Source organism: Pseudophryne corroboree, chromosome 7 (genome assembly GCF_028390025.1).
Source record: "Pseudophryne corroboree isolate aPseCor3 chromosome 7, aPseCor3.hap2, whole genome shotgun sequence".
Taxonomy (NCBI): Eukaryota; Metazoa; Chordata; class Amphibia; order Anura; family Myobatrachidae; genus Pseudophryne; species Pseudophryne corroboree.
Genome location: NC_086450.1, coordinates 45,421,643 through 45,493,731, shown reverse-complemented (window position 1 = coordinate 45,493,731; position 72,089 = coordinate 45,421,643). Strand labels below are relative to the sequence as shown.

General features: G+C 44.8%; 2 long non-coding RNA genes across 3 annotated transcripts; one reads left to right on the top strand and one right to left on the bottom strand.

Annotated features, from left to right (window-relative positions):
• Positions 1–26,955: 26,955 nt before the first annotated feature.
• LOC134943343 (uncharacterized) lies at positions 26,956–69,464 on the bottom strand. 2 transcript variants are annotated; one of them, XR_010181481.1, is made up of 6 exons: positions 69,175–69,464; positions 61,889–62,196; positions 55,550–55,611; positions 48,116–48,316; positions 28,872–29,038; positions 26,956–27,707 (listed from the first exon to the last, which is right to left on the bottom strand). It is a non-coding gene; the product is annotated as an uncharacterized LOC134943343 (long non-coding RNA). The 2 variants fall into 2 exon arrangements; XR_010181482.1 differs by having other exon boundaries at positions 28,872–29,033; positions 69,175–69,463.
• Positions 57,962–59,540, top strand: LOC134943342 (uncharacterized). Its single transcript, XR_010181480.1, has 3 exons — positions 57,962–58,026; positions 58,155–58,184; positions 59,468–59,540. It is a non-coding gene; the product is annotated as an uncharacterized LOC134943342 (long non-coding RNA).
• Positions 69,465–72,089: the final 2,625 nt, after the last annotated feature.

The window sequence follows — 72,089 nt, the reverse complement described above, 5'->3', positions numbered from 1 at the left end:
ATCAATATGCCCTAACAATGATTGATCATTATAGTAAATTCCTTGTGATTGTACCCACCAAAGACTTAACTGCAAAAACCACTGTAGAGGTATTTTTGAAACATTTTGTAAGGCCCTATGGATATCCTGCCCAGATCCTCACCGATCAAGGTCCTGCCTTTGAATCGCAACTGTTCCACGAGCTTTGTTCGCTGTACGGCTGTCTAAAAGTGAGGACAACGGCCTATCACCCACAGGGGAATGGGTTATGCGAACGGGCCAACCGGACCATCATCGAGATGCTCAGGAGTTTGTCTGCAGAGAGGCGTACACAGTGGCCCGCGATTTTACCTGAACTTACTTACTTGTATAACAATACTGAACATTGTTCTACAGGGTTTACACCCTACTACCTCATGTTCGGCAGGCAGGGCAAGTTGCCCACAGACTTGGAACTGGATCCTGTTCGGATTGACCCGATAGATCCTAAGGTTGAGTGGGTACGTGAACATCAGCAACGAATCAAGGCAGCCAGACAGATTGTCGGGCAGAGGATGGAGGCCGTACATAGACGACAAGAAAAAGCGTACAATACCAATGTTCAGCCTCTTTCTTTACATGTGGGAGACAGAGTCTGGTTGAAGAAGAATCACCGCTCTAGCAAACCTGATGCTTTGTGGGAGGCTATTCCATATGTCGTGGTTGGTGTACCAGCCGGGGATATCTATACTTATAGGATCCGTCAAGATCACGAAGGGCCTGTCAAAGTCGTGCCCAGGGATCAGTTAAAACCATGCACTATGGAAGTTTCAGTAACAAGGGAGTCACCTGTGATAGAAGGGCAGGACACCCCAAAGGACATTCCTCTACATGATCCTATAGAACTACTATTGTTCATGGGCGGCACCGTTTCACCAGGTTCAGTAAGAACAGTAACCACTGGCCCAATCCAAGAGGGGTCTGTTGCAAGTGAGGAGGCCACTGGTGCCGAAAGTGACACAGTGGGGGGTGAAGTATTTACTCCAGTCCATCAAAGGCCAGAACGTAGCACTAGGGGCATTCTACCTCTAAGGTACCGTGACTGAATATGCCTGTTCTAGGTCTACAACTGTAGATCTAAGCGAGTGAGACGGCCCAACCTTGTATGGTAGATCCAGAAAATGTGTGGAATACTTATTCATTTGCTATACTGTTATGTAATTAAGTTAAGCAAGATATTAGTAATATGTTAAAGATCAATTGTTCTATTATATGTAAAAAAATGTCAACTGCGTGAGGACACGCATCATTCTACCAGGCATGCATGTGACACCCCACTAGGGTATTATAGGTGCCCTTTATATGTATATATATGTATATGTAATTTTGCAGCCCCTGGGGAATCTGGTGGATTGTGCCCCATGACTGACAATAATGTATGGCTGCTCCCATACTGGGACTCTGGGGAACATTGGTGACAGTGGACAAACAGCAGTTATCAATATCACCCCGCTGGAGCTGGCGCGTGAATAGAAACTTCTGGGGCTGCCGCGCGCCGGTTCCCCCCCAAGGGACACACAGCGGGCACGAGAGAGGAGGAGAGACTGACCGTTGAAGAGCGGGGAAGGTGTGCTGCGTCAGAGGGAGAGAGAGAGTGAGCGGAGAGCGGACGGAGAGGTGCGCGTCACGGAGTCAAGCGGTTCCTGGTTGGCGGCACTTGAGGCGGTCACCTCGGCTGGGGCATTGGAGATCCGGATCCCGGCGGCTGCGGGGAGGAGTGAGGCGGGAGCAGTGAAGCGGCTCTCAGTGAAGCCCGGCCTCCAGGGGCGGTGAGCAGCATCGTGGTCATTTCTGTGAGACCTCACCCGGGGGCGGAACCGAGGCGGAGACGGGTCCTGTTGCCGCGCCCCACCTGCAGACAGAGGGACTGCCTCTGGGAGTGCTCACAACAAGAGGCGGATCTGAAGGCAGAGAGAGACTAATCCAACAGAGGGTCAGGTAACTGCATTGCCTGACAGCTGATGGGTATATCCCATAATCACAGTCCTGCCTTTAGTTTAAACAGCAGTACCTTTCCTAAGTACGGGAGAGAGAGATAAACTAAATAAAGAAATATACAGACCTGAGTGATTAGGAGAGAGAGTTTCATATAAATCCTGTACATTCGGTCAAATTAGTGCTCTCACCCAATTACTAACCCCTACGGTAACACAGCTTGCAGAGACGTTGGATCTCCTAATAAACCTACGGGAGCTCTACATTTAACTCCTTCTTTGCTAAACAAAGCCAATACAGTAAAAGAAAAGTAGTAGACTCTCCAAGCCGCTTACCCTCGGACCTAGTATAGGAAGGCTGCTGTCTATACCAGAATTCATTGAGGAAGCAGTAGTCCCTTACGCACTTGTTAAAAAAGAGTGCCAAGCTGACCCGTTAATTCCAGGAAACCGACATAAAAGAAATAGACAGTTGGCGGTACCGTTTATGACAGGAAGGCTGAAAGTGTAGCTGCAGCGACTACAGTTTTATGGCACTAATAGTTTTCAATTGTACACCATTCTGACAGGAGTAGTCAAATCTAGCTATAACAAAACAGTTTATTTGAGAACAGCAACAACTCTGTTGATTTGATACATTACCTGCGGAGGTAAAGTGGAAACAAGTAGTTTCAGGACTTAATTATCCCGGGCAACGTACCATACGAGAGCTCTCATTACTAATTTCATAGCCGTGCACGTGCTCTAGGGGACTTGGATTTTATTGTAATTTATTGTTTAAAACTATACTAAATTCTTGGTGATTTGTTATAAAGTAAGAGTTACCTTGTAGTTCACAGTTAATTCAATTGCTAGTACCTAAGAGACTAATACACATAGCTCTTCGGATACACTCTAGTTTTAAATCCAAGGGGGATAACACGCATAAACTTAATCATCTTACAGAGGTATAACTAAGACAGAGTGGTCATTGATAATAGATAACTCATCTTTAGGAAAAGCAGTTTACTCTGATCATATTGAGTTTCATGTCAGCAATATAACCTTATGTGGTTCTTTTAATGTAAATTACAGTTATATGAAATTATCTTGCTAAGGCTTATGTTTAGCCAATAAAGTAAACTTCCTTTGGATACCAGAGTGTAATATTTTAATTGGAGGGCTCAGCTGCATATCGCTGGACATCGTAGAGATAAAGGTAACCAGGCTCATTTTACCGTTTGTTACACCGATCACCAGAACAAAGAAATTTCTCCGTTAAGCCATGAGTAAAATACCCAACTTCTTAGCAAATTTACTTGGCGCAGACACACTGCGAACATTGCGCATGCGCATTAGCGACTAATCGCTCCGGTGCGAAAAAAAAAATAACGAGCGAACAACTCGGAATGAGGGCCATAATTCTGAATTTCTCGTATTAATATTGCAAGAACGTTAAACGTTAATATTGCAGCAAAGCCATGATTATGCCAACAGATTTTCCTAATTGTACCAGCCCTCGAAAAGGCAATTTGATTTATTTAGCGCTAATGTGCATGTAATGCATAAAATGTTGACACAAGAATGTCAACATGGACATTAGGGATAGGGATAGCGTTGTTCTACAGTTATGGCTAGGGATAGCCTACAATTACGGTTGTTCTACAGTTAGGGTTAGCCTACAGCAGTGGTAGCCAACCCTGGTCCTCAAGAGCTACCAACAGTTCACGTTTTCCAGCTCACCTGGCAGGTGCACTGCACATGTGTAGTTATTACTAACTGTCACATTTTAAAATATCCACAGTTGGACTCTGTGAGGAGAGCTGGAAAATGTGCACTGTTGGTAGCTCTTGAGGACCCCACAACCCCTACGGAAGTACACAATAGGCTCTTCGAAAATTCAGCTCCAGGCCCATGAGGACCTTAATCTGGCACTGACTGTAGGCTATCCCTAACCATAACTGTAGAACAACCCTAATCCTAACTGTAGGCTATACCTGACTATAGAACAACCCTGACTGTAGCAGGGTAGCCAACCCTGGTCCTCGAGAGCTACCAACAGTTCACGTTTTCCAACTCAGCTAGCAGGTGCACAGGTGCAGTCATTACTAACAGACACATTTTAAAAGATCCACAGATGAGGAGACCTGGAAAACGTGAACTGTTGGTAGCTCTCGAGGAACAGGGTTGGCTACCCCTGGCCTACAGTTTGGGTTGTTCTACAGTTATGGTTAGGCATAGCCTGCAGTTAGTATCAGGGTTGTTCTACAGTTGGGGTTAGGCATAGCCTACAGTTAGGATTAAGGTTGTTCTACAGTTAGGGTTAGGGATAGAGCCTACAGCATGGGTAGCCAACCCTGGTCCTCGAGAGCTACCAACAGTTCACGTTTTCCAGGTCTCCTCATCTGTGGATCTTTTAAAATGTGTCTGTTAGTAATGACTGCACCTGTGCACCTGCTAGCTGAGTTGGAAAACGTGAACTGTTGGTAGCTCTCGAGGACCAGGGTTGGCTACCCTGCTACAGTCAGGGTTGTTCTATAGTCAGGTATAGCCTACAGTTAGGATTAGGGTTGTTCTACAGTTATGGTTAGGGATAGCCTACAGTCAGTGCCAGATTAAGGCCCACATGGGCCTGGAGCTGAATTTTCGAAGAGCCTATTGTGTACATCCATAGGGGTTGTGGGGTGTGACGGGGGCTACTGATATGGGTGCGTGATCAGTGCTGTATTTACACACACACACACACACACATATATATATATATATATATATATATATATACGTGTGCGTACTGCGTATGCATGTTTGAAAAATAGAAAAATCTCTCTATAAAACTCTCTCTCTCTCTCTCTCTATCGGTTAATCCGGAAGTGACATATGCGTTCGGCTGTGGCGCCTATTATCTAATTAATTATGGGTATTTAGTGGGGGCCTGTGAGGCAATATCCTTGATTCCAGGTCCCTATTGCTGCTGTTGTCACAGGCTGTCTATATTTCTCTGTTGCTGCACCTTGAAAAAGGTCCCTGCTTTGGACCGAAACGTTGGTGAAACCTTGTTACCATGGAACTGTGAGATTGCTGTTTTCCATTTATTTAAATTTTTGATTAAATAAATTGGTATTCTTAGTAGTCTGGAGAGTGCTGTCATTCCCACAGATGTGGAAACACTGTATTTATATGTATATATATATATATATATATATATATATATATATATATATAAAACAAAACAACAACAATACCCTTCCTGCGCTAAAATTCAGCAGCACTAATGAAAGATCCCCTGTCGGTAGGATCTTGGAAATAGAAACAGACAACAAATACAGAGTGCGCTAATGATACAACTGGTTAAAATTTGATTGATTCCAGATTCAAGGGCAGGACTTCTCTTGAAATCTTTTCCCCTTAAGGAGATTCCTGATTGGGGCCTATAGAGAAACCCTCTCACCAAAAAAATCACCCGACAAAAAAAGGAATTTAGTTACAAGAAATCTTAAAATAAAATATTTAATCCATAGTCATAAAATTGACATATTATAAAACATATAAGATAACAATTATGTGAACACACATCAAATTGCTTTAGGTGTTATAAGATAATCCTCCTCACCTTAAAGGTGTGAGCTCTTGGAGGAGTATCGAAGCAAAGAGATAATGTAAAAATAATTGATAAACCCTACGCGTTTCGTCCACTCTGACTTCTTCAGGGGTAAAGTGTGTCACGGCTTGATCAACTGAATTGTATGCAGGACCAGTGGTGTATAATAACAATCCAGTGTTTAGCACTTAAACCAAGTTCAGCACACCAAACAGGTATGTGTTTGCAGTGTCCCTTCCTGGACACTGCAAACACATACCTGTTTGGTGTGCTGAACTTGGTTTAAGTGCTAAACACTGGATTGTTATTATACACCACTGGTCCTGCATACAATTCAGTTGATCAAGCCGTGACACACTTTACCCCTGAAGAAGTCCGAGTGGACGAAACGCGTAGGGTTTATCAATTATTTTTACATTATCTCTTTGCTTCGATACTCCTCCAAGAGCTCACACCTTTAAGGTGAGGAGGATTATCTTATAACACCTAAAGCAATTTGATGTGTGTTCACATAATTGTTATCTTATATGTTTTATAATATGTCAATTTTATGACTATGGATTAAATATTTTATTTTAAGATTTCTTGTAACTAAATTCCTTTTTTTGTCGGGTGATTTTTTTGGTGAGAGGGTTTCTCTATAGGCCCCAATCAGGAATCTCCTTAAGGGGAAAAGATTTCAAGAGAAGTCCTGCCCTTGAATCTGGAATCAATCAAATTTTAACCAGTTGTATCATTAGCGCACTCTGTATTTGTTGTCTATATATATATATATATATATATATATATATGGGTGTGGTTCATCAAATCGACAGTATCTAGGTCGACAATCTTTAGGTCGACCACTATAGGTCGACAGTCACTAGGTCGACATGGATGGAAGGTCGACAGGGTTTCTAGGTCGACATGTGCTATGTCGACAGGTCTAAAGGTCGACATGAGGATTTTTTTTTTTGGGGTGTCGTTTTCTTCATAGAGTGACCGGGATCCCAAATTAGTGCACCGCGTCCCCTCGCATGGCTCGCTTCGCTTGCCATGCTTCGGGCATGGTGCCTTCGCTTCGCTCGGCACAGATTACCGTTCCAATCGTAGTCCACGTGGATCGTTAAGTATGAAAAAATAAAAAAGGAAACATTTTTGAAAAACTCATGTCGACCTTTAGACCTGTCGACCTAGCACATGTCGACCTAGAAACCCTGTCGACCTTCCATCCATGTCGACCTAGTGACTGTCAACCTATAGTGGTCGACCTAAACATTGTCAACCTAGATACTGTCGATCTTCAGACCGGATCCCATATATATAGATAGATAGATAGATAGATAGATAGATAGATAGATAGATAGATAGATAGCAATTGAGAGAAAGGAGAGAGTCACACGGGGAATTTATTTTTTGGGTGCCCATAGTAATGAGCGCTTGACGGAACTATTCAATTGTATTGCCATGACTTTATGATTTCTGCTCATAGCCACTTGAGATGGCGAGCAGAAATCTTCAAAAAATTGTCTGTTGAAGCGCCCAAATTGTTGTTTCGGCAGCATATCCAATAGGCTAGACAGAGAAAAATCATAATATATACACATAGATACTTATATTATATATATATATATATATATATATATACACACAGAGGTCGAAGTGGAAATTTTTAAGTGGGGGTATAGAAAAGTGAATGTTGTAATTCGACGCGCGCTACAGAAAAGGGGGCGTGATGACTCAAAAGGGGGCGTGTACTTAACCACACCATATACCCCTTATACACCACAATAGAAGGACCCCTTTTCCTATCTTGTACTGGTGCCCCTTTCATGTTACACCACACGGTATGAGCTGAAATTCACATTATAGCCGACGGCATGAGCCGAAATTCACATTATAGCCGACGGTATGAGCCGAAATCCACATCATAGCACATGGAATGAGCTGAAACTCACATTATAGCACACAGAATGAGCCGAAATTCACATTATAGCACACAGAGGGGTATATTTACTAAGGTCCCGATTTTGTCCGAGATGTCGTTTTTTCTTCACAGTGTCATCTCGGGAATTTACTAAGCAAAAATCTCGGCAGTGATGAGGGCATTCGTAATATTTTGGAAGTCCTAGGAAAAAATTACGAATGAATACACCATCGGTCAAATACGGCTTCAATTTGGTAGAACTCGGTCATTTACTAAAAAGTGCAAATCACAAACACTGCCGACAATTGCCAAACACTGCCGTGCTGAAATACAATTCGTGAAAAAGTGCTAAAAAAAACAGACCTGCTTTTTTTCCCCGTGATTGGATAGGCATGCACGGATCCATGAGATCCGTGCATGTTTATCAGTGGGAAGGGGATGGGAAAGTGTTATTTTTTTTCCTAAAAAATGCGTGGGGTCCCCCCTCCTAAGCCAAACCAGCCTCGGGCTCTTTGAGCCGGCCCTGGTTGTAAAAATATGGGGGGGGAAATGTCAGGGGTTCCCCCATATTTAAACAACCAGCACCAGGCTCTGCGCCTGGTCCTGGTTCCAAAAATACGGGGGACAAAAAGCGTAGGGGTCCCCCGTATTTCTGAAACCAGCACCGGGGCTCCACTAGCCAGATACATAATGCCACAGCCTGGGGACACTTTTATCTAGGTCCCTGCGGCCCTGGCATTACATAACCAACTAGTCAACCCTGGCCGGGGTACCCTGGAGTAGTGGGGACCCCTTCAATCAAGGGGCCCTCCCCCCTACATCCACCCAAGGACCAGTGGTGAAGCCCGAGGCTGTCCCCCCCATCCAAGGGCTGCGGATGGGAGGCTGAAAAGTGTTTGATATTGTTTTTAGTAGCAGTACTACAAGTCCCAGCAAGCCTCCCCCGCAAGCTGGTACTTGGAGAACCACAAGTACCAGCATGCGGTGGTAACCGGGCCCGCTGGTACCTGTAGTACTACTACTAAAAAAATACCCCAATAAAACAGAAGACACACACCTTGATTGTAAAACTTTAATACATACATCCACACCTCCATATACACATACTTACCTATGTTCACACGAGGGTCGGTCCTCTTCTCCATGGTGTACCTGTTGAAAAAATTATACTCACAAAATCCAGTGTAGAGGGCTCCTCTTTAAATCCATTTGTAATCCAGGTACTTTGCAAAATAACAAAATGGACACCCGACCTCGCACTGAAATGGGCCCCATGTTTTCACATGGGACCCCTTTCCCCGAATGTCAGAAACCCCCTCTGATTATGTCTTAGAGGGTTCCATCAGCCAATCAGGGAGCGCCACATTGTGGCACCCTCCTGATTGGCTGTGTGCTCCTGTACTGTATGACAGGCAGTGTTATAATGTAGCGCCTATGCGCTCCATTATAACCAATGGTGGGAACTTTGTGGTCAGCGGTGAGGTTACTTTCGGTCAACCGCTGGCCACAAAGTTCCCACCATTGGTTACAATGGAGCGCATAGGCGCTACATTGTAACACTGCCGGGTGCTGCCTGTCATACAGTAAAGGAGCACACAGCCGATCAGGAGGGTATGTGTATATGGAGGTGTGGATGTATGTATTAAAGTTTTACTTTCAAGGTGTGTGTCTTATGTTTTTATTGGGGTATTTTTTTAGTAGTAGTACTACAGGTTCCAGCGGGCCCGGTTTTCCACCGCATACTGGTACTTGTGGTTCTCCAAGTACCAGCTTGCGGGGGAGGCTTGCTGGGACTTGTAGTACTGCTACTAAAAACAATATTATTTTTTTGACAAAAAGGCTATCAGCCTCCCATCCGCAGCCCTTGGATGGGGGGGGGGACAGCCTTGGGCTTCACCCCTGGTCCTTGGGTGGATGGAGGGGGGGGACCTCTTGATTGAAGGGGTTCCCACTCCTCCAGGGTACCCCGGCCAGGGGTGACTAGTTGGTTATGTAATGCCAGGGCCGCAGGGACCTAGATAAAAGTGTCCCCAGGCTGTGGCATTATGTATCTGGCTAGTGGAGCCCGGTGCTGGTTTCAGAAATACGGGGGACCCCTACGCTTTTTGTCCCCCGTATTTTTGGAACCAGGACCAGGCGCAGAGCCCGGTGCTGGTTGTTTAAATATGGGGGAACCCCTGACATTTTTTCCCCCATATTTTTACAACCAGGACCAGCTCAAAGAGCCCGAGGCTGGTTTGGCTTAGGAGGGGGGACCCCACGCAATTTTTTATTTTATTTTAACACTGATTACAATTTTTCAAAAGATGCACAATGAAGCCCAGCACGGATCTCTCAGATCCGGCCGAGATTCATTGTATTAAAGTCGTCAGTGTTTTACAAGTCACTCACGTAAAACACTGCCCAAAAAAACAAATGACATCGACATTGGTAAATCCGAAAATGCTGAATACGACAGCTCAGTAAATTAGTCGTAATAAATTAAAAAAGTTGCAACTTTACACTTTCGATGTCATTCGTGATTGAACTTTGACCTCAAACTGGAAAATATGAATTTTAGTAAATATACCCCAGAATGAGCTGAAATTCACATTATAGCACACAGAATGAGCCAAAATTCACATTATAGCACTCAGAATGAGCCGAAATTCATATTATAGCACAAGGTATCAGCCGAATTCACATTATAGCACACAGAATGAGTCAAAATTCACATTATAGCACACTGAATGAGCCGAAATTCACTTTATAGCACGCAGAATGAGCTGAAATTCACATTATAGCACACGGTATGAGCCGAAATTTACATTATAGTACACAGAATGAGCAGAAATTTACATTATAGCACTCAGAATGAGCCGAAATTCACATTATGCCACATGGAATGAAACAAAATTCAGGGAGAGTGACAGCAGTGACAGAGGGACAGGGAAAGTGACAGCAGGAAAAGTGACAGAGAGAGGGACAGCAAGGGCATAAAATAGGGACTAGGGAGAGAGAAAGGCAGCGGGGTAAGATTACCTATTTAGCAGTGGTGGTGCTGAGGACGCTGTGGTCTGCTGTGTGGTGGATGAGGAGGCTGTGGTCGGTGCGGGTCGGAGGAGGCTGTGGGCCTCGGAGATGGTGAGTGGATGAGGAGGCTGTGGGAGTTGGCGAAGGTGCAGAGAAGGACTGAGGGCGGCAGAGGGAGGCTGAGGGCGGCAGCGGTGCAGCAGAGAAGGCAGAGGGCGGTGGTGCAATGGAGGAGGAAGCTGTGGTCGGCAGCCTTTAGTGTGGCACTGTGGCTCCTATGACCGTGGCGATACTATTTCAAATCTGCCGCGGACCGGCAGCCAATCAGGAGCAGCCGCGGTCAGCTCGATGCATCGACATGGGTCAGTGTATAAATACACACACACTACATATAAAATATATATACATTTTACATTTAAAAAATATGTATATCTAATTTATATATATAGAACAGACAGTAGAGGCACTCTCCAGAATTCATAAAGATGCAAAAAGGTGAATTTATTTATACGTTACACAATACACTCGAATGGTATTCCTTGATATGTCCTCAAGCGCTTTCGGCCCACAGAGGGCCTTCCTCAGGAGGCAGTATGTAATAATTCCATCAGAACATAAGACCAAACACAGGGTCTACCCGGATATCCAGCAGTAAGCTGGGTTATGCCTGACAGGCTCTATATACACCAGTGATCAATTAGAATTTGGCGCTAAACACGCCCCTAATATGACCTCATATCAAATGCGACATAATTATACAAACTAACATCTAAAGCAATCAGTACAAAATAAATACCAAAATTTCCCAACCAAGAAGGGGTAATGCAGGACACACTTATACTTAGCGGCCAGGCTCCATGTGACACAAGTGGGCAAAGCCCGTCCGTTGTAAACACTAATAGCGGACATTCCCCGTCCACAGCTGCTGAGTACAGACGGACCGCAGTGACGTGCGTAACTAGGCAACAAGCCGCACTTCCTGTCTGTGAAACGCACGTGTCACAAAGACGGAAGTAAAGCTGGAACGCATATCGGAACTCTCTTAGACAGAATAAAGACATCCAGTCTGTCAAATCCAAGTAAATTCTGAATTAATTCACTCCAATACGGAATCTATATTAAATAACATGGGACCTAGCCAGTTTAGTGTGTACCTCATTCCCCGGTGTAAAGAGCCAATCAGCTGCAGTTAAAAACCCCAAAGTTAAAGATAATAAACACACAATATACAAACCATAAAGGAATATACAAAAAATACACAAAAGAATTTAGTATTGATCAGACCATACAATGGGTACCCACTATTGCTGTATTATCTCTATGCAAAACTTGATATATAAATAAATAAATAGGATACCTCTTCATACAAAGATGAAGAAAATCTTATGATCCAATTAGTGGGTAACCCCAGTCGACCAATATTAAATCAAAAAAAACAAAAGAAACAGCCTTAGCTATAAAATATCATAATCACCACATATCCAGACAATAAAAATTCCTACATATGTATATACATATACCTATAGGTGTCGGTCAGAGCATATCACTACCCCTAATCAAAGATATTTTTTTAAAACAAACATCTATACGGGAAGATATGTATCAAAAGTGCTATTGCACAATCTATATCCACCATAGTCAACGTAGAAAAAAATTAAGAGGGTTAGATTCATTAAGTCCATAGGGGGACACTGAACCCAGTCTGTGGATCCACCTCGCTTCCAACTTCTTTAATAGGAGTGATCGATCCCCACCCCTCTTAGGAACCGGAACCCAGTCAATGATCCGGCACTTCAAGGACGCCACTTGATGTCCTAATGTAAGGAAATGTTGGGCCACCGGTTTGTCAGTCTGTCCTGTCAACAATGCCTTGTGAATTGAACTCCGATGGTTCGCCATCCTCTCCCTAAAGGTGCATGTGGTCATTCCCACATAGGGGAGGCCACAAGGGCAGAGGAGCATGTAAATTACATGATCGAGTCGGCAATGCAGCCGAAATCTAATATTAATCATTTTCCCACTTCGGGGATGCGGAAATTTATCTCCAGCCAACATGGAACGACATGTCACGCATCCAAGACATTTTACACAACCCTTCTTTTGTGGTTGCAGCCAACCACTTTCTTCCTTGGTGAGTCGCTTCGCTGGGTGCATGAGGAGCTGTTTCAGACTACGGCCACGTCTGTATGCCATCATGGGCGGTTGTTCAAACAGTCCCTTTAATTTAGGGTCAGACTTCAATATTGGCCAATGTCGTCTTAATGATGATCCAATGTTGGTGGATTTACCATCAAATTGTGTAACGTATATCATACGTGCCTCCTTCGGTGGTGCAGACCTTATGCATTTTGTTCGTGCCCTCATCAAGCAGGTATCAATAGTACTCTTTTTGTACCCCCTTTCCAAAAAGCGGCTCTTCATCTCCAGAATCTGTGTTTCAGCTTTTACTGGATCAGTATTGTTCCTCAATACCCGCATGAACTGGGAGATGGGTAAGCTTGATTTTAATGCCGGTGGGTGGTTACTTGTTGCGTGTAAGATCGTATTCCGATCCGTCTCCTTTCTGAATAGGGTGGTTCCTAATTTATTCCCCTTACGAAAGATTGTGAGGTCCAAAAAACCTTAAACAGTTTAGAATCCACAGTACGCTTCACTGGTCAGATTAGTGGGGATTCTATCAATTTTTTGGACCTCACAATCTTTCGTAAGGGGAATAAATTAGGAACCACCCTATTCAGAAAGGAGACGGATCGGAATACGATCTTACACGCAACAAGTAACCACCCACCGGCATTAAAATCAAGCTTACCCATCTCCCAGTTCATGCGGGTATTGAGGAACAATACTGATCCAGTAAAAGCTGAAACACAGATTCTGGAGATGAAGAGCCGCTTTTTGGAAAGGGGGTACAAAAAGAGTACTATTGATACCTGCTTGATGAGGGCACGAACAAAATGCATAAGGTCTGCACCACCGAAGGAGGCACGTATGATATACGTTACACAATTTGATGGTAAATCCACCAACATTGGATCATCATTAAGACGACATTGGCCAATATTGAAGTCTGACCCTAAATTAAAGGGACTGTTTGAACAACCGCCCATGATGGCATACAGACGTGGCCGTAGTCTGAAACAGCTCCTCATGCACCCAGCGAAGCGACTCACCAAGGAAGAAAGTGGTTGGCTGCAACCACAAAAGAAGGGTTGTGTAAAATGTCTTGGATGCGTGACATGTCGTTCCATGTTGGCTGGAGATAAATTTCCGCATCCCCGAAGTGGGAAAATGATTAATATTAGATTTCGGCTGCATTGCCGACTCGATCATGTAATTTACATGCTCCTCTGCCCTTGTGGCCTCCCCTATGTGGGAATGACCACATGCACCTTTAGGGAGAGGATGGCGAACCATCGGAGTTCAATTCACAAGGCATTGTTGACAGGACAGACTGACAAACCGGTGGCCCAACATTTCCTTACATTAGGACATCAAGTGGCGTCCTTGAAGTGCCGGATCATTGACTGGGTTCCGGTTCCTAAGAGGGGTGGGGATCGATCACTCCTATTAAAGAAGTTGGAAGCGAGGTGGATCCACAGACTGGGTTCAGTGTCCCCCTATGGACTTAATGAATCTAACCCTCTTAATTTTTTTCTACGTTGACTATGGTGGATATAGATTGTGCAATAGCACTTTTGATACATATCTTCCCGTATAGATGTTTGTTTTAAAAAAATATCTTTGATTAGGGGTAGTGATATGCTCTGACCGACACCTATAGGTATATGTATATACATATGTAGGAATTTTTATTGTCTGGATATGTGGTGATTATGATATTTTATAGCTAAGGCTGTTTCTTTTGTTTTTTTTGATTTAATATTGGTCGACTGGGGTTACCCACTAATTGGATCATAAGATTTTCTTCATCTTTGTATGAAGAGGTATCCTATTTATTTATTTATATATCAAGTTTTGCATAGAGATAATACAGCAATAGTGGGTACCCATTGTATGGTCTGATCAATACTAAATTCTTTTGTGTATTTTTTGTATATTCCTTTATGGTTTGTATATTGTGTGTTTATTATCTTTAACTTTGGGGTTTTTAACTGCAGCTGATTGGCTCTTTACACCGGGGAATGAGGTACACACTAAACTGGCTAGGTCCCATGTTATTTAATATAGATTCCGTATTGGAGTGAATTAATTCAGAATTTACTTGGATTTGACAGACTGGATGTCTTTATTCTGTCTAAGAGAGTTCCGATATGCGTTCCAGCTTTACTTCCGTCTTTGTGACACGTGCGTTTCACAGACAGGAAGTGCGGCTTGTTGCCTAGTTACGCACGTCACTGCGGTCCGTCTGTACTCAGCAGCTGTGGACGGGGAATGTCCGCTATTAGTGTTTACAACGGACGGGCTTTGCCCACTTGTGTCACATGGAGCCTGGCCGCTAAGTATAAGTGTGTCCTGCATTACCCCTTCTTGGTTGGGAAATTTTGGTATTTATTTTGTACTGATTGCTTTAGATGTTAGTTTGTATAATTATGTCGCATTTGATATGAGGTCATATTAGGGGCGTGTTTAGCGCCAAATTCTAATTGATCACTGGTGTATATAGAGCCTGTCAGGCATAACCCAGCTTACTGCTGGATATCCGGGTAGACCCTGTGTTTGGTCTTATGTTCTGATGGAATTATTACATACTGCCTCCTGAGGAAGGCCCTCTGTGGGCCGAAAGCGCTTGAGGACATATCAAGGAATACCATTCGAGTGTATTGTGTAACGTATAAATAAATTCACCTTTTTGCATCTTTATGAATTCTGGAGAGTGCCTCTACTGTCTGTTCTATAATTTGAATGCCTTTGCATTCTGGAGTGATCACCCCAGTCGTTGTCTCCTTTGAAGATGTGAGTGCGACCATTTTTTGGATATAATTTATATATATATATATATATATATACAGTCTGCTCGGACCGGCACTCCCCCTCCTCAATTTAGCTGCTTCGGTGCCGTCTCAGGAATAGGTAGGTAAATGAAGCATGAAGAAAAGCGGCACTCAAAGTCTGATAAAGAAGTTAAATGTATTTCACACGTAAAAGGTTTTTACGTGTGAAATACATTTAACTTCTTTATCAGACTTTGAGTGCCGCTTTTCTTCATGCTTCATTTATATATATATATATATATATATATATATATATGTAGTATGTCAGTGCCTTATTTAGTATTATTATACGAGCTGTGCGAAGCCCGCGGGCTGACAACTCACCTCAGGAGGAGATCAGTCAGCCTGCCCGGGCCGCCTTCACGGAGCATCTTGCTCAGCTGTAAATGCTGCCAGTCAGTGCCTCCTGCGTCAGTGGCGGGGCAGCACATTTGTGACATCACGCGGCTTAGAGGAGGCGCCGCATCATTGTGTGTGCGGCGCAGAGAGGGCTAGTGAAGCCTTCCACTGCGCCGCCGAGTGTTTCAAAGTTTAATTTCTTTTTGGTGCGCCGTGTGGTATGGTTTGTAGTCTACCTTGTACCGCCGGTGCCACAGGGGAAGGGGTGGGGGTTGTTACGGCAACTGCTGGAGGGCGGGGGGACCTCGGGCTGCCATTGCATGCTGCTGCAGCAGAAAAACATATTTTCCTGTCTACAGCAGCAACACAGAAAAGGACTATGGGCCTATTTTGATGTGGGCCTGGAGCTGCAGCTCCATCCGCCCCGTTGTTAATCCGGCCCTGCCTACAGTTAGGGTTGTTCTACAGTTAGTGTTAGGGATAGCATGCAGTAAGGGTTGTTCTACAATTAGGACTGTTTTACAGTTAAGATTAGGGAGAGCCTACAGTTACGGTTGTTCTACAGTTAGGCATAGCCTACAGTCAGGATTAGGGTTGTTCTACAGTTAGGGTTAGGCATAGCCTACAGTTAGGCGTAGAGTTGTTCTACAGTTAGGGTTGCTCTACAGTTAGGCATATCCTACAGTTAAGGTTGTTCTACAGTTATGGTTAGGGATCGCCTACAGTTAGGGTTGTTCTATAGGTAGGCATAGCCTACAGTTAGGGTCAGCCTACAGTTAGGGTTGTTCTATAGTTACAGTTAGGGATAGCCTACAGTTAGGGTTGTTCTACAGTTAGGGTTAGCCTACAGTTAGGGTTGTTCTACAGTTAGGCATAGCCTTCAGTTAGGGTTAGGGTTGTTCTACAGTTAGGGTTAGGCACAGCCTACAGTTAGGATTAGGGTTGTTTTACAGTTAGGATTAGGGATAGCCTACAGTCAGGGTTGTTCTACAGTTAGGGTTAGCCTACAGTTAGGCATAGCCTACAGTTAGGGTTGTTCTACAGTTAGGCATATCCTACAGTTAGGGTTAGCCTATAGTTACGGTTAGGGATAGCCTACAGTTAGGGTTGTTCTACAGTTAGGGATAGCCTACAGTTAGGGTTGTTCTACAGTTAGGGTTAGACTACAGTTAGGGTTAGAGTTGTTCTACAGTTAGGGTTAGGGATAGCCTACAGTCAGGGTTGTTCTACAGTTAGGCATATCCTACAGTTAGGGTTGTTCTACAGTTAGGATTAGGGATAGCATGCAGTTAGTGTTGTTCTACAGTTAGGGTTAGGGTTAGGCATAGCCTACAATTAGGGTTAGGGTTGTTTTACAGTTAGGATTAGCCTACAGTTAGTGTTGCTCTGTACTCAGACATAGCCTACAGTTAGGGTTAGCCTACAGTTAGGGTTGTTCTACAGTTAGGCATATCCTACAGTTAGGGTTGTTCTACAGTTAGGATTAGGGATAGCATGCAGTTAGGGTTAGGGTTGTTTTACAGTTAGGGTTAGCCTACAGTTAAGGTTTGGCTCTGGTTAGGTCTTAAATTAACAAAAAAATGCTATGTAGACATGCTGACTGTCGACAGTTACATTCTCTGAATTATGTCAATGTCGACATTGTGCCTGATGACATTTCGCATGTCAGCGTTATGATTGTTGATATTCAGACCTGTCAGAATGTTCAGGAAATTCTGTTCCACACCCCTCCTCCTGCATCAAATTTCAGGTCACTTAAACACATACTTGCCGACATTTTACCTTGGCCGCTTGTGAGATGCCAAAAGGGGATGTCCCAGTGGGAGGAGTTAGGGGTGTGATTACATAAATGGTGACTCCTCCCTACTTTGCAATGCCATGATATACAGCAACGTCCAGAGGAGACAAGGCTCGCTTACATGAATCCCCATAAATTGTGTCCCCAAGAGGAAATTTGGGAGCCTCACAAACAATGTACAGAAGGGAGAATACACAAGTATGCTTATATCCCAGGACTAGAATGAGGTTCCCTGAAGGTGGTACAACTGAGAGCACAAAATCATGTTCTTCATATACCAAATAAAAATGTTGAAACTGTCTATAAACAAGGATTGGCAAACCTTGCTGAATAGCTGAAGGCCTTCTGAAGAAAGTGGCACCCCATATTATTTGTTTTATGCTCATTGTTTTGTTCTGTATAGATGTAGGTAGGTGCCAAAATGCAGGACACCTACCTACATAGCCTCATGTGGGTTTAAACCAGAATCTAATTTATTACTTTGCATCGGCACAACACTGTGACTTTCCTGAATACGAGCAAAATTTGCTTTTAAAATACTATTGTTTTTATGTGGAATGTTTTTATTGCTACATAGTATATATTAAAAAAAGGTAGAATTTTGCTTTCACCAGCAGCACCATTATTTACACTCATTTCAGTGTATATATTTTTGTATTAATAATTATTTCAATTAAGTAACGGTTCATTCCAATAGCTCTGTAGCCGCATATATTTCTGTAGTATATTACTTTATAGGAAACATAGAAACATAGAAACATAGAATTTGTCGGCAGATAAGAACCACTTGGCCCATCTAGTCTGCCCCTTATTTTTTTTTATATATTATTTTTTATCACTAACCTTATTTGATCCTTATTTCTTTGTAAGGATATCCTTATGTCTATCCCATGCATGTTTAAATAGCTCTACTGTCTTAGCCTCTACCACCTCTGATGGGAGGCTATTCCACTTGTCCACTACCCTTTCTGTGAAATAATTTTTCCGCAAATTTCCCCTGAACCTCCCCCCCTCCAGTCTCAGTGCATGTCCTCGTGTCCTATTGCTTCTCTTCATTTGCCTGACACCCTGCATTACAGCTGCTTGGTTGAACTGGGCAGTGCCAGTGTGGATTTCACCACCTTTGTCTCTACTCAGCCACTGTGTCAGTGTGCCAGGCTAGATTACATTGCGCCGTATCTCCCAACCCAGGAGAAGATAAAGAGGAGCTCAGAGAAGGAGGACCTGCATCACATACAGCCTGGAGATTCCGCTGACAGGAGTCCTGCTTACATGAGGCAGCTGCCTGATAATAGAAGGGGATGAACGAAGGGGACAGAACAGCTGAAGAGCAAGGTAATTTAAAGCAGGGGAGGGGGGGAGGGGGGAAGGGGGGGCACAACTTAAATATTATAGAAGGAGGGTGGGTGGCACAAATTAAGTAGACATATATAAGGGGTTGCAGGTGACATACGGCAAATTAAATGCTGTATTTTATTAAATACCAGTAACCAGCCCATCAAAATGACAGAACAACATAATGTCAGTGTTGTCGGCTGTGCGCGTCTGAACGGAGCAACACTAGAAGTGCTCTGTTGGTCTCCATCTAGTGGCCATTGGCGCCCAAAACACTTGAATTCCCCCATAGAGGTAAGGAGCAGCAGTAGCCTTTTATTACGTAAGATATGTCAATATACTACTCTAGATACCAGCCCTTATATCCAAGTAGACTCCTTCACATACATACTCCTTATTTTCACACACACACATATAGAGAAAGAGGGGTTAATTTACAAAGAGATGGGTTGATAAACTCTGAGCGTGTTTATGCTGGAATTTTCAAAGGCAATGCTCTTAATAGCAAGACACAGCTAGTAAAAGCATTGCCCTTTTAAATAATGTGCATAAACACTCTCAGAAATATCGAATTAACAACTCGTCTCTTCGTAAATAAACCCCAGAGAGAAATGGCGCCCTCTAGTGTAGTATTTAATGAGACAAATAGTGCTAGAGCTTTAAATCCCAAAAGTGCATATTCCCATCGCTGGACTGCCCACCTGGCACAGCACAGCCACACAGAGAACTCTGGTCTGCCCAAGCAGCGCAGCCTCCCGGCGCTCTGCTCGACCGACCACATAGAGACATAGGGGCGTGCTGCGAGGCCAGGCCCCCTTGACTCGTGGCAGGCCCCCTTAAACATGACCACACCACTTATCCTGCGTGCGCCCACATACATTGCCTGGGCTGATTAACATCCCCAGTTCATCCCTGTACACGCACATAACTCATATATAAATCAGTGCCTTATGTGTATTACTGTCTCAAATGAATATCTAAGTGTTCAAGGAAATGGGGGTTATACTAATGACCCCCAGTCCATACATTACTGCTCCTGACTTTTTCCTTATTAGTTGATTAGATTCCGGTCTTAGGTCGACAACACTTAGGTCAACACTCATTAGGTCGAGCAGCATTGGTCGACATGCATTAAATCGACATGGTCATTATGTCGACATGATCACTAGGTCAATATGGCAAAGGTCGACACATGAAAAGGTCAAAATTAGTTTTTCACTTTTTCTTAAACTTTTTCATACTTTACGATCCACGTGGACTATGATTGGGAATAGTAAGCCCGAAAGGGACACGGTGCACTAATTGGGGTTCCCGGTCACTTTACAAAAAAAAGAAAGAAGATAATTTAATTATTTATTTATAAACCTCATGTCAACCTTTTTTTCCATGGGCAAAACCATGGGGGTCATTCCGAGTTGATCAGAGCTGTGCTAAATTTAGCACAGATACGATCAGGCACTCGGAAATGTGGAGGAACACCCAGCACAGGGCTTGTCCACCCCGCATGTCAGTGCCGGCTGTTAATTTCTGATTATTTGAAAAACACATTTCTTTGCCAGCGTTAATATATACTGCGGACGCAAGGTGCATCTTATTACTAAATACGATAAAAGTGCGCTGAACGTCACAGCACTGTATCCCTTAAGAGAAAGCAAGCAGTCGCACACATTGTAAGCTGAGGTCCAACGCTCAGAGATATACATATTTGATATTAAAAGGGTATGCATACAAAGTAATATATGTACAGTATATCATTCAGTTATAATATAAATAAATATGGTTACAGAATTATACAGGTTGAGTATCTTATCCAAAATTCAAAATCACACATTTTTTGTTCCCCTACTGAGATAATGACACATATATATATATATATATATATACATACCAATTTGTCCAGCCGGCACTCCACAGGATACGTGACTAGCTTGCCAGGGTGCGCTCCAGAGGTTAGTCAGCCTCAATCACATATATACATACATATATTATATTATATATCTACTACATATCTATATATACACATAATATATAATATATAAGTCATTATCTCAGTAGGGGACCCAAAAATGTGTGATTTTCAATTTTGGATAAGGGATACTCAACCTGTAGTTACATAAGAAGCAGATACAGCCAGGGCCGGTTCTAACTCTTCCAGCGCCCCGGACGGGCAAATGGGGCGTGGCTTCATACAGGGGGCGTGGTCATTTACGCCCCCTGTACAGTAGTGAAATGATGTGCGGTGCGCAATGACGTCATCGCGCACCGCACAGCAAAGGTCCTCTCCACAAAGGGAAACTAGACGCTCGCGTCTAGTTTCCCTTCGTGCAGAGGACATTTGCTGTGCGGTGCGCGATGACGTCATCGCGCACCGCACAGTAAAGGTCCTCTCCATGAAGGGAAACTAGACGCTACGCGTCTAGTTCCCTTCACAGCGGGGGGCAGCGGGGGACAGCGGGACAGAGCGACCAACGGGGGCACAGCAGCAGCAGATCTTGCCATGGTGCGGCGCACTCCGGATGGCGCTGGCGCCCTCCGGAAGGCGGCGCCCCGGGCAAAAGTCCTGCTTGCCCGTGGCAAGATCCGCTACCCGATACAGCCAACATACATCACCCTGTCCATAGTATTTTCCTCCATCTCATCAAGGTACTAACTAACTGTGGGGGTAATTCCAAGTTGATCGCAGCAGGATTTTTGTTAGCAATTGGGCAAAACCATGTGCACTGCAGGGGAGGCAGATATAACATGTGCAGAGAGAGTTAGATTTGGGTGGGGTGTGTTCAATCTGCAATCTAAATTGCAGTGTAAAAATAAAGCAGCCGGTATTTACCCTGCACAGAAATAAAATAACCCACCCAAATCTAACTCTCTCTACATGTTATATCTGCCTCCCCTGCAGTGCACATGGTTTTGCCTAATTGCTATAAAAAATCCTGCTGCGATCAACTTGGAATTACCCCCTATATCTTAGAAAAACTGCCTATATCAAAACAGTGGGAGTAAACAGCAAATATATTATAAGTAGCCCTGCGCTGCAAATTAAGCTGCTAGTCTTTGAGCAATAGAATTCACCCCTCAGAATTCACAAGTCTAGACTGATACAAAAAAAACCGATATAAAAACTAGCGCTGCTAGTGTTTTACACAATATTAAAAAATAAAATCTTTAACAATAAAACATCGGACGATAGAGCCTTAGGAATATGCAGCTTCATCCAAATCAGTACTTAGATGACTCCACGTAATTAGAGAGACACTCACATTAAAATTCAACCTCGCGTTCCTATAAAGGTATCTTTAAGTCAATGGCAGGCGACTGATGATTTTTTCAATAGCAGTGAACCATAAGAAAGAAACTTACATTATTGTTCAGTCACGAATGCACTGAAAGGTATCTTTTAGGTCCCCCACACGCTGCAGACAGGAGGCAGGCAAACCAATGTACTTAAAAACACACAGGTTTATTCATGAAGCATAAAGGACATGAATACTGCAACAAAACGTCCTGCAGTCGATGGGTGTTCGTCACAGCATGGAAACTTCAATACGTTTCAAGGATTCTCTCCCCTTTATCAAAAAGTGCTCTTTTATGCTTCATGAATAAACCTGTGTGTTTATTCATGAACTGTGCATATACTGTGATCACAATGCGCATGCGCGAGAATGTTGCTGCGATCCCGCTCGCACTGAGAGCTTTGTCACAGAGCGTTTGACAGGGGCGTAGCCATTTGGAGGTGTTAACGGGGAGTGTAAGGGGAGTGGTTGGTAAAACGCAGGCGTGTCTGGCTGTTTTTGGGGAGTGTATCTTCTGATGGCTGCATGATCGTACGTACAAATACATGGCGCCTGAGCCACTACTGATATGTCCAGTCTGTGTAGCCATAGACCAGCCCTTAGCTTCAATGTTCTCCAGAATTGCGTATAGTCCGCTAATGTGTATGCAACTGCGAATCAGTGTGTGACGGCTCCAGTGAGGGTCTCTTTTCAATCCTGGGGGCAGCTTCACTTGCTAAAATTAGCAGCTCCGTAGCCTAGAGAATTGTAATTGCTTACTACATGAATTAACCCTAAGTACTCCCCAATAGCTCTCCTCAACTTAGACCCCATTCTTATAAAACCATATAAGTCCAGAGGGCAGCGTTACCATGCCGCAGTATGGCAAAGCTGCCAGTGATTGGAAGTAAATCTACTCCCATGAATTTGGACAGTCCCACCAAAATCCGGAAGTAATGTTCCTTCTGTTCCATGCTCACTGCTACCCCATCTGTGTCACCATGCCTGTCTGCCCCTCCCCTTTAGAATGTAAGCTCTCGCAAGCAGGGCCCTCTGCCCTCATGCTCTTTTCCTTCTCTAACTTACCTACTACGGCTCCTAACCCTCAATTTCTACCACCCTGATGCTTATTTCAGTGTCATGTCCCCTGATGCGGAAATGTTTATCTACCATGTACCGATGTGTCCACTGACATCTAGCCTCCTTGCACATTAAACAGCCCTACTAATAACCCCATGCCGTGACATGGTAGCACTGAGGGTCTTTATGTGTGACTTTTTCCATTAAAATGTGTCTTATTTGCAAAACAGCATGAATAGGATGTAAAAGCAGCTTGTGCTGATTACAATGATATGCAGCATGCTTATATTCTATGTGCGGCCGTGGCTGTATCTGCATATAAAATAGTACATTACTGTGTTTTCCTGGAAGCACTGTAACGTACCATTTCATATGCAGATACAGGCGCGGTCACACACAGAAAACAGGCATGCCGCATATTTTAGTCAGCAGAGTCTGCTTGTGCATACTATTCACATAGCGATGCGAATAAGACACATTTTCGGACAAAATAGACGCTCGATGCTAACAGACTTGCAATGGACCTGTCAGCTCACTCACGCCAGGCATCTCCCACTACGTGACGTATTGAGGCAAGATGTATGAGGGCACACCTATACTTGTCCTACATTGTCTTGTAAATCAGTCCTGGGTAACCCTGTAGACGTGTCGCTGTATGACCATACTGGCCTTGTGAGTAATGGGAGGTACAGCCAATTCCTTCCTTCATTTGTGCTACATGACAGATAGAGAATACAGCTTATTAGCAATGGTCCCTCTGGTAGTCACAATGGCCCTCATTCCGAGTTGTTCGCTTGCTAGCTGCTTTTAGCAGCTTTGCACACGCTAAGCCGCCGCCTACTGGGAGTGAATCTTAGCTTCTCAAAATTGCGAACGAAAGATTCGCAATATTGCGAAAAGACTGCTCTGTGCAGTTTCTGAGTAGCTCCAGACTTACTCGGCATCTGCGATCAGTTCAGTGCTTGTCGTTCCTGGTTTGACGTCACAAACACACCCAGCGTTCGCCCAGACACTCCTCCGTTTCTCCAGCCACTTCCGCGTTTTTCCCAGAAACGGTAGCGTTTTTTCACACACTCCCATAAAACGGCCTGTTTCCGCCCAGAAACACCCACTTCCTGTCAATCACACTCCGATCACCAGAACGAAGAAAAAACCTCGTAATGCCGTGAGTAAAATTCCTAACTGCATAGCAAATTTACTTGGCGCAGTCGCACTGCGGACATTGCGCATGCGCATTAGCGACTAATCGCTCCGTTGCGATAAAAAAATAACGAGCGAACAACTCGGAATGACCCCCAATGTCTTTGCATACAGTATACTATGAACTAACAGCATGTCCAGCACACCTGCTCCATAGAAATATAAATCCAGTATATTATATAAGAACACACAAGTGACATTAGCACATGTATAATGGCCACAATCAGTATCACTTAATATTCCCCTGCCGTGGGCAGTACATGTTAATATGATAGTATTCCTTCCAGGCCAACGTTGCTGCCTTCCTGTACTCCTGACTACTGTGCTCCATTTGTGATTCACTATGTGGGGGTCATTCTGCACTATAACTTGTAATCCCATCCCTGCACACATAAGTAGGCGAGCAGTTTGGAGTAGTGTAATGTTTCTGTCCATTATCGGTGCTATGGTATAGTCAGTGCCGTAACTAGACATTTTGGTGCTGTGTGCAAGAAACGGCATCGGCGCCCCCCCTTTATGTAAAACAGGGGCAGTGTTCACCGCAGTGAAAAATATAGAGGCGTGGCTTCACGGAGAAGGGGTGTGGCCACAAAATAATACCAATTCATATTACGGTGCATAGTAGTCTCCATTATTCAAATTACGCCGCACAGTAGCGCCACTACACCAGATAGAGCCCCTTTTACACATGACGGCAGACAGCGTCCCCCTTTTTACACATTACGGCAGACAGCACCCCCCTTTTTACACATTACGGCAGACAGCATCCCCCTTTTTACACATTACGGCAGACAGCGTCCCCCTTTTGCACATTATGGCAGACAGCGTTCCTTTTTTACACATTACGGCAGACAGCGTCCCCTTTTTTACACATTACGGCAGACAGCGTCCCCTTTTTTACACATTACGGCAGACAGCGCCCCCCTTTTTACACATTACGGCAGACAGCATCCCCCTTTTTACACATTACAGCAGACAGTGTCCCCCTTTTTACACATTATGGAAGACAGCGTCCCCCTTTTTACACATTATGGCAGACTGCGTCCCCCTTTTTACATATTACGTCAGACAGTGTCCCCCTTTTTACACATTAGGTATGGTAGGGGATAGGGTGAGGGGACAGGTCTGGTAGGGGACAGGGTGAGGGTGCGGACACAGGTCTGGTAGGCAATAGGGTGAGGGTGGTGGGACAGGGAGAGGGTGCGGGACAGGTCTGGTAGGCTGTATGTCTGGTAGGGGACAGGGTGAGGGGACAGGTCTGGCAGGGGACAGGGTAAGGGTGCTGAGACAAGTCATGTCGAGGAAAGGGAGAGGATGTTGGAACAGATCATGTAGGGGACAGGGTGAGAGAGTCTGTGCAGGCAGGTCTGGGCACAGCCCCTACCCCTCCCATGTTGTCCTCTCATAGCAACTCCCGCCCCCTAATATTCATCTCCCATTGCTAACCCCCTCCAGTATTCTGCACCACATCACAGTACTTCACACAGCGTCCTCCCCACATGAAACAATACAATTACCTTCTAATAAATGCCTCTGAGGCTGTGCCTGCAGTAGCTCCCCTGGCAGTCTGGTCACCGAAAAGGGGAGAAAAGGAAGGCGGAGCTGCTCGGCCGCAAGTCCCGCAACACAAAGCGGCCGGGTACGAGTGCCTCCAGTCCGCAGCCAGCCACGCACATGTGGCTGCGGATGGCTATGGATCGTGACATATATATACAGCCTGACCTCCCCTCCGTTCCATCCAGCCACTGCGATGCCTATCCCTGCTCCAGCCTAGAGCAGAAAGCTGAAGGTGGCCGGCGGTACTTGGCTACACTCAACCCCAGGATGCATGGGGGAGGAGCCTCATGCTGGTGCGGGGGGTGCGGGGAGGGGGGGGGGGTTGGCCGACGACTCATGCCCGTGTGCCCCCCTACCCTGAGTCCGCCGCTGGGACAGACGTTTGCATGGCGGCTGCTGGCAGCTTGTGACAGGAAAAGGTTTTTTTCCTGTCACCACTGTCAGTCTTCTTGGGGAATATGCGCTCTAACTAGGTGTGCGCTGTGGGCAATGCCCCTTCTGCACACACCTAGTTACGGCGCTGGGTATAGTATTGCCTTATCCCCCCCCCCACACACACACACATATCGCATCTGCTTCCAGTGTTCACACTTTGCACATGCGAACCAAATGCAAAAGAAAACCCAAAACCACATGTGGCACATGCACACAAAAAGTCGCTGTTGCATACGACACAAATGGGAACAGAAGTAGAGCAGAAAGTACCTGGGCGGTGACTGGTAAATGGCCTCGTTTGTGTCAGTGAAAGCAGCTACGTTCCCAGATGCAGAGCCGCTTCTACCAAGGCCTTGTTAAGATAGAGATACTACACTTGTCATAGGACTGATGAAAGTGATGGTGGTTGGTCTAGAACCATTGCCAGTGTTACTGCATGCCCGGGTGCTGGCAGTGGCTGTATTATCGCACCAGCGTAGAAGTTAGTTTTACTTACAGTACATTTGCTTTTGTGATTCCTGTACGACAGACGAACTCGTGGAGTAAAAGACATCTCCACCCCATTTATTGTTTTAAAAAGGCGCACAATCAGCACCCCCTCAGTGAGTGTACAACAATCAGGGTGTTTTACATTTCCAAAACGGGTCTAAAATAGAAACTCCCCCTAAAATGTGATATCGCTACACCTTGGAGATCATTTAAATATCTTATTTCAATAAACTAAACATTTGAATGTGACTTAAAACAATAGATTATCGTCAATCACTATGGAAACACATACAGTTTGTATCTCATGATGCTTTGTTGCTGTAAGGCTTAACCACAAAATGCACCATTTTTTTCATCTTCTTTATCACTTTTGAAGACGAGGCCGGCATCAGTGTATCTCTATCGGACACATTGACATTGAATAACGGGGGTACAGCTAGACCCGTCCTTTCTTTGTTGATGAACAGTGGTCCTATAAAATATAAACAAGGTCCAAACGGAGTGTTCACCTTCCAATAGGAGCAGCCAGAATCCCAAACCACAGAGTATTTTTCATTGTTATTTGGGAAGACCCAGGTTTGGATACCGTAGTCCCCTTTTTGAAGTCCCCAGTCCTTAGGAGGAGTATCTGAACTGTAGGCATGGTTAATGCGCTCCCATATTATCTTCAGAGGCCAACATGCTTCCTGGTACTCTGGCATCATTATTACATCCATGTTCTATAGACAATTACACACTGGCTCTTCTTTCCACGAGGTCTCTAGACGTGTTTGCTCAAATACTGCACTATCCTCAACCAAATAAATCTGCAACATAAGATAATTAGGGATAAATAATAGGACATTGACCACATTGGAACGGTTGAATAAATTTGTAAGTGGTCACACATTTTTTTCCATAAGGAGAATAAAGAGAGACCCGTATGTCTTTCTGTCCCACTCATGTTCACTATAGTCTGTTGAATGGGCTAGCTGAATGTATCCTTACCTATCAATGACTAATGCGGGCCATACATCTACGAGCCTATTCCCCATTTCCCAGATGCCAATCAGATGAACGTTGATTTGTCCGGCAATCTGCAAAATCCAGGATAAAAATCCCCAATTCTCAGCTTCTGATCATTTTTGGGTTGGAATATTTGCAATGGAGGGTTTACAACATGTTGGATTTTGCCCATGACCCGACCTAAGCATCGGCATATTAGGGAATTCCCACGATAGATGCATGGACCCCATAAGATTAGAGAAGTAATATAACAGATCTTCCAACAGTTGCCATGTGATATTTAACCCTCAGTCAGGCACAGCTGGCCTGATAGGCGCCACAAAGCTGTTCTCGCTCCCCTCTCGGCCGAAAGGGGGCGCAGGGGCCTGTCTCTCCTAGTACTGTACCTTCCTATCTCTAGGTGCTGTTCGAAACCACCCTAGTCAGTTTTCCCGCCGCCTGCATGGAGTGCAGTAGTGACCCTCCTGGCCTCTCAGACACACTGCGCCCAAACTCGTGCCCAAACTTATACTCATGTTCGTGTTTTCTCTTTTTTGCTTCAGATTTTCTGTTGAAATGGCCCGTAAAACCTACGATTTCTCTCTTTGTACATCCTAATGAAGATCGCTGATAAACTTTAATAGCGTTAGAATTTAGTTAATTAGGTGCTAATGATGATTTTCTAACAGGCGGCTGTCATGCGCACTGCGCCTAAACCCGGGAGTCCTAGAGGTGCGCCTGACGGAGGGTTAATGGATACTCTCATATCAACCTACACCATGTCATTAATCAACATCTTTCACTGATAAGATCTAATTAATACTTGCCTACTATTCCAGAATGTCCAAGAGAAACCTGTATGTTTTCCTATAACTATACTTTTTGTTATTATACACATCTCAAAAAGCACCACTAAGATATCCATATTGTTCTAAGTCTTTGTCTTAAATTTAGAGAGACTGATCGTGAAATTGATGCGTACTTACCAAATCTACACTCACTGATGGAGGCTCACAGGACTGCAGCAGAACAAGCAGTGAGAAGGTCTTACTATGACATCTGTTCCAATGGTTGGTGGGTGTGTCTGCAGGCAGGGGTCAGTTTATTCCTTCTTTGCTCGGTGCCCTTTGGTGTTATATTCCCCGCAGCTGCACTAGACAGAGGAGTCACAAGATAGTCATGTAGTGTTCCTTAGGCTGTATTGGCTATTGTGGCAGTATAATATATATTATTCTAAGTGCATAGCAGAGCAATTTAGATTTTATGCATAATTTCAGCGTTAAACCAAAGGAAAACAGAAGGAGAACATTCAATCTGCAATCTCCACTACAGAAGGAAGCAACAAATGTGAGCTCACTTACAACAAACACCTGCTGTCTGTATATCCAGAACACTCAGCACTGAAGTCCTTGTTTGGACTCTGTAACATCTTTAACATATTTCACTAACAACTATTTGTGCTGGATTTCTGTTTTTCACACACTTCTGATTGCATATCTGTACCAATGTCAATTAGCCCTTATACCTTTGTGTGTACACACGGTGAGATTTTTTCTTAAGATTTTGACTATATAGTCAAAATTGTAAGAAAAGTTAGTGCAGATCGCAAGGTGAAAGTCACCTTGCGATCCCGATGCGCGGTCCCGCCAGGTCGGCATCGCAAGAAAAGATAGGCTGTGCAGGCAAGTCAATCCTTGCTAGATCGGTGTCCTATCTAGTTCATCTCACATGTCAATGACATCTCACATAAGCCAGGTCCGAAACTAGGGGGGGGCTAGGGGGGCAGGCGACCTGGGCGCCGGATTGGAGGGGGCGCCGAGACCCCCAAACACCGCCGCGGCACTTTTAAACCCCCTTCTCCCGAGTGCCCAGCTCGGGGGGCGGGGTTTCGCGGAATGACGCGATTGCGTCGTGACGTCACGGCGCAAACGCGTCATTCAACGAAACCCCGCCGGAGGAGGGAGAACTGAAGGGGGAGCCCGGAGCCGCGCAGACGAGGAGGGAGAGGCGGCTGAAGAGCGGCGAGAACCGCTTCAAATGTAAGTCAGCCCCTCTCCCTTCCTCTCTCTCTCTCTCTCTCTCTCTCTCTCTCCCTCCCTCTCCCCACCACCTGCCGTAATGTTTAAAATGGGGACCTGTGCCTGCGTACTGTGTAAAATGGGGACCTGTGCCTGCGTACTGTGTAAAATGGGGACCTGTGCCAGCGTACTGTGTAAAATGGGGACCTGTGCCAGCGTACTGTGTAAAATGGGGACCTGTGCCAGCGTACTGTGTAAAATGGGGACCTGTGCCAGCATACTGTGTAAAATGGGGACCTGTGCCAGCGTACTGTGTAAAATGGGGACCTGTGCCAGCGTACTGTGTAAAATGGGGACCTGTGCCTGCGTACTGTGTAAAATGGGGACCTGTGCCAGCGTAATGTGTAAAATGGGGACCTGTGCCAGCGTACTGTGTAAAATGGGGACCTGTGCCAGCGTACTGTGTAAAATGGGGACCTGTGCCAGCGTACTGTGTAAAATGGGGACCTGTGCCAGCGTACTGTGTAAAATGGGGACCTGTGCCAGCGTACTGTGTAAAATGGGGACCTGTGCCAGCGTACTGTGTAAAATGGGGACCTGTGCCAGCATACTGTGTAAAATGGGGACCTGTGCCTGCGTACTGTGTAAAATGGGGACCTGTGCCAGCGTAATGTGTAAAATGGGGACCTGTGCCAGCGTACTGTGTAAAATGGGGACCTGTGCCAGCGTACTGTGTAAAATGGGGACCTGTGCCAGCGTACTGTGTAAAATGGGGACACTTGCCAGCGTACTGTGTAAAATGGGGACCTGTGCCAGCGTACTGTGTAAAATGGGGACCTGTGCCAGCGTACTGTGTAAAATGGGGACCTGTACCAGCGTACTGTGTAAAATGGGGACCTGTGGCTGCGTACTGTGTAAAATGGGGACCTGTGCCAGCGTAATGTGTAAAATGGGGACCTGTGCCAGCGTACTGTGTAAAATGGGGACCTGTGCCAGCGTACTGTGTAAAATGGGGACCTGTGTCTGCGTACTGTGTAAAATGGGGACCTGTGCCAGCGTAATGTGTAAAATGGGGACCTGTGCCAGCGTACTGTGTCAAATGGGGACCTGTGCCAGCGTACTGTGTCAAATGGGGACCTGTGCCAGCGTACTGTGTAAAATGGGGACCTGTGCCAGCGTACTGTGTAAAATGGGGACACTTGCCAGCGTACTGTGTAAAATGGGGACCTGTGCCTGCGTACTGTGTAAAATGGGGACCTGTGCCAGCGTACTGTGTAAAATGGGGACCTGTGCCAGCGTACTGTGTAAAATGGGGACCTGTGCCTGCGTACTGTGTAAAATGGGGACCTGTGCCTGCGTACTGTGTAAAATGGGGACCTGTGCCAGCGTACTGTGTAAAATGGGGACCTGTGCCAGCGTACTGTGTAAAATGGGGACCTGTGCCTGCGTACTGTGTAAAATGGGGACCTGTGCCAGCGTAATGTGTAAAATGGGGACCTGTGCCAGCGTACTGTGTAAAATGGGGACCTGTGCCAGCGTACTGTGTAAAATGGGGACCTGTGCCAGCGTACTGTGTAAAATGGGGACCTGTGCCAGCGTACTGTGTAAAATGGGGACACTTGCCAGCGTACTGTGTAAAATGGGGACCTGTGCCAGCGTACTGTGTAAAATGGGGACCTGTGCCAGCGTACTGTGTAAAATGGGGACCTGTGCCAGCGTAATGTGTAAAATGGGGACCTGTGCCAGCGTACTGTGTAAAATGGGGACCTGTGCCAGCGTACTGTGTAAAATGGGGACCTGTGCCAGCGTACTGTGTAAAATGGGGACCTGTGCCAGCGTACTGTGTAAAATGGGGACACTTGCCAGCGTACTGTGTAAAATGGGGACCTGTGCCTGCGTACTGTGTAAAATGGGGACCTGTGCCAGCGTACTGTGTAAAATGGGGACCTGTGCCAGCGTACTGTGTAAAATGGGGACCTGTGCCAGCGTACTGTGTAAAATGGGGACCTGTGCCAGCGTACTGTGTAAAATGGGGACCTGTGCCAGCGTACTGTGTAAAATGGGGACCTGTGCCAGCGTACTGTGTAAAATGGGGACCTGTGCCTGCGTACTGTGTAAAATGGGGACCTGTGCCAGCGTACTGTGTAAAATGGGGACCTGTGCCAGCGTACTGTGTAAAATGGGGACCTGTGCCAGCGTACTGTGTAAAATGGGGACCTGTGCCAGCGTACTGTGTAAAATGGGGACCTGTGCCAGCGTACTGTGTAAAATGGGGACACTTGCCAGCGTACTGTGTAAAATGGGGACCTGTGCCTGCGTACTGTGTAAAATGGGGACACTTGCCAGCGTACTGTGTAAAATGGGGACCTGTGCCAGCGTACTGTGTAAAATGGGGACCTGTGCCAGCGTACTGTGTAAAATGGGGACACTTGCCAGCTTACTGTGTAAAATGGGGACACGTGCCTGCCGCAATGTGTAAAATGGGGACCTGTGCCTGCGTACTGTGTAAAATGGGGACACTTGCCAGCTTACTGTGTAAAATGGGGACACTTGCCAGCTTACTGTGTAAAATGGGGACACGTGCCTGCCGCAATGTGTAAAATGGGGACACTTTTTCCTGCCGCAATGTGTAAAATGGGGACACTTTTTCCTGGATATGAAATTTATGTTAGAAAAGGCAGTTTTTCAGGTTAAAAAGTTCTGAAAGAGATATATATATATATTAGAGATGAGCGCCTGAAATTTTTCGGGTTTTGTGTTTTGGTTTTGGGTTCGGTTCCGCGGCCGTGTTTTGGGTTCGACCGCGTTTTGGCAAAACCTCACCGAATTTTTTTTGTCGGATTCGGGTGTGTTTTGGATTCGGGTGTTTTTTTCAAAAAACACTAAAAAACAGCTTAAATCATTGAATTTGCGGTCATTTTGATCCCATAGTATTATTAACCTCAATAACCATAATTTATACTCATTTTCAGTCTATTCTGAACACCTCACACCTCACAATATTATTTTTAGTCCTAAAATTTGCACCGAGGTCGCTGTGTGACTAAGATAAGCGACCCAAGTGGCCGACACAAACACCTGGCCCATCTAGGAGTGGCACTGCAGTGTCACGCAGGATGGCCCTTCAAAAAAATACTCCCCAAACAGCACATGACGCAAAGAAAAAAAGAGGCGCAATGAGGTAGCTGACTGTGTGAGTAAGACTAGCGACCCTAGTGGCCGACACAAACACCGGGCCCATCTAGGAGTGGCACTGCAGTGTCACGCAGGATGTCCCTTCCAAAAAACCCTCCCCAAACAGCACATGACGCAAAGAAAAAAAGAGGCGCAATGAGGTAGCTGACTGTGTGAGTAAGACTAGCGACCCTAGTGGCCGACACAAACACCGGGCCCATCTAGGAGTGGCACTGCAGTGTCACGCAGGATGGCCCTTCCAAAAAACCCTCCCCAAACAGCACATGACGCAAAGAAAAAGAAAAGAAAAAAGAGGTGCAAGATGGAATTGTCCTTGGGCCCTCCCACCCTTATGTTGTATAAACAAAACAGGACATGCACACTTTAACCAACCCATCATTTCAGTGACAGGGTCTGCCACACGACTGTGACTGATATGACGGGTTGGTTTGGACCCCCCCCAAAAAAGAATCAATTAATCTCTCCTTGCACAAACTGGCTCTACAGAGGCAAGATGTCCACCTCATCATCACCCTCCGATATATCACCGTGTACATCCCCCTCCTCACAGATTATCAATTCGTCCCCACTGGAATCCACCATCTCAGCTCCCTGTGTACTTTGTGGAGGCAATTGCTGCTGGTCAATGTCTCCGCGGAGGAATTGATTATAATTCATTTTAATGAACATCATCTTCTCCACATTTTCTGGATGTAACCTCGTACGCCGATTGCTGACAAGGTGAGCGGCGGCACTAAACACTCTTTCGGAGTACACACTTGTGGGAGGGCAACTTAGGTAGAATAAAGCCAGTTTGTGCAAGGGCCTCCAAATTGCCTCTTTTTCCTGCCAGTATAAGTACGGACTGTGTGACGTGCCTACTTGGATGCGGTCACTCATATAATCCTCCACCATTCTATCAATGTTGAGAGAATCATATGCAGTGACAGTAGACGACATGTCCGTAATCGTTGTCAGGTCCTTCAGTCCGGACCAGATGTCAGCATCAGCAGTCGCTCCAGACTGCCCTGCATCACCGCCAGCGGGTGGGCTCGGAATTCTGAGCCTTTTCCTCGCACCCCCAGTTGCGGGAGAATGTGAAGGAGGAGATGTTGACAGGTCGCGTTCCGCTTGACTTGACAATTTTGTCACCAGCAGGTCTTTCAACCCCAGCAGACTTGTGTCTGCCGGAAAGAGAGATCCAAGGTAGGCTTTAAATCTAGGATCGAGCACGGTGGCCAAAATGTAGTGCTCTGATTTCAACAGATTGACCACCCGTGAATCCTTGTTAAGCGAATTAAGGGCTCCATCCACAAGTCCCACATGCCTAGCGGAATCGCTCCGTGTTAGCTCCTCCTTCAATGTCTCCAGCTTCTTCTGCAAAAGCCTGATGAGGGGAATGACCTGACTCAGGCTAGCAGTGTCTGAACTGACTTCACGTGTGGCAAGTTCAAAGGGCATCAGAACCTTGCACAACGTTGAAATCATTCTCCACTGCGCTTGAGACAGGTGCATTCCACCTACTATATCGTGCTCAATTGTATAGGCTTGAATGGCCTTTTGCTGCTCCTCCAACCTCTGAAGCATATAGAGGGTTGAATTCCACCTCGTTACCACTTCTTGCTTCAGATGATGGCAGGGCAGGTTCAGTAGTTTTTGGTGGTGCTCCAGTCTTCTGTACGTGGTGCCTGTACGCCGAAAGTGTCCCGCAATTCTTCTGGCCACCGACAGCATCTCTTGCACGCCCCTGTCGTTTTTAAAAAAATTCTGCACCACCAAATTCAAGGTATGTACAAAACATGGGACGTGCTGGAATTTGCCCATATTTAATGCACACACAATATTGCTGGCGTTGTCCGATGCCACAAATCCACAGGAGAGTCCAATTGGGGTAAGCCATTCCGCGATGATCTTCCTCAGTTGCCGTAAGAGGTTTTCAGCTGTGTGCGTATTCTGGAAAGCGGTGATACAAAGCGTAGCCTGCCTAGGAAAGAGTTGGCGTTTGCGAGATGCTGCTACTGGTGCCGCCGCTGCTGTTCTTGCGGCGGGAGTCCATACATCTACCCAGTGGGCTGTCACAGTCATATAGTCCTGACCCTGCCCTGCTCCACTTGTCCACATGTCCGTGGTTAAGTGGACATTGGGTACAACTGCATTTTTTAGGACACTGGTGAGTCTTTTTCTGACGTCCGTGTACATTCTCGGTATCGCCTGCCTAGAGAAGTGGAACCTAGATGGTATTTGGTAACGGGGGCACACTGCCTCAATAAATTGTCTAGTTCCCTGTGAACTAACGGCGGATACCGGACGCACGTCTAACACCAACATAGTTGTCAAGGCCTCAGTTATCCGCTTTGCAGCAGGATGACTGCTGTGATATTTCATCTTCCTCGCAAAGGACTGTTGAACAGTCAATTGCTTACTGGAAGTAGTACAAGTGGGCTTACGACTTCCCCTCTGGGATGACCATCGACTCCCAGCAGCAACAACAGCAGCGCCAGCAGCAGTAGGCGTTACACGCAAGGATGCATCGGAGGAATCCCAGGCAGGAGAGGACTCGTCAGAATTGCCAGTGACATTGCCTGCAGGACTATTGGCATTCCTGGGGAAGGAGGAAATTGACACTGAGGGAGTTGGTGGGGTGGTTTGCGTGAGCTTGGTTACAAGAGGAAGGGATTTACTGGTCAGTGGACTGCTTCCGCTGTCACCCAAAGTTTTTGAACTTGTCACTGACTTATTATGAATGCGCTGCAGGTGACGTATAAGGGAGGATGTTCCGAGGTGGTTAACGTCCTTACCCCTACTTATTACAGCTTGACAAAGGGAACACACGGCTTGACACCTGTTGTCCGCATTTCTGGTGAAATACCTCCACACCGAAGAGCTGATTTTTTTGGTATTTTCACCTGGCATGTCAACGGCCATATTCCTCCCACGGACAACAGGTGTCTCCCCGGGTGCCTGACTTAAACAAACCACCTCACCATCAGAATCCTCCTGGTCAATTTCCTCCCCAGCGCCAGCAACACCCATATCCTCCTCATCCTGGTGTACTTCAACACTGACATCTTCAATCTGACTATCAGGAACTGGACTGCGGGTGCTCCTTCCAGCACTTGCAGGGGGCGTGCAAATGGTGGAAGGCGCATGCTCTTCACGTCCAGTGTTGGGAAGGTCAGGCATCGCAACCGACACAATTGGACTCTCCTTGTGGATTTGGGATTTCGAAGAATGCACAGTTCTTTGCTGTGCTGCTTTTGCCAGCTTGAGTCTTTTCATTTTTCTAGCGAGAGGCTGAGTGCTTCCATCCTCATGTGAAGCTGAACCACTAGCCATGAACATAGGCCAGGGCCTCAGCCGTTCCTTGCCACTCCGTGTGGTAAATGGCATATTGGCAAGTTTACGCTTCTCCTCCGACAATTTTATTTTAGGTTTTGGAGTCCTTTTTTTACTGATATTTGGTGTTTTGGATTTGACATGCTCTGTACTATGACATTGGGCATCGGCCTTGGCAGACGACGTTGCTGGCATTTCATCGTCTCGGCCATGACTAGTGGCAGCAGCTTCAGCACGAGGTGGAAGTGGATCTTGATCTTTCCCTAATTTTGGAACCTCAACATTTTTGTTCTCCATATTTTAATAGGCACAACTAAAAGGCACCTCAGGTAAACAATGGAGATGGATGGATTGGATACTAGTATACAATTATGGACGGGCTGCCGAGTGCCGACACAGAGGTAGCCACAGCCGTGAACTACCGCACTGTACTGTGTCTGCTGCTAATATATAGACTGGTTGATAAAGAGATAGTATACTCGTAACTAGTATGTATGTATAAAGAAAGAAAAAAAAACCACGGTTAGGTGGTATATACAATTATGGACGGGCTGCCGAGTGCCGACACAGAGGTAGCCACAGCCGTGAACTACCGCACTGTACTGTGTCTGCTGCTAATATAGACTGGTTGATAAAGAGATAGTATACTCGTAACTAGTATGTATGTATAAAGAAAGAAAAAAAAACCACGGTTAGGTGGTATATACAATTATGGACGGGCTGCCGAGTGCCGACACAGAGGTAGCCACAGCCGTGAACTACCGCACTGTACTGTGTCTGCTGCTAATATAGACTGGTTGATAAAGAGATAGTATACTCGTAACTAGTATGTATGTATAAAGAAAGAAAAAAAAACCACGGTTAGGTGGTATATACAATTATGGACGGGCTGCCGAGTGCCGACACAGAGGTAGCCACAGCCGTGAACTACCGCACTGTACTGTGTCTGCTGCTAATATAGACTGGTTGATAAAGAGATAGTATACTCGTAACTAGTATGACTATAAAGAAAGAAAAAAAAACCACGGTTAGGTGGTATATACAATTATGGACGGGCTGCCGAGTGCCGACACAGAGGTAGCCACAGCCGTGAACTACCGCACTGTACTGTGTCTGCTGCTAATATAGACTGGTTGATAAAGAGATAGTATACTACTAATATTATATATACTGGTGGTCAGGTCACTGGTCACTAGTCACACTGGCAGTGGCACTCCTGCAGCAAAAGTGTGCACTGTTTAATTTTAATATAATATTATGTACTCCTGGCTCCTGCTATAACCTATAACTGGCACTGCAGTGCTCCCCAGTCTCCCCCACAATTATAAGCTGTGTGAGCTGAGCACAGTCAGATATATATATACATTGATGCAGCACACTGGGCTGAGCAGTGCACACAGATATGGTATGTGACTGAGTCACTGTGTGTATCGTTTTTTTCAGGCAGAGAACGGATATATTAAATAAAACAAACAACTGCACTGTCTGGTGGTCACTGTGGTCGTCAGTCACTAAACTCTGCACTCTCTTCTACAGTATCACAGCCTCAGGTCAATCTCTCTCTCTCTCTCTCAACCCTAATCTAAATGGAGAGGACGCCAGCCACGTCCTCTCCCTATCAATCTCAATGCACGTGTGAAAATGGCGGCGACGCGCGGCTCCTTATATAGAATCCGAGTCTCGCGAGAATCCGACAGCGTCATGATGACGTTCGGGCGCGCTCGGGTTAACCGAGCAAGGCGGGAGGATCCGAGTCTGCTCGGATCCGTGAAAAAAACCATGAAGTTCTGGCGGGTTCGGATTCAGAGAAACCGAACCCGCTCATCTCTAATATATATATATATATATATATATATATATAATATTTTTATTCATTTTTTTATTTATTTATTTTTTATTTTATTATTTTTATTTATTTATTGTAAAATAATTTTATTTTATTTTTTGCGGGGGGAGGGGGGGGGGGGGGGTGTCAAATGACTACCTTGCCCCGGGTGACAGAAATCCTAGTTTCGGCCCTGCATAAGCCAAAATCTCACATAAGCCAAAATCGTAAGCACACATGGGCCCTCATTCCGAGTTGATCGCTCGCAAGGCGATTTTAGCAGAGTTACACACGCTAAGCCGCCGCCTACTGGGAGTGAATCTTAGCTTCTTAAAATTGCGACCGATGTATTCGCAATATTGCGATTACAAACTACTTAGCAGTTTCAGAGTAGCTTCAGACTTACTCGGCATCTGCGATCAGTTCAGTGCTTGTCGTTCCTGGTTTGACGTCATAAACACACCCAGCGTTCGCCCAGACACTCCTCCGTTTCTCCGGCCACTCCTGCGTTTTTTCCGGAAACGGTAGCGTTTTTAACCACACGCCCCTGAAACGCCGTGTTTCCGCCCAGTAACACCCATTTCCTGTCAATCACATTACGATCGCCGGAGCGAAGAAAAAGCCGTGAGTAAAAATACTATCTTCATTGTTAAATTACTTGGCGCAGTCGCAGTGCGAATATTGCGCATGCGTACTAAGCGGAATTTTACTGCGATGCGATGAAATATACCGAGCGAACGACTCGGAATGAGGGCCATAGTACAGATCTCAAGAAAAGTTAGTCAAAATCTGTCCTATCTGGCCTCCGGGGAGTTCAAGGGAAATCGCAAGTAAAAATAGGACATAGCAAGGATCTCACCGTGTGTACACATTAGCCTCTCATCCTCTTACTTCTAACACACTCTACTTTAATATTCAATTTCTGCACCAATAAAATCTCATTTACTCCACTTAATAATAAACTATTATCATTGGGCATATACATTTAGCAACACATACTATCACCTGCATTTCTGCACATCTACTGCACTGTCTCTCTCATACAGTCTCCAGTCCCACCAGTTTTCTTCCCCCTAGTTACCTCATACACACTAGACCAAAATGTATTCACCTCCCCATCACTCAGCATCTACTTAATCCTTTATTCTGCCAACTTTCCCCTGACCACCTATATCCTACCCCTCTAGTCTCCTCTATCTCCTCTTCCCCATTTCTACCCTCCTCTGTCTGCCTTCCTCTCCCCCTCTGCTTCTCTCACCCTTTTCTTCCATTTTTCCACTTTCATTCACTTCTCAACCACAAGGGTCATACTACTCCACCACTAAGCCCTGCTCCCTCCCTCCTCACCTCCATCCGCATTACATTAGCTCCCTCCTTATCCAACTCCTGCAGTCTTCCCTTCCTAGCTCACACTATCACTACACTTTCTCTTACTCTGTACTCCAAATCAATCTCACCAACTCTTATAATCTTATTCATAGCTCTTCCACAAACTCTGTCCCTCTCTCCTGTGCTATCTGGAATGCCAGGTCTGTATGTAATAAACTGGTTCCCACCAATGACATTTTTATCTACAACTCCTTGAATCTCCTATCCATTACTGAGACCTGGATTTCCCCCTCAGACACCACTTCTCATGCAGCTCTCTCCTCTAGGGGACTAACATTCTCATACCCCCAGGCCCAGGGGTAGCCATGGTGGGGATGGTGTTAGGGTTCTTCTATCTTCCGGTTAGTCTTACCAACACATACTCTTAGAACCGTCCCTTACATTCTCTACATTTCAGGTTCATGCCATATGCCTCTTACAACCTGTTCACCTTCGAGAACCTCTCATTTACCACCCCCTTGGCTCTCCCTCCAAAGTCCTTGACAACTTTGCTTCCTGGCTGCCTCACTTCTTCTCTGTAGATCTTCCCTCCATTATCTTAGGTGACTTCACTATCCCAATCGATATTCCACAGAATCCTCTGCCTCTAAACCTCTTACCTTCACATCATTGTTTGGTCTCTTTCAATGGTGCTCACCACCCTTCCATGTAAGTGGGCACTCACTTGATCTGGTCTTCACTCACCATTGTGATATTTCTGATTACTCCAATTCCCCATTCTCCCTCTCTGATTATCATCTTCTCTCTTTTAACTTATCCATGTCTCCTACTCCACTTCTGACTCCTAAGTTTACCATCACTGAGCGTAACATTGAGGCCATCGACAACATTTCTATATCCTCCCTGCTGGACTCTATACTATGCAATCCCTTACTTCTGCTCTTGAATCTGTTGCTTCGGTGATCACTATTGATCCTTTACAGAGCCACACTTAAATTCAATTGCAAAGCACCAGATACCTGCAAAAGTTTTCACGAACCACCGAGCAACAGTGGAGGAAATCACACTCTAATGCTCTCCTCTTACAGTGCTGCCTTTTCCCTCTCTCTCTCTCTCTCTAAACATTTATATTTGAAGAACCTCATCTCCTCCCAGTCCTCAAACCCCCAGCATCTCTTCGGCACTTTTACCTCCCTCCTCTGACCACCCCCTCCTCACTCTTTGCACTTGACTTTGACACCTATTTCACATCTAAAACTGACTCCATATGTCAGGACATCACATCCCACCATACCCTCATCCCCTCCTCCTTTCCCAGCCTACCCCTTCCCATCCATCTTTCCATCTTCTACCCCTGTATATGGAGATTAAGTCATGGCTCTCATCCGGTCCCCCCTTCCAACTCCCCCTCCTTAACCCTATCCATTCCCTCTCACCTTCTGTCTGTTCCCATCTTGCCCAACTCCTCAATCTCTCACTTTTATCAGGTACTGTCGCCTCTGCATTCAAGCATGCCCTTGTCTCACTCATTCTTAAAAAATCTACCCTAGATCTTACCATCCTTTAAAACTACCGATACCGCTCTTTCCTCCCTTTTGCCTCCAAACTCCTTGAGCATATTGTTTACACCAGCCTTTCTTTCCTTCTTTGTGGGTTTGACTGCCACCTTGGATCTAACTATATGTAGTTTGTATATTCTCCCCAGAGCCAGCTCCAGGCCTACTAGCACCCTGAGCAAGAAAATTTGAAAGTGCCCCCACCCCTCTATGCACGCGCCTAAGGCACGCGCGCTCCTGGGAAAGTGACGTGGTCTCCTGGGAAAGTGGGTGTGGCCTTACAACTTCATATTATCACACTATAAATAAATATATTTTCACACCCCCTCTACGCACACAATTCGCAGCCTTACACATAACACAGTAGTGTTCCTTATACACAATGTCTCCAGTATAGTGTCAAAATACACATAATGTCTCCAGTATAGTGCCAGATACACATAATGTGCACTGCCAGATAGACATGATATGCCCCCCAGCAGTGCCAGCTATACAACATGCCCCCCAACAGTGCCAGCTACACATGACATGCCCCCCAGCAGTGTCAGTTACACATAACATGCCCCGCAGCAGTGCCAGCTACACATGACATGCCACCCAGCAGTGCCAGCTACACATGACTTGCCCCGCAGCAGTGCCAGCTACACATGACATGCACCCAGCAGTGCCAGCTACACATGACATGCCCCCCAGCTGTGCCAGCTACACATGAAAAAAATTGCACCTGAACTGCCAAAGTGATTACCATGCGATCATGCGATAGATTGCATGGTAATCACGTGATGGGCCGCTCCCGGCGGGTGTCCATCGCAGTGCGATATATTGCATGTATTTTTTAAAAAACCTATGCGATCGCACTGTGATGCGATAAATATTAAGGGCAGCACATACTATCATGAGATGCAGGGCCGGCTCCAGGCCTACTAGCACCCTGAGCGAGAAAATGTAAAAGTGCCCCCCCATGCGCGCGCCAAAGGCTCGCGCGCTCCCGGAAAAGTGGGTGTGGCCTCTGGAAAAGTGGGCGTGGTCTCGTAACTTCATATCATCAAACTATAAATATATTTTCACACAATTAGCAGCCTTACACATAGCCACAGTAGTGTTGCTTACACACAATGTCTCCAGTATAGTGCCAGATACACATAATGTGCAGTGCCAGATAGACATGACATGCCCCCCAGCAGTGCCAGCTACACATGACATGCCCCGCAGCAGTGCCAGCTACACATGACATGCCCCGCAGCAGTGCCAGCTACACATGACATGCCCCGCAGCAGTGCCAGCTATACATGACATGCCCCCCAGCAGTGCCAGCTACACATGACATGCCCCCCAGCAGTGCCAGCTACACATGACATGCCCCCCAGCGGTGCCAGCTACACATGATAGTGTTCACTTTTTAGGGCATGGTGCTGATCACAAGGAGGGCACATTTTTAAGTTAGGAGGGCTAAATGATGTACATACTGCTTGTTGTTCCCATACCTATATGTGAAAGCATGTACAGTGCGCGCCGAAGGCGCGCAGCAAAAATTAAGGGGAGTTACTTCGTGGGGAAGGTGCGTGGCCACATAATAGTGGCAATTTGCATTACACCACACAGTAGTGCAGCTAATACACACTGCACCAGGTAGAACCTCCTATACACTTTGCGCCAGGCATAGCACTGAGACACATTGCGCCAGGCAGAGCACTGAGACACATTGCCTAGCCACAGACGCCTAGCGGGAACACTACATGACATGCCCCCCAGCAGTGCCAGCTACACGTGACATGCTCCCCATCAGTGCCAGCTACACGTGACATGCCCCCCAGAAGTGCCAGCTACACGTGACATGCCCCCCGAGCAGTGCCAGCTACACGTGACATGCCCCCCAGCAGTGCCAGCTACATAAATGGCCACACAGTGCCAGATATGCACCCACAGTTCAGATACATAAATGCCCCCAAAGTGCCAGATACATAAATGCCCCCACAGTGCAGATATGCCCCCCACAGTGCCAGATACATAAATGCCCCCACAGTGCCAGATACATAAGTGCCCACACAGTGCCAGATACATAAGTGCCCCCACAGTGCCAGATACGAAAATGCCCACACAGTGCCAGATATGTCCCCACAGTGCCAGATATAAAAATGCCCACACAGTGCCAGATGTGTCCCCACAGTGCCAGATATAAAAATGCCCCCACAGTGCCAGATATGCCCCCACAGGGCCAGATACATAAATGCCCCCAGTGCCAGATACAAAAATGCCCACACATTGCCAGATGCATAAATGCCCCCAATGCCAGATGCATATGTGCCCACACAGTGCCAGATACATTATTGCCCCCCACAGTGTCAGATACATTAATGCCCCCAGTGCCAGATATGCCCCCACAGTGCCAGATACATTAATGCCCCCAGTGCCAGATATTCCCCCACAGTGCCAGATACATTAATGCCCCCAGTGCCAGATATGCCCCCAAAGTGATAGATACATTAATGCCCCCAGTGCCAGATATGCCCCCACAGTGCCAGATACATTAATGCCCCCAGTGCCAGATATGCCTCCACAGTGATAGATACATTAATAACCCCAGTGCCAGATATGCCCCCACAGTGCCAGATACATTAATGCCCCCAGTGCCAGATATTCCCCCAGTGTCAGATACATTAATGCCCCCAGTGCCAGATATGCCCCCACAGTGATAGATACATTAATGTCCCCAGTGCCAGATATGCCCCCACAGTGAGAGATACCTTAATGCCCCCAGTGCCAGATATGCCCCCACAGTGCCAGATACATTAAATGCCCCCAGTGCCAGATATGCCCCCACAGTGCCAGATAAATAAATGCCACCCACAGTGCCAGATAAATAAATGCCCCCCACAGTGCCAGATAAATAAATGCCCCCACAGTGCCAGATAAATAAGTGCCCCCACAGTGCAGATATACCCCCACAGTGCCAGATACAAAAATGCCCCCACAGTGCCGATATGCCCCCACAGTGCCAGATACAGAAATGCCCCCACAGTGCCAGATACATAAATGCCCCCACAGTGCAGATACATAAATGCCCCCACAGCGCAGATATGCCCCCACAGTGCCAGAAATGCCCCCACAGTGCCAGATACATTAATGCCCCCTCACAGTGCACAGATAAATGTCCCCCTCCGCAGTGCCAGATAAATGCATGCCCCCCACAGTGCCAGATAAATGCCCCCCACAGTGCCACATATGCCCCCAGTACCTGCTGTGCCGAGGGAGGGGGAGTGCTGCTGGGAGTGCTGCTGTGCGCGCCGCTGCGGCCGCTGTCTGTGCTGTCTGCCGCTGTCTGTGCGCGCTGTGCGGCGCCGGTGTCTGACATCAGACGCCGGTGCCGCATAGCGCACACAGCGGCGGCGCACACAGCGGGAGCCGGGAGGACAGCAGGGGAGATCAGGGCCGGCTCCTGGCTCCGACATGGCGGCGCCAGCACGCGGCGCTCTTTAAGGGTGGCGCCCTGCGCGGCCGCTCGAGTCGAACATGCCTCGAGCCGGCCCTGATGAGACGCGATATTCGAGCGGCGTGCCTGCGCATCACGTCGCATGGTACCTTAAATGTGCATACAATCCTTCGATTTCTCTCACAGACACTGTCGAAACTGAAGGATTGCATGCCCTAGCGCACAAGTGTATGGGCTACATAAGGGTCAGATTTATCAAAGGCTGGAGAGAGATAAAGTGGACACAGATGAAGTACAAACCCAGGGTCAGACTGGCCCACAGGGGTACCAGGAAAATCACCGGTATGCCCCACTGCCTGAGGGCCCACTCCTTCCTCTAGGGATCAGGTTCCAGACTGTGCACTTGTATTATACACGGTGGATATGCTGCATTACACTGCACTAAACTATTGTGTATTTCAAGCCTCTGTGGAGGTTGGACACCCCCCCTTTGTAGGCTGGCCACACCCCTAAGTATGGGGCCCTATCACTGCATTCCTCCGTTGGGCCCTTCATGCCTTAGTCCGACACTGTACAAACCAATCAGTATCTGTAATTTTTCAAACACAGCCATGACGCAAACATATGACAATTATTATTTTCAATCTCTCTACACGTTATCTCTCTCCAAAAGCTTTGATAAATCTGGAGACAAATGTTTTGTGTGTAGTCATATATGATATACTGTACAAAATGGTTTCAAATGGTCCTGGTTACAGAGTGTAAATAAATTACTAAAACCAGTTATTTAATTCTTTCACAAACACTATGAACTAAAATTGCTGTTCTATTTATTACTATAGTGTAGTGGCAAGAGCCAGTGTATACTTACAGCCGTATTCTACTGGAAACATGGACTCTGCTCAGCTGTTATCTCAGGGAGGTTTCTTATATCTGTGAGCTGGTGCTAGTGACAGAGGGGGTAATTCCAAGTTGATCGCAGAAGGAATTCTGTTAGCAGTTGGGCAAAACCATGTGCACTGCAGGGGGGACAGATATAACATGTGCAGAGAGAGAGATAGATTTTGGTGTGGTGAGTTTAATCTGCAATCTAAATTGCAGTGTAAAAATAAAGCAGCCGGTATTTACCCTGCACAGAAACAAAATAACCCACCAAATCTAACTCTCTCTGCACATGTTATATCTCCCCCCCCCCCTGCAGTGCACATGGTTTTGCCCAACTGCTAACAGAATTCCTGCTGCGATCAACTTGGAATTACCCCCAGAATTCCCCTCCTCAATATCTCTCCTCCCCCCATCAAACCAAATGTGTATTATATATGGGCATATGGGGCACACAAGGAAGCATGTGAGGCATGTTGTTTTTTTTGTTGTTTTTTTTTTTATAGTGGGAGGGTGGGGGCATATATTTGCACCTGAGCTCACCAATTGCTAGTTTCACCACTGCATTGACAGAACAGGGGAACTGAATAACATTGATTATCTCATTAAAATGGCACACTGCAAAAATAGCTCAGGAATGGTTTGAGGAACATGACAAAAAGTTCAAGGTGTTGACTTGGCCTCTATATTCCTCAGATCTCCATCTGATTGAGCATCTCTGGGATGTGCTGGAAAAAGTCTGAGCCATGGATGTTCCACCTTACTACTTACAAGGCTTGATGGATCTACTGCTAACGTCTTGGTGCCAGATACCACAGGACACCTTCAGAGGCTGTTTTGGCAGCATGAGGAGAACCTACACAATATTAGGCCGGTGATATTAATGTTATGGCTGATGGGTGTTGATCTCTCTTATCTTCCCCCCAGCCATATACAGCAGTTTCTCCTGGGACTGTTCTCTTCTGAAGTGTAAAGGCCCGTACACACTGGTCGATGTATCGGCCGTTCTCTTGAACGGCCGATACATTGCGGGACCGTCGGCCAGTGTGTACGGGCGATACGTCTGTGAACTCCGTCGTTCACAGACGTATCGCGTCGGCCGTGCAGCACAGCCGACGGCCAATATATCTACCGATATATTGGCGCGTCGCTGTGTGTGTACGGGGCGGTCGTCCGACCGCCCGTACACATGCTGCGGCGGCCGGCGGTGATTGACAGGTGAACTGGGCGGGCGCGCCCGCCCGCCCGTTCATGACGTCAGTCCCCCGACGGATCGGGCAGTGTGTATGCACAGCACGCTGCCCGATCCGTACATAGATATATCTGCAGATCAATTGATCTGCAGATATATCTTCCAGTGTGTACCCACCTTAAGTCCTACGCAACCGTCCTTCTCTCCGTCAAGTGACAATGCTCAGCTCTGAGAAATGCTGCAATTTGTGTAACTCCATCATTAATTATGTATGTGATAGTGTGCTTAGCACTCTTAATTTCTAGCACATTAAGGCGAACACTTAATAGTGAATTTTAGGGCCCGATTTAGACCTGATCGCTGTTGTGTGAAATCACACAGCAGCAGACTATCGAATGACTGCGCATGTACCGCAATGCGCAGGCACGTCATCAAACAGCGACAGGATGGTGTGAAAATTTCGATCGCACGGGCGTTGGCAAGGTGATTGACAGGAAGCAGGCACTTGGGGGTGGTAACTGGCTGTTTCTGGGAGTGTCAGGAAAAACGCAGGCGTTCCCAAGCGTTTTCAGGGTGGGTGTGTGACGTCAGCTCCGGCCCCGATCAGCCTGTTTGTATCGCACTGTAGGAGTAAGTGCTGGGCTACGCACAGACTGCACAGTATGGAAAAATCATTCGGTGGTGAGTGAGATGCGAAAGGATTTGCAGTTGTCCGCTGATGGGCGGAATTTTCACATGCTATACACATGCAACCGCACACTTGCACGGGGCTGGTTTTCACTCTCCATGGGCGGCGGCTATCTGATTGCAGACCACTGGAAAAAACGCACAGCAGCAATCAGGCCTGAATTGGGACCTTAGATCCCTCTCCTGGCAAATGCAGCAGAGACAACTTTTTGGAAGTAAACAGTTTCCCTGCAGCTGTGGTGTCCCATTACTATTCACAGCCTGTGTCAAGTGTCTCAGTGTCCCATATAATGAACTGTTGGTTTTTAAAAAAAATAATCCTGAAATACAAATTTTACAGAACTTCAGAATCACTTACAAGTGCTCCCACGATGAAGCCATGTGAGCCCCACCATGCGACTGCAGCTGCCTTGCAAGGTAGGAGGGAGGGAGGGAGGCAGCCTGGAGCACAGAGCTGCTGGAGGCAGTGAGGACACAGGACTGCGGTGCAGTGTAGGAGAGAGGGAGCATGGAGCACAGAGCCACCGGAGGTAGTGGGAACACAGGCCTGCAGTGCAGGGTGGGAGGGAGCCTGGAGAGCAGAACTGCTGGAGGCGGTCGGGACACAGGGCTGCGGTGAAGAGTAGGAGAGAGGAAGCCTGGATTGCAGAACAGCTGGAGGCAGTGGGGACACAGGACTGTGGTGCAGTGTATGAGGGAGGGAGCCTGGAGTACAGAGCCACCGGAGGTAGTGGGAACACAGGGCTGCAGTTCAGGCAGAGCCGGATTAAGGGGGGGTTCCAGGGGGTAAGTACATCCTACCTTATATCCCCCACCAACACCATGTGAGTGTGACGTCTGCGCCGGCGTCCCACCCGTGCCGCCGCGGTCTGATGCCATCAATGCGCATTCGTCCGCCAGTCACCACGGGAGTCCCCGGCCGCAGCACCGCTCGATGACATCATCACGCACAGGCGCGACGCGCGTCCCCATCACCATAACAACCGGACAGTGATATGCAAACTGTTTAAACAAGAGAAACACAAATAGTACACATACGTCTATGAGAATGACATCATGACAGGATCCATATCCATATATATGAAACAAGTATATACCGATTGGTCCAACAAAAGGGAATAATACCACATTGTATATTGTAAGTAACAATCATAAAGAACTTAATCCTTATGTGATAACCCATAGGGCATTAAACTTATCAAACAAAAGAAAAAAGATATCTTCGCTAAATTTAAATGATTACAACATTGCACCTAAGTTTAGTTTACCATTAAGCCCCTTGGGTGCCATAACTTCCAAACGGATAATCCACTCTGTTTCCTTTTTGATCAACAGTGCCCCTCTATCCCCGCCTCTCTTAGATGCTGGGACATGGTCGCTCATACGATATCTGAGGCCAGCTAGAGTATGCCGTGCCTCTAAAAAGTGTCTCGCGACCGGTTGGTCGCTGGCACTGCTCTCTAGCGCTAATTTAATGCTGGAACGATGTACCGCCATCCGCTCCTTGAATTTCCGTTGGGTCTTTCCAATATATGAAAGTCCGCAGGGACAAATAATCCGATATACAACATAACTACTGTTACAAGTAAGGTGATCCCTAATAATATATTTCTTGCCACTATTAGGATGTAAGAAGGTGTCACCCGGAATCAAATACTTACACGTGGTACATGGGCACCTAGTACAACCTCTGGCTAATCTTACAGAACTACCGGCAGCCTCTGACCGTGTTCTAGAGATATCATTTTTTACTAATTTATCTTTCAGGTTTTTGTAACGGGTATAACACGGCATCAGATCTTTATCATTGAAGGGAAGTTCTTTGTCAGATTTGACAATCCTCCAAAGCTTTTTTGAAATCCTATTGACGTTACGTGAACATGTGCTATATTTGCTAACCCATGGTATTTTCTTAAGATTTTTATCTTTATCCGTCTTGACTAATAAATCCTTTCTATCCATATTCAAAACTTTATCCTTAATACAAAGTAACTGATCACGGTCAAATCCACGCTCCAGGAATTTATCTACAAGTGACCCTAGCTGAAGAACTGCAGCAGTCCGTCTGCTGTTAATTCTCCAGATTCTTAACATTTGAGAGTAGGGTAAACCCAACTTCAAACTAACTGGGTGACAACTATTGTAGTGGAGTAGGGTATTCCAGTCAGTGGGTTTAGAGTACACAGTGGTACGTAGCTCTCCATCATTCAATGTAATCAGTACGTCCCAAAAAGATAATGACATTTGGCTAATGGTCACCGTGAATTTTACCACTGAATCAGAAGAATTGTGTGTCTCAATGTAATCCATCAGCTCATCCTTACTACCTGTCCATATCATCAACAGGTCGTCGATGAACCGTGTGTAAAAAATTATTTTACCAGCTATATTTAAATCATCAAAAAAGATTTGCTTTTCAGTTTTAAACATATACAGGTTAGCGAGTGCCGGAGAAACATGCATGTTTTCCAGGTCTCATCTTAACAGAACCACAAGTTAAATAATTAGCTTCGCATGTGGGTCTTATAAAATATGTCAGCTAGTAATGAGTACACCTGTGCTCCTGTTAAGTGACTTGGAAAATGTGACCCGTCTGGGGTGACTTTGTTTGAGAACCACCGCAATAAAGGGTGGAACCCTGCTCTCACTACTGATAATACCTGTTGTTCTGAATATTATTAAAAACATCTTTTTTTATTGGACCAAAGTATCTTTCATTGTCTGTTAAAAATGTTTTTTTATTTTTATGTATTACCGTCTTTATTTTTTTGAAGCAGTCAGTCCCATGTACCAGAACTTAGTGGGGGAGGGTTGTTTTTTTTTTTTTGAGAAAGCCTAGGTGTTATGCACACCAGTGCCTGCAGGAATGTACTGGTGTCTGAACTGTTATGCACACCAGTGCCTGCAGGAATGTACTGGTGTCTGAACTGTTATGCACACCAGTGCCTGCAGGAATGTACTGGTGTCTGAACGGATAGGGATGCAAAACAAATGAACTCACAGACAGACTGGGGAATATGACATTACGTACACAGAAGGTGATAGGGTAACAAAATAAACACAAAGTGAACAGAGAAGCCCAGAGGCTAAGAAACTGGGTGTCTCCCTAGTATTAGGAATGCTCAGATGGAAAAAGCAAGATGTTGTGTTTTAATACGTAGAGAACCCGAAATGCTGTTACTAAGGGCAACAGCAAAACCCTAAAGGGTTACCAACGGGTGTGGCAGTAAACTCCTTGGTCAGAGATGGAATGATAGACCCAAGGAGAGTCTCCACAATCCTAATCCTCACTTGCAGTGCACTGGTTCAGCTTACTGCCACTAAACTGACACCTGAACATCTTGCACAGTGAGAAAGGATTTAGGCAGACAAGTCTGAGAATACAGCCGCAAACTTGCTAAGTTCACAGAGTAGCAAAAGAACCCCAGCAAGTTATACGACTGACTCCAGTCTTACTGCTAGGTCTGGATTGGCAGAGTGTAGTACCAAATCCCCAGGCCTATTTGCAGTAAGCAACAACAAATACAAAGCTACACAGTACTGGCTAACTTTCATGAACTAACTAACCAACAAAGATTCAGCAGCATCTGCTTAACCTGAGAAGAGGGTTTATAAAGCAGGTGCTGTCCACGCCCCACTCAGACCTCACAGACTGTGAGCACAAAAACCAGCACCGGATCCTCTGCCGTGCACAGAGCCTGTAACCACTGCACAGCAAAAGACCCGAACCGGAGTATCAGCTGCGCTCAGGTTACTCCGCTAGCACTTGTCTCCCGGTTGCCATGACGACGTGGCAGCACAGGGCAGGAGACCCTAACACTAGGTGATTCTCATGGTGCTGTTGGCACAGAGAGTGCCTCAAGTGAGTAGTAACCCAGATTATTATCCCTTTTCATTTCACCATTACGCCCTTTTAAGGGATAATTTTCATTGAAGTGGTGGCGACTGGAGCATTACCAAAGATTTTGCCCTAATTAAAAAGAAGCTATAAAAGGAGATGTGAATGAGGGATCAAGGATCTCTGACAATGCCTCAAAGTGACTGTTTCTCTGCATGTGATGGTATCTAAATGCTCATTCTTGCCCATTTTAGGTACTTCTGCTGCTGTTACATCACTTGGAATTTATGGCCAATAAGGAAAGTATACAGGAGGATCATAGGGGTAACCACATTACAGGACAGTGGGGTACTGGTGCTCATTACCACAGCCCCACAGTAGTATCAGGGATGTTGTAGATTTGGTACGATCTCCTTAGATTGCCTTTAGTGAGATTTATAGTGTTCTGGCATATTAGGGACTTTAAATTCATGGCATGAAGCCATTACACAGTGAGAGACAGAATAATGGGGGCTGCAGTCTGCAGAGTCAGTTTTCTTCCCAATCCACATAATAATAAGAATGATAACTAACAGTTAATTTCAGTGTTTCACATACAGCAAAACTATATTCATGAACAGTATTTACATATCTATCTACATCACATTTACCCCCACACACACACTTTCCCCCGTATTACTGGTGAAAAGAATGTATTCAGTAATAATCACTGGTGGATTTCCCACTAGGGACCTGAGGCTTGGTGGGCGCCACCTGCTAAGAATGGCTGCTACCCCCTTCACATGTAATTTATGCATTGGCAATCTGGGGACAAAGGCTTACTGTGTCTGGACCTATTCTATTACAAGCTACCCCCTGACAATCTTGTTTTCTTAGGCCCCCTTTCTCCTGTCCCAATCCTCTTTCCTGTTACTCCCTGCCCTCCTCGTTACATCCCTCTCCAAGCTCAGTCCCGCCCCACCCCACCTGCATTTGCAGACACCCCTCCCCCATGCTAGTTCCTCTTTCCTGCTCTCTCCCTTCTCATCTCCAAACTTCCCCACATATATTAAGCCTGGAGAAGTGATAACGCAGTGATAAGTGCAAGATGATAACGCATCAGCCAGTCAGCTCCTGTCATTTTTCAAATCCATAATAATTGACTGGAGCATTATCACCTTGCACTTATCACTACTTTAACCCTTCTCCAGGTTAATACATCTGCCCCATTGTTAGATATCCTTTTATAAATTGTGATGAGGTTATTTGAATAAAATTTGCATACTCTAACATCTTAACAGCATTTTGGCAGTCATACTGGTACATGAAGGTCCCTCAGGAGAAATGCAATGGTAGGGGTCAGCTGAGTGAAGGGATGTGGCAGAGTATCACAATGCCTGCCATTATAGTAACATAGTAACTAAGGTTGAAAAAAGACAATTGTCCATCAAGTTCAACCTATGTGTGGTCTCCATGCAGTCTTATTATAGGACTAGTTATTTTTATGTTAGTACTAGGTAAATTAACTATAATGCGTGCCTACGCACCATAACCCTGAATATCTGTATCTAATAGGAATTTAACCCATTCTTAAAGGTGTTGACTGAGTCTGCAGTTACTACTCTCTCAGGCAGGGAATTCCAAACACGTATTGTCCTTACTGCGAAAAAACCTTTTCGCCTCAATGTGCAGAAACTCCTCTCCTCTAACCTAAGCGAGTGACCACGTGTCCTCTGCGCTGATCTTATAGAAAACAGGTCCCTCCCAAGCTTTGTGTATTGACCCCTTATATATTTGTAGATGTTGATTATGTCCCCTCTTAGTCTCCTCTTTTCCAATGTAAACATGCCTAGCCTTGCAAGCCTTTCCTTGTATTCCAGCGTCTCCATGCCCTTGATTAGTTTGGCCGCCTGCCTCTGAACCTTTTCTAGCTCCAGGATATCCTTTTTGTAATATGGTGCCCAAAATTGCACAGAGTATTCAAGATGAGGCCTCACTAGTGATTTATATAATGGGAGTATAATACTCTCGTCCCTTGCCTCAATTCCCCGTTTTATGCATGCTAATATCTTATTAGCCTTCTTTGCTGCACTCCTACTTTGGGTACTGCTGCTTAATTTGTTATCTATGTGAACCCCTAAGTCTTTTTCCATTACAGAATCCCCTAATATTTCCACATTTAATATGTAGGTGTCATTTTTGGTCTTGCTCCCACAGTGCATTACCTTGTTGAATCTCATTCTCCATTGTGCTGCCCATGTTTCCAGTTTAGTTAAGTCATTCTGAAGAGACTCAGCATCCCCATCCGTATTTATAACCTTACACAATTTGGTATCGTCTGCGAAAATTGACACCATGTTCTCTAGACCTACTGTTAGGTCGTTGATGAAAATCCTGAACAAAAGTGGTCCAAGTACAGACCCTTGTGGCACATCCCTTAGTACTTTAGTCCAATTTGAAGATGATCCGTTGACCACAACGCGCTGCTCCCTATTTGAATACTGTCCCTTAGAATACCTTCCAATATTTTCCCCACTATAGATGTAAGCCTAACTGGTCTATAATTACCTGGTTCAGCTTTTCTCCCCTTTTTAAATATCGGCACTACCTCCGCTATACGCCAGTCCTTGGGAACCATACCCGATTTAACCGAATCCATAAAGATCAAAAATAGATGTCTTGCTAGTTCAGCGTGCAGCTCCATAAGAACCCTCGGGTGAATTCCGTTGGGACCAGGTGACTTATTAATCTTTAACTTTTTTAATCAGTCACAGACTACCTCCTCACACAAAAAAGCATTTAGCAGTGGGACATTATCTTTGTTGAGATTTTGAGTTGGACCCAGCATTTGGTCCTATCTGGTAAATACCGTTGAAAAAAACTTGTTTAGTTTGTTTGCTATGTCATTATCATTTTTGATTAAGACTCCCCTCTTGTCCTTTAAAGGGCCTATACTCTCCTTCTTTAGTCTCTTACTGTTGATGTACTTAAAAAAAATTTGGAGATTCGCTTTGCTTTCCTTTGCTACTAGTCTTTCAGTTTCTACTTTAGCTGCTCTTATTTCTTTTTTGCTTATTTTGTTACAATCCTTATAGTGTTGAAATGACTCCGCATCCCCCTCAGATTTGTATTTTTTAAATGCTCGTCTTTTTTGTCCATTAATTCCTTTATATTTATGTTAAACCATATTGGTTTGGGATTTTTATTCCTTTTTTTGCTGCTGGTGTGAATACATTTACGAGTATTATTAATTAGCAGTGATTTTAATGCATCCCATTTCTCTGTAGTATTTTTTCCTTGAAACAGAATTTCCCACTCAATGTTCTTTAAGGCTTCCTTGATCATGTCAAAGTTGTCTTTGCTAAAGTTTAGAGTCCTAGTTGAGCCAGTATTGGACTGCTTATTAAAACTGATATTGAATGTGACCATATTGTGGTCGCTATTACCTATGGGCTCTCCTACTTCAATATTTGATACCAATTCCCCATCGTTAGTTAATACCAGGTCTAATATTGCATTGTACCTAGTTGGTTCCTCGATTTATTGAACTAAGTAATTATCATTTAGCATGTTTAAAAACATATTGCCCCTAGCAGTATCACATGAATTGATTTTCCAGTTTATCTCGGGATAGTTAAAGTCTCCTACTCCTGCTGCTCTTTCAATTTGGTTCAGTAACAATTTCTCATCAGACTTCTTTACTCCTTTACCCCCGCATGCAATTTCTACCCATAATGTCTCAATAGTATTTACAGTCCCTTTTTGAATATCTTCCCGTATAACAGGTTTTAGAAATGGCTTTACGTAATACATACCCCTCCACCCCGTTTATTTAGTCTGTCTCCTGTACAGCATGTAACCCTCTAGATTGATTCTCCAATCGTGAGATTCATCCCACCATGTTTCAGTAATGCCTATAATATCATATTCCCTGCTTGCTGCAAGGATTTCTAGTTCCCCCTTATTACCTGTAAGGCTTTTAGCATTTACATACATATAATTGAGATATGTATTTCCTCTTATGGTAGGGACATTGTAATTCTTATGCAGTAAAGATGAACCGTTATCGTCGTTGGATACTGTTATTCTAAAACCCTTTTTAGTTCCAATATTACTACCCTTGTCGTCTGCTCTATTCCTCCCCCCTACTCCTCCCCACTTTGTTCACTAATGCCACCCCTACTATTCTTACTGAATGACCCGTAATTTCTTGCTAAACCCTCCTTATAATAAAGAGAGCAATGCAGTGACTGCCATATAAGAGAAAGCAATGCAGTGATGGCAATATAATACAAAGAGCAGTGCAGTGACACCATATAATATAGAGAACAAGACAGTTACTGTAATAATACAGAGACAACACAGTGACTGCCAAATACAGACAAAACAAACACTCTCTCACATAAGCCATTATTTACCAGTTTATTTCTCTCTGAAGTCCTGCAGTCCAAGGGGATCCACTTTGGTTAACTTAGTCATCCTGTTAAAAAAAAAGGGAAAAAAGGAAAAAGAAAAACATAAATTATTCAGCAAGTTTATGTCCACAGGCTGAGGTCAGACCATGGTCTATATTGCCAGCTACTAATTCTCTGCAGAGTTGAAATTTAAAAAAAATACAACCGGTTTTAAACTTAATATTGATGCTGTTTTGAATTTCAGGGTAGAAGCTGTTGAGAATAAGCGGTTTACATATACCCCCCATATGTTTATTCTGTATAGTCAGGTAGTGTTGTATTACTTTTTTGCTTTAGAATGCAATACTTCTCCATTGTGCTTTGTGCATCTGATATAGTTTATTTTTTTAATCAATATTCTTTTCTTCTTTGACCTTTGTCTAGTGTATCATCTGCGTCCTCTGTGCAGGAAACGTATGTAGATCATTATAACATTTTATACAAAACAGAAAAAGCAAATCTACATATCTATGTACAAATGTGATTAAGCATCAGATATAGTTTACATTTTTTATTACTGTTCTTTGCCTCTGTGTAGTACAACATATGATGCTGCCCTGCCGAAGAGATATGTATAGCATTATAACATATCATATTGTAGAATATAGAAAAAGCATATCTGTAAATCTATGTACAAATGTTATGCTTGAGCATCAGCCATAGGTGTAACTTTTTGTTGTTGTTGTTATTATTATTATTTTTCTCTATGTCTACTACACCATCTGCAGCCTCCGAGCAGGAGAGATATGAATATCATTATAACATATCATATTATAGAATGTAGAAAAGGCATATCTGTAAATCTATGTACACATGTTATGCTTGAGCATCAGAAATAGGTGTAACTTTTTGTTGTTGTTATTATTATTATTATTATTCTTTTCGTCTATGTCTAGTACACCATCTGCAGCCTCTGAGCAGGAAAGATATTTATATCATAATAACATATCGTATTATAGAATGTAGAAAAATCAAATCTATGTTACTAAGTAAAAATGTTATGCTTGTGCATCTGATAAAGTTTAAACTTTTTATTATTATTTTTTTCCTTTTAGTACAACATCTGATGCTGCACTGCCGGAGAGGTATGTATAACATACCATATTATAGAATTTTAAAAAAGTGTTTCTACTTATCTATATACAAATGTTGTGCTTGTGCATCAAATATAGTGTAAACTTTTTATTATTAGTATTAGTATTATTCTTCTCTATGTTTAGTACACCATCTGCATCCTCTGAGCAGGAGAGGTATGCATATCATATCAGGTTGTATTAAAGACAATAGAAAAGGTATCTCTACGTATCTGCATATAAATGTGATTAAGCATCAGATTTAGTTTATACTTTTTATTAGCATTCTATTCCTTTGTTTAGTATACCACCTGACACCGCCCTACTGGAGAGGTATGAATATCATTATAACAGACCATATTATAGAATATAGAACAAGTGTATCTGCAAATCTATGTACAAATGTTATGCTTGAGCATCAAATATAGTTGTAACTTTCTATTATTCTTTTTTTCCTCTATGTCTAGTACACCATCTGCATCCTCCGGGCAGGCAAGGTATGAATATCATTATAACATACCATATTATAGAATATAAAAAGTGTTTCTACTTATCTATTTACAAATGTGCTTGTGCAACAAATATAGTTTAAACTTTTTATTATTCTTTTCCTCTATGTCTAGTACACCACTGGCTTTCTACAAGCAGGAGAGGTATGTATATCATTCTAACATATCGTATAATAGAATATAGAAAAAATATATCTACGTAGCTATGCAGAAATGTGATTAAGCAGATATAGTTTAAACTGTTTATCATTATTATTCTGTTCCTCTCTGAGGCACAACAATTGACACCGCCCTACTGAAGAGGTATATATATTATTATAACATCTCATATTATAGAAAAAAATGCATCTGTAAATCTATGTACAAATGTTATGCTTGACCATCAGATATAGTTGTCACTTGTTATTATTATTCTTTTCCACTATGTCTAATACACCATCTGCATCCTACCAGCAGGAGAGGTATGTATATCCTTATAACATACATTATAGAATATAGAGAAAAGTGTATCTACATATCTACAGTACCAGTCAAAAGTTTGGACACACTTTCTCATTCCAATAAATGAGAAAGTATGTCCAAAATGATGACTTGTACTGTATGTGCAAATGTTGTTCTTGTGCTTCAGCTAGAGTTTAAACATTTGATAAATCTTATTCTTTTTCTGTTTAGTATAACATTTTATACCGACCTGCCAGATATGTAAGTTTACCATTATATCATATTATATAATATAGAAAAAGCGTATCTACATATCTATGTACAAATTATGTGCTTGTGCTTCAGATATAGGTTAAACTTTTTATTATTATTCTTTTCCTCTGTGTAGATTACCATCTGCGTCCTCTGTGCAGGAGGGGTATGTATACCTTATAACATATCATATTATAGACTATAGATCAAGTGTATCTACATATCTATGTGCTGTGCTTGTGCATCAGAAATAGCATAAACATTTGATAATTATTATTCTTTTCCTCTATTTAGTATAACTTCTGATGCTGCCCAGACAGAAAGGTATGTACATCATTATAACAACATATTATGAAATATTAAAAAAGCTACAGCTACTGTAGCAATAAAAGTAAAAAAAATGTACACATACAAATTAAAATATGCCTCCTCCCTGATTATGTGCAGAATGAACATGTCCCCACATACCACAAACCTCAGCACATCACCCCCAGCAGCTAATCTAACAGAAATACATCTGGCTCTGCTTAGCAGCATTACTACATATATTGGTAAGGGATTATGGGCCAAATGTATTAATGGTTAAAAGACCAATTGCTGTTAATTTAGTGTCTTACTGTTAATCAGTCATTTTATGTCCCAAATACAAAAAAAGCTCTCTGCTGTAAATAGCACATTTTAGCTGCATGTAGTTATTGCTACACCATTACTATACCAGTACGTTTCCTAGCAGAATATAATGGAGATAGCAGCTAAGTGAGGATCATAAATGCTCTGTGACTGTCTAGTTTAAAGAGTAAAGCTCATATAAATGCAATAATTGACATTGGTGACTGTCAGTAATGCAGCATGAAAAGCCCTATTACTAAAAATAGGTGTTTTCTTCCATGATAAAGCTTTGTTTTACCCTATTCAATAAAGCTTAGGTTATCAAACTCGGTCCTCAAATCCCCAACCAGTGCATGTTTTCCAGGTCTTCACAGAACCACAAGTGAAATAATTAGCTTCACCTGTGGGTCTTATAACATGTGTCAGTAATGAGTACACCTTTACTCCTGCTGGGCGACCCGGGAAATGTGACCTGTGTGGGGTGACTTAGTTTGAGATCCACTGCAATAAAGGGTTGATAGTAATACTGCTCTCACTACTGATAATACATATTGTTCTGAATATTTAAAACATGTTTTTTTATTGGACCAAAGTATCTTTCATTGTCTCTGTTAAATTATTTTTGTACTTTTTATACCTGTATCTATTTTTATGTGTAACCTTCTTTATTTATTTGAAGTAGTCAGTCCCACGCACCAGAATTTAGTGTGGGGGGGGGGTGGTTCAGAAAGCCTAGGCTATTCTCACACCACTGGTGTCACAGACAGTGCCTCAATTGAATAGTAACCCAGATTATAATCCCTTCTCATTTTGCCATTACACTATTTTATGGGTTAATTTAAATTGAAGTGGTGGCGACTGGAGCATTTCCACAGATTGCGCCCTGATAAGCTATAAAAGCAGACGAGAATGAGGGATCAGGGATCTCTGACAATGCCTCAAAGTGACTGTTTCTTGGCATGTGATGGTATCTAAATGCTCATTCTTTGCCATTGTAGGTACTTCTGCTATTGTGTTACAGCACGTGGAAATTATGGCCAATAGGGTAAGTACCCAGGAGGCTCACAGGGGTAGGTCACATTACAGGACAGCAGGGTACTGGCGCTCATTATCAGAGCACCACAGTAGTGTCAGGGATGTTGTAGAGTTGGTGTCTCTCCTCAGATTGCCTTAAGGATATTTACAGTGTTCTGGCATGTTAGGGACTTTACATCCATGGTATGAAGCCATTACAGTGAGAGCCAGAATAATGGATGCTGCAGTCTGCAGAGTCAGTTTTCTTCCCAGTCCCTTTAATAATAAGAATAACTACACCAATTCATTCCACTGTTACACAAACAGCAAACATATATTCATGAACAGTTCTTAAACATTGTCTACAACATCACATTTGCCCTCCCCCATTTCCCATGTTACTGGAGATAAGAATGTATTCAGTAATAATCACTGGCGGATTTCCCACTAGGGACCTGAGGCCTGGAGGGCGCCCCCTGCTGGGAACAGAACAACAGGCCGCTATCCCTTTCACATGTAATTTATTTAATGGCAGAGGCAGTCTGGGGACCAGGGCTCACTGGATCTGGACGTATTCTTTTACAAACTAGCCCCATGACAGTGATTTTTTTGTTTCTTTAGGCCCCCTTTTTTTCTGTCCCCCCTCCTCTTTCCTGTTACTCCCTGCCCTCTTCTTTTCACCCCTCTCCAAACTCAGTCCCACCCCACCTGCATTTGCAGACCACCTCCCCAATACTGGTTCCTCTTTCCTGCTCTCTCCCTTCTCATATCCAAATTTTCCCACGTTGGGAGGTTGGAGCTGTGAGGGGAGAGCAGAAACTGGGAACAACCCCCCTCCCCATTCTGATTCCTCTTTCCTGCTCTCTTCCTTCTCCCCGCATAGCAGATTTGGAGCTGGAAGGGGAGAGAACCCCCCAGCTCCAAATCCCCCCTTCTCTCGCCATCTGGTGCACCCCCTCCCTCTCTCCTCTACCCCAATTCAACTACAGCAGAAGAACACTGAAAGAGGGAAGAGCTAAAGTTCATCCTGACCTTCCATGCAGACAGTGGGAGCTGCAGTACCAGTGGACCCTGTACCTCCACAATGACTATAAGTCACTTACTGTACATGTTCTACTTATGATTTATTAATAATGTGTAGCAATATATATTAGAAATGACTAGCACTGAAGGTTACGCAGTTATCAGGGTGACATTTAGAATGCCGACACCATAATGTTTACATCCAATGTTAATGTGTTCCTAATGTTGACATTCAACATAACAACAGACAATGTCGACACATGAATTTAGGGTTAGACTCCATTTAGGGTTAGGCTGCAGCTAGGGTTATGGTGCAATCAGACTGATGATTTCCCAATTCTGAGGTTTGGGACATAAATTCATACATACACCTATGTATAATTGTGGGAAAGGGTGCACTGTAGCATGTGTGCACCCAAGACACCATGATTCCACGCATCACCTCTGGGTGGCAGTGCTGTAATACTTATCAGGAGCCACGTCTGCCAGGTTGTGGATGAAAGCACAGATGATCTCTCTGTCTGTAAGATCTCACGCCAATTGACAGCAAGGGACAGTCTGCAAACTACTTACCACTGTACACGTGTATTCAAACACTGTTGAATACAGTTATATAATGGCAAGTAGTTTGCAAACTGTCCCTTGCTCTCAGCATGAGTGAGTCTGTGACCTTGGAGATAGAGTAGTCAGTGTGGTAAGTATTATAATGGGCAGTGGTGGTAAGGAGTTGGAGGACATGTCATTGTGTGTGTCCCTTAAACCTGTGCTAAGGTGTCCCTACTACTACCCCTAGCCAGTGCCTCCTACTAATACTGCTATGCCTAGGGGCTTCCTGACCCCTTAATCCCTCCACTGGTAATAAATCTGTTTCCACATATGCTATGTATATCACAGTAATAGGTCTTTATTACCACTAATTACAGGTTACCATCACCAGAGACACAATACGCCATTATTCCACCTGTTGTAGACAGCAATAATTGCATGTATTTGGGGTGTGGCCTGGACGTGCATGATGTAGGAAGAAAGTCCTGCAACCCCCCCACCCAATGAGTGTACTGCATTGAAATTTCAGTTATGCATTGTCTAATGCACCAAATCTCCTCCTAACCCTCTGTTCCATGTTGTCCACTCCATCTGTGTCACCCATCTTGTCTGCCAACCCAACAATAGAATGTAAGCTCTCATGAGCAGGGCCCTCTTCCCTCATGTGATTATCCTTCTCTTCCATAAACCATATTTGATGGTACCAAAGCCCATGGTTGTTTACCATCCTTATACCTATTTTAGTGTTGTCTGCTGATGTACATGACATTATGACAATAAAACCTTTGAATCTTGAATCATCCCGAGTCTTTTGTTACCCTGAGACTTCTGCTTACCTGTACCTGATGTCTGTATGCTGAGCTCTGGCCTCTGTGTGCTTCCCTGATCCTCTGCTCTGCTCTGGGGCCTGCCACGTTCCCAGATGCTAAGCCGCCGTTACTCTGTCTGTGGCCCCGCTGTCTGGTGGAGCTTCTATTCCTGGCTCTATATTACTCACAGCTGCCTATCCCCTTCCTGCTGCATTCTCCTACGATGCTGACCCTCTGTTGTGCTCTGGCCTACCACCATCTTCAAAGCCTCCTGCTGATTGCGGTGTTGCTCCAGGCGCTGCTGCAGCTGCTCACTGGTACTGCAGTCTGAGGACCTGAAAAAAAAAACAAAAGGTAGTGATTTACATGATAATAACCCTGACTAAATTTGCAAACATTGATGATCATCTTCCAGATGAAGACAACAATGGACATCCTAGGTGACGTTTATTGAGGAGCTACAAAGGACCAGAAAACACAATTCATGCTCCTTTACCACCACCTAGTGGACACTGCTGAAACAAAAGTCTCTGACACTGTCAGATTATTTCCTCTAATACGGGAATTATTTTTTAATTTCTCTTCCTTCATTTATCAAACACATTATTTTTATATATATATATATATATATATATATATATATGTATGTAAAACAGGAAAAAACAAAATCTAATGTAGCAATTACACCATACTTGGCTACTTTTGAAAAAGGATGTCAGAGAACCATCCACAAGGAACACAATGGAGTGTAATTCCAAGTTGATCGCAGCAGGAATTTTGTTTGCAGTTGGGCAAAACCATGGGGTGGTCTTCAGTATGCCGACTGTCGGGATCCCGGCGCACAGTATACCGGTGCCGGGATCCCAACAGTCGGCATACCGACACTTATTCTCCCTCATAAGGGTCCACGACCCCCCTGGAGGGAGAATAAAATAGTGTGGCGCGCCACCGTGCCCGTAGCGTGTCGAGCGCAGCGAGCCCACAAGGGGCTCATTTGCGCTCGCCACACTGTCGGTAATCCGGCGGTCGGGCTCCCGGAGCCGATATGCTGGTCGCCGGGAGCCCGACCGCTGGCATATCGTAGTGAACCCAAAACCATGTGCACTGCAGGGGAGGCAGATTTAACATGTACGGAGAGATTAGATTTGGGTGTGGTGTGTTCAATTTGCAGTCAAAGTTGCAGTGTAAAAATAAAGCAGCCAGTATTTACCCTGCACAGGAACAAACTAACCCACCCAAATCTAACTCTGCACATGTTATATCTGCCTCCTCTGCAGTGCACATGGTTTTGCCCAAGTGCTAACAAAATTCCTGCTGCGATCAACTTGGAATTACCCCCAATGTCTGCTTCTTTCTTCTCAGCTGCATTAACACAAGGAAGGCAGGATTACTAGTGTTGTGTGGCAGCTGCACTTGTACAAGCATAGTGCAATACTGGCGAGGCAGGCACAGGGCATTTAGCCCATGCCCAGGCTCCTCTGTGATGGAGAGCCAGGTATGAGAATAATTATCATCATCATATTTACATGGCACCACAAAGGGATCATAGCGCTGTACAAGGGGGTACACAAACACATTGGAAAATAAAAGCATAATGGAGCATAAATACAATACACAACAACCACCATGGCATAAGCACACAGCATTACTATAACAAAACAGACTGGTTAAGACAAGTAACAAGGGCTGCTGCTTGGTGAATCATACAATGGTATCCAGCACCCAACGTATGGGCAAGCAAATAGGGTCGCAGATAGGGTCAGAGGTACTGAAAGAGAAACAGGCAAAGGAGCAGAGCACTACTGCCAATGTTAGAGCTGGGAGGAGAAGATGAGGGCCCTGCATGTGAGAGCTTAGGTACTATGGTGAAGGGGTGAACAGAGGGATGGTGACCTGGTAAGGATACATGGGGGGGATGAGGGAGTGTTATGAGAAGGATGAGTAAGTGCCCATAATACCGGCATTGTGTCTGTAAGAAGCATCTAAAGCTGGAAGATTGTTAGAATGTCAGACCAGTTGAGAGAGAGGGTCCAGGGTGGAGGTGAGGTGGTGGTTGTGTAAGGAAAGGACAGGAGGGAGCATGGAGAGATGAAGTTGGGGGTGTAGAAGAAAGGAGGGGATTAGGACTTTATATGTGAGGCCGAGTAGTCTGGACTGGATTTCAAGTGGTATAGGGAGTCGGTGATGCTGCAGATGGGGAAGGGGGTGGTGATGCCATATGGAGAGAGATAAAAATTACATAAGCAGAGCATTAAGGACATAATGAAGTTGGAGAGGAGAGTGTGATGCAGGCCAGAGAGGAGGAAGTTACAGTAGTAAAGGTGGGAGATGATGAGTGCGTAAGTAAGAGCTTTGGTGGCCTGGGGGCGGAAGAAGTAGGGAGCAGCACATCAGGGTCCAGTGTCTTCCCAGAGCTTCCCAGTGCATTACCTCTGGCGGGTGCTCCCGTGGGTTGCCGTCCCACTGGTTGGTGCGGCTGCAACGGCAGGGAGCTGCTAGCAGCGGGTCTTCCTGGACGGATGTGTGGCTGCCAAGGGCCGGGGGGCCGAGGGACTGGAGAGCCGGGCGCTGCGGCGGGGATCACTGCGGTAAGGTCCTGCAGTGGTGACACAGTATAGTGTGTCAGAGACAGAAGCTGGCTAAAGCTGTGTGCTAACAGCTAAGTATGTCTCCTGTGCTGGGGGCAGCCATGTTGGAGACCAGAGTATTACCAATGAAGTTCCCAATCTGTGTCCAGCCAAACCTGCGTGTTCTCCCCTTACAAAAGGGGGCTGGCTCAGAGGGAGAGTGCCAGTTCTTCAAGTTACCTCCTTGTGAAAGGTTCTCCAGCTCTGTGCTCCCAGGTTATTTCTGGTTCCCTGGTCCTAGTTGCTCTCATCTATCGGTTATCTAAACGCTGCTGCAGTCCTGCTGTCTAAGTCCGTTGCCACTCGTGGAAGCGCTCATGGGGTCCCAGGTCATAGAGGAGCTCAAGGTGCTAACGGCGGTTCCTGCAGATGTCTTCATTTCTTCAAATTCCAAGTTCTTCAGCCTCGTCTTTCAATCACAAACCACAGTCTTCATTTCTTCAAAGTCCAAGTTCTTCAGCCTCGTTTTTCAATCACAAACCACAGTCTTCATTTCTTCAAAGTCCAAGTTCTTCAGCCTCATCTTTCAATCACAACCCACAGTCTTCATTTCTTCAAAGTCCAAGTTCTACAGCCTCGTCTTTTAATCATAAAACACAGTTCTTTACCGGAGTTCTTCAGCCTCAATCTTCAAGTCTTTTAACCACTGACTCTAATTCTTCCAGTTTCTTCTATTTCTCCAATATTCATGTACAGCCTGATTATTCATTAAAACTACAGTTATCTTCCTACGGAGTCCTCCTTTTCTTTACGCCCTCCAGCCAATCTTAACACTTAAGGCCCATATAGACGGGCCGATGCGGGAGATCTCTCCCACCGCTCAGCACAGCGTGATGTGTGCTGAGCGTGCGGGGGGAGACGGGGGGGCACTCATTTCACCCAGCGGGTGAAGTGAGCGACCCGCTAGATTGGCCTGCATGCAGGCCAATCTAGCAGCAGCGATAGGGATGCGCGGGACTGCGCATCGCTATCGCTGTAGGGGGTACACACAGAGCGATAATGCTCAAATTCTAAGCAATCTAGTCAGCTTGCGTGGAATATCGCTCCATGAGTAGCCCCCTTTAGTTTGGCTTCCACCCCATGAGGAGGAATTACATTCAGCCACCTCATTTACTCTCCTCACAGGCAGCCGTCCCTTCAGCCAAAACTCGGTTGTTGGAACCCCAACTTACGCCGAGCGTGACAACCACCATATAATACAGAGCATCAGTGACCATCATATAATACAGAGTATCAGTGACCACCATATAATACAAAGCATCAGTGACCACCATATAATACAGAGTGTCAGTAACCACCATATAATACAGAGTGTCAGTGACCACCATTTAATACAGAGTGTCAGTGACCACCATATAATACAGAGTGTCAGTGACCACCATATAATACAGAGTGTCAGTAACCACCATATAATACAGAGCATCAGTGACCACCATATAATACAGAGTATCAGTGACCACCTTATAATACAGAGCATCAGTGACCACCTTATAATACAAAGCATAAGTGACAACCATATAATACAGAGTGTCAGTAACCACCATATAATACAGAGCATCAGTGACCACCTTATAATACAGAGCATCAGTGACCACCATATAATACAGAGCATCAGTGACCACCATATGATACAGAGAGCATCTCAGTGACCAGAACTTAATACAGAGGGAATTGCAATCACCGCCATATGATATAGAGAGCTGTATCAACATGCAAAGAAGGTGGAAAGGGGAGAAACGATGGGGTAAAACAGAGCAGGTGTGGAAAGATTAGAAAACATAGGGGCAATACAGATGAGACAGGGAAAGGGGAGCAGAGATAGGGGCAAAACAGAGCAAACAGGGAAATGAGGGCTCATCGGACACAGTTACTGATACAGATACTTATTAACACAGACATCTCTTATTGACACAGGCCCACTTGCAGACAGTGACCGCGTATCAACTGAGACCCCTTACTGACAGATACCACTTACTGACACAGACACCACTTACCTATACAGACATCTCTTATAGATACAGATAGCCCTTATGGACACAGACACCTCTTACTGACAGACTTACTGACACAGACACCCCTTATAGAGATATCACTTAATTACAGATACCACTTACTGACACAGATTCCACTTACTGACACAAACACACTGATATACACTTACTGACAAACACACTTACATACACATACACTCCTTACTGATACAAACACATTTACTGACAGATACCACTTACTAACACAGACAACCCTTACTGACACAGATGCCACTTATTGGAACATACAGACTTACTGACAGACACACCTTACTGACACATACAACTTACTGACACCGACCACTTACTGCGACACCCCTTACTGACACAGACACTACTGCCTGACAGATACCACTTATTGATACATACTTACTAACACACACCCCTTACTGACACAGATAGAACTTACTAATGCAGATAAACTAACAGCCTCAGATAGCACTTACTGACAGACACTACTAACTGACACGCATAACACATGTAAACTTACTGACACAGACACTACTTACTGACACACACAGATACAACACAATGCTTACTGACACAGACACAACTTACAGACAGACACTAGTTACGGACACACACACACACAGCCACTTACTGACAGACACTACTTACTGACACACACAGACATTTACTGACAGACACTACTTACCTACTGACACAGACACTACTTTCTGAGACACACAACTTAGTGAACCAGACAACACTTACTGACAAACACAACTTACTGACACACAACACAAACCTTACTGGCATAGGTGCCATTTACTGACAGACACACACACAGAGACACCACTTACTGACATAGACACCACTTACTGACACAACAGCATAACACAAAACTTACTGACACAGACACCACTTACTGACAGACACTACACACAACACAACATAAAACTTACTCAGACACCATTTACTAAGAGAATCTACTTACTGACACACATGCACACACAAAACTTACTGACACAGATACCACTTACTGACAGACAGGACACACACAACACAAAACTTACTGACACAGACACCACTTACTGACATACACTACTTGCTGATACACACACAAAACACAAAACTTACTGACACAGACACCACTTACTGACAGACACTACTTGCTGACACACACAACACAAAACTTACTGGCACAGACACCACTTACTAACAGATACTACTTGCTGACACACATAACACAAACCTTACTGACACAGACACAACTTACTGACAGACACAACTTGCAGACACACATAAAACTAAACTTACTGACACAGACACCCCTTACTGACAGACACTACACACAACACAAAACTTACTGACACAGACACTACTTACTGACACATACTACTTACTGACACACACAAAACTTACTGACACAGACACCACTGAGGAGAGGAGACCTCAGGGCCTAGCGTGAGCTGCGACTCACTGGGTTTTACATGCCTCCTCAGCTCTGACATCCAGGGACCCAGCTCTCCTAAGACAGCAGCTTCCTGCCCAGACCCTTCCCATCTTTCATGAGGCGTTTTCTTGTTGGGAAGCTGCTGTGGGAATGGTAAGCTGCAGCATTTATTTTGCATGGGCAGGGGGCGGGGCCTTGGGTCATATGGGGCGGAGCTTCAGACAGGACTGGGGTGGAGCTTTGGGCGGCCCTGTGTGCGGAGCCTCAGATGGATACAGGAGGAAAGGAAAGGCAGCAGGTTTAGTCTGTGGTGGGGTGTATGAGGTGAGTGAGCTGCTGTGTGTGATGACAGGAAATATTTTTTTCCTGTTACCACTGGCTGCACTGCACTGTAGGTAACTCTGTGGGCCTATTCTCAATGGGGGAGCTTGGAGCTGCAGCTCCATCCGCCCCTTTGTCAATCCGGCACTGCTGCCCCCGTCAGGGTGGTCCAGCAGACATAAACAGTCAATGAAGGTGAGCACACCAACAAATAGGAACCAATCAAAAACCAATCCATATAAGCCCTAAAACAGGTAACCTGCCATTCTTTTCCGCTAACCACAGCTAACGCAACACCTAAAACTAACAGCAACAAAAAAGGAGAGGAAGGGCGGGAAGACAAGAGTAAAAGAGGCTGGATCTGCCCAAACAAGCCCTAAAGATTAAAACTATCCCCCTCCTTGCTTCACTATTGGATTAAAACTACCACCTGATATCATACAAGGCCCTTCCCAGCCTCTGAGGTTTAACCCTCTCCTTTCCTATCTAGTCAATATGCTCTTCTTCTGGCTCTGTCTGCAAGCCAATTGGAACTTGTGGACAGGCAGCCAATCAGCAGTGGGTGGCATGAAATGCTGGTAGATCTTCAGGCAGGTGGCACAGCTGGGATCAGTGCTCGAAGTGCCGGTATGTCATACCATTGCATACCAGCACACTTCGGAAACTGTGTGTGTGTATATATATATATATATATATATATATATATATAATTCTACATATATACATACATAGAGGCAAACGGATCCTTCCCAAGTCCCATGTAGAGCTTTGTAGAAGGAAACACAGGCGGCACTCCAAGGTCTTGTTAAATAGGTTTGTATTGAAAAATTACAACATGGTGCAAAAGCAGCAACGTTTCAAGACCATTACAGTCTTTTCATCAGGCTGTGCATCATAAATAGTGATACAAGTGACTAAACAGTGCTAATGTGTGCTTACCTATGTTAAATACCTGTGTGTGCAGCGTGCGGTGTCTCTCGGTGTCCCGGGCCGTCGGCATCCGGGTGCGTCAGCAAGTCGCTCCGTTCGTGACGTCATGGTTGCTGGGCAACCCGATCAAGCCTCGGGACCCGTTGCGCCGGGAGAACCTGAAGTGTAAAAATAAAGATCAAGGTTCAATGTTACAAATGCTTGTGAATAAGCTTGAATGTTGGTGATGGATGATTAAAAATAAAGTGAATGTGAGTTAAAAATTACAATTAAAAAATGAAGGTACAGTTGCTCTACCATAATGAATTATGAAGCTCCTAGGTAATGCAAAAAATACGTTATTGAAGTATATACATAATAACAATCTACTTCTATTCATAATTACATATGTTTAACTAACGTTTATATTTATATTTTAGGAGCATAATTTTAATTAATATGGTGAGCTGTTTCAAGTTAGGAAGGTATTCCAGGTGAATTTTTCGTTTAATCCATTGGGAGACAACGCTCCTAACAGGAATATCCATTTAGATTCACATTTGGTCAGGAGTTTTTGACGGTCACCTCCTCTTGTCAAGGCTGGGATGTGATCTATGATTTTACAACGAAGATCAGACAGACGATGTCCATGTGATCGGTAGTGTCTCGCCACTGGTTGATCTATATTTTTGCCTTCTAGCGCTGCTTTAACTGCCGATCTATGTAGAGCCATACGGTCACGTAGATTACGTATGGTTTGTCCCACCTAGGTGAGACCACAAGGGCATGTGATAGTGTACACAATGTGTGATGTAGTACACGTCATTACATGTTTTATTTTGTATTTATGACCGGTTTGCTGGTTGACAAAGAAATGTCCTGGATTCATATATTTGCAAGTGGTGCACGATATGCACCTATAACATCCCGTTTTTTTGGTAATAGTACCCAATGATGTTGCATTCATTTGTGCGGTGATGTTAGTTTTTACAAATCGGTCTCGAATGCTTCTGCCTCTTTTGTAACTGGGCATGATGCGGGTGTTTTTAAATACTGGTAGATCCTTGTCTCCTGTGACAATTGGCCAGAGGGCCTTGGTTGCTTGTGGGATCACTGCACTGGCTGTGTTGAATGTTGTCACAAAAGGTATTTTGATTCTGTCATCCTTTTTCTTTTTCTGTGTAGGTTGCAGCAGTTGTTCACGTTGTCAAAGTCAAAAATATTACATAGAGAGACCATATAAACTGCACACATATAAGTCGCTATACTTGCAAATATGCGCAGCGAGCACAGCAATATATGGAAACACACGCATTTGCTCGGACATGGCACAGAGATGGATTCGGCACTTGTTTCATACAGTACATGGTTATAATAATGAACAGCACCAGACATCATGGAGATTTAGAATTGGCTAATGAATTAATGTCATGGATGTGTATCATTCGAACCGAACCAGATAAACACATCATGTTTGGTATTGAAGCAAGCAGAATCAGGTGTGGGTTAGTTTGAGGCCTGTTGTGTTGTTGTGGGACATTGCAGCGGATAGATATGATTATATGTATAAAAGCTAAGATCATATTGTTAGAACAATATGATGCTCAAGACAACCTTTTACTAAGTTTTCAGGGCTGAACCTGATTAGCATATACAAAGAGAATGGTGACTCAATACAAAGGAGAAAGAAAGACCCCTCCCCCAGGTACTGGTCAAACAGGAAGGTAGTGGTCAGGTGTGGCCTCAGAGAACAGATGTAATGTAGCTACACTCACAGACACACACACAGCTACCTGGCACCAAGCAGCATGGCGGCTGAATCCCCAGGACATCTTCCAAACTAAAGGCTAAGTATTGAACTTCACATGGCTAGATAAGGAAACAGACAGATTGCTTTCTGGTTTAAATAGGATATTGTAACTTGGTTGTGTGATTGTTGGGTGTTTGTGGATACTCTGTGAAGTCTGTGATAAATTGGAACAGTATACAATCTGTAGCATAATATTTGTGGTATTTGTTTGCCAATGGAGATTTAAAATAGATTGTGCTGGTTAGTTATAATATATATCCTGTTAATCATAAATACCACCATGCAGTTACGTTTGTGTTAATTACATTGTGATCTGGTCTTGTGATGAATATGCTCTGGTTATTGAGATACTGAAGTTGTTTGGGATGTGAAATTATGAGATGGTTCTAGGAAGTTGGATTACATTGTGAAAGGTGTTTTAGATGGTTTGGAATTGTAAAATCAGAACATATGCATTGTTTTGAGGCTTGGACATTTTGGAAGAAAATGGAGTCTTGTGTTTTCTGCTATGTGATTGTGGTTTAGTATAGAGTGCCATGTGTTTGGACCTGCAAATCTAAAATGGCTGCTGCTGGATGTCTTCCCCTCCCCCTTTCAGCCATGTGGTGTGGTCTTTGGAATCAAGTGGAGGTTTCTCAAAATGGAGTCTAGCTTCCATCCCATGCTGTATTCAGCATTGACTAACTGCGCAGCGATTGTCTCTCACATGTGTAGTTTTATCTGCAACCATGTTGTCTCTTATTTAATGTTATCATGAGCCATTTCTCTCTATCTCTCTCTTCTTCTCTTCCCCTTCCATTTTCCCATAAATAGTAATTGTATTGTATTGTATTTCTTGTGTAGTTATCTGGTTAGGTAGTCTCTGTTATATTGTAGTGTATCATTTGTACTGTTATCCCCTTTTACAAGTATATTAGATATAATACAGTTAATAGGCTTTGGAACCTAAACCAGTATCTGTGTATTTTCTATAGTGTTAAGTGTTCACTTGAGCGTCGGTGACGCTCAAGCAGCTTTGTAGTTAGTCAGGTTACACAAGGTTGCACTTACACCCTGTACTCACATTAAGGTATTCAGAGTATTTCATTGGTATAAGGTTTTATCATAAAGGTATAGTGTTGTGAGCGTCTGCATC